Consider the following 68,414-nt stretch of genomic DNA (forward strand, 5'->3'; position numbering starts at 1 on the left):
GTGGCTCAGTCAGTTAAGCCGCCAACTCTTGGTTTCTGCTCAGGCTATGATGGTTCATGAGTTCGAGCCCCTCATTGGGCTCTGTGCTGGTGGCACAGAGCCTGCTTGGGATTTTTTTCTCCCTCCCTCTCTCTCTGCTCCTACCTCTCTGCTCCTTGCTCTCTACATCTCTCTCAAAATAAAGATATAAACATTAAAAAACAAACAGAGGGTAGATATTGGAGTGATGAGGCCACAGGACAAGGAAACCACAGTTCTAAGAAGCTGGAAGAGGTGAGGCACTCATTTTCCCTTAAAGCTTTCAGAGTGAGTGAGGCCCGCTGATGACTCAGTTTCAGACCAAGATCATCATTCAATACCCCATGGATTCCACCGTGGCCAACTGCATGTATGACATAATGGTGATAATGTGTAAAAAGTGGGAAGGAGAAGGTACATACACTGTGTGTCTCATTAAGACACACACATGCCAGAGCATGGGAGATAAACCCCATGAAAACTGGGCAGCCTGTCACCTCAAGGAAGTTGCTGAGAATCCGCTAGTCTGAGGACAGTGGGAATATCCCATTCAGATGAAGTCACTGCATCTAGAGAAAAATCCCCATTGGAGGAGGGCATTTGTGCTCACATAGGAGGCACTCACAAATCTTTGTTGATGAATGAGTTTCCAATGGACGTATAGAAATATCTGTGTGATCTTTGTTGTTAACAAAGCCCCTTAAAAATCTTTGTAATTCCTGAGTGGTAGGAGATGAGAGGAGGATCCTTTTTATTCAATATAAACCCCTTTCAACCACACCTGAGTTTATGCTAATGAGATGAGTCTTGGTGAGCCCCCAGGTGGGTGGCTCAGGATGGGGGCTGGATGCCTGAGAAACCAATCCTGGGACTGGACGGTTGGAATTTTCAGCGACCATCCTATATTATGGAACTTCCATAAAATTATTTTTTTTTTATTTTTTAATGTTTATTTTTTTTTTGAGACAGACAGAGTGTGAATGGGGGAGGGGCAGAGAGAGACGGAGACACAGAATCCAAAGCAGGCTCCAGGCTCTGAGTTGTCAGCACTTGGGGCTTGAACCCATGAACTGTGAGATCATGATGTGAGCTGATGTCAGATGCTTAACTAACTGAGACACCCAGGCACCCCTCCTTTTTTTGTTTTTTAAGAGATGGGATTTTAATTTTTATTTGTTATTTTTTAAGTTTATTTATTTATTTTGAAAGAGAGACAGAGAGTGAATGCGAGCAGGGGAGGGGCAGAGAGAGAGAGAGAGAGAGAGAGAGAATCCCAAGCAGGCTCCGTGCTGTCAGAGCAGAGCCCAATGTGGGGCTCTGACTGATGAATGGTGAGAGCATGACCTGAGCTGAAATCAAGAGTCAGACACTTAATTGACTAGGCCACCCAGGTGCACCCCCCCCATAAAATTCCTCAACAACCGGTTTCTTAGCTTCCTGGTTGGTAAACGCAGCAGAGTATGGGAAGTGGCATGCCCGCCATATTTTGCCCTATGTGTCTCTATTTGGCTGTCCTCGAGTTGTATCCTTTGTTTTTTGTTTTGTTTTGTTTTAAAGCTTATTTATTTATTTTAACAAATTAAATTTTTTTTAATGTTTATTTATTTTTGAGACAGAGAGAGACAGAGCATGAACAGGGGAGGGGCAGAGAGAGAGGGAGACACAGAATCGGAAGCAGGCTCCAGGCTCTGAGCCATCAGCCCAGAGCCCGACGCGGGGCTCGAACTCACGGACCGTGAGATCATGACCTGAGCCGAAGTCTGACACTTAACCGACCAAGCCACCCAGGTGCCCCTAAAGCTTATTTATTTATTTTGAGAGAGAGAGGGCCCGTGTGTGCACGCAAGAGCCCATGCACAAGTGGGGGAGGGCAGAGTGGGGGGTGGAGAGAGAATCCTAAGCAGGCTCCTTAATGTCAGCACAGAGCCCGATGCAGGGGCTCGATCCCACCCCAGGAACCTTGAGATTATGACCTGAGCCAAGATCAAGACCCAGACGCTTACCAACTGAGCCACCCAGGCTCCCCGAGATCCGTCCTTTGTAATAAATCAGTAATACTAAGTAAAGAGCTTTCTTGAGTTCTGTGAGCCATTGTAGCAAATTATGGGCCCCCAAAAAGGGGTCGTAGGAACCTTTGATTTATAGTCAGTCGGTCACAAGTATGGCATGCCTGGGACTTGGACTGGAATCGGAAGGGAGGCGGGTATGGGGGGGGGGTCTTGTGGGACTGAGCCAGTACCTGTGGGTTCTGTATTACTTCCAGGTCATGAGGTACCTGGAATCAAATGGAATTAATTCCTTGACCCCACAGGGGCACCTGGCTGGCTCAGTCGGTAAAGTGTACAACTCATGAGTTCGAGTCACGTGCTGGGTGTAGAGATTACTTAAAGATAAAATCTTTAGGGGTGCCTGAGTGGCTCAGTCAGTTAAGCGTCTGACTTTTGCTCAGGTCATGATCTCCTGGTTCGTAGGTTCCAGCCCTGCATGGGGATCTGTGCTGACAGCTCAGAGCCTAAAACTTGCTTTGCTTTGGACTCTGTGTCTCCCTCTCTCTGCAACGCCCCCCCCCCCCCTCCACTCGCATTCTGTCTCTCTCTCAAAAATAAATCAATATTTTTTTTTAAATTTTTTTTAACATTTATTTATTTTTGAGACAGAGAGAGACAGAGCATGAACAGGGGAGGGGCAGAGAGAGAGGGAGACACAGAATCCGAAACAGGCTCCAGGCTCTGAGCTGTCAGCACAGAGCCCGACGCGGGGCTCGAACTCACGGACCGTGAGATCATGACCTGAGCCGAAGTCGGACGCTTAACCGACCAAGCCACCCAGGCGCCCCTAAATCAATATTTTTTTATTTAAAAAAAAGATAAAATCTTTAAAACAAATCATTGGACACTTGGTTTCAGAAGGGTTAGAGATTGGTCATCGGTATGAAAAAAAAAACCCATATATTTGGTGTCAGATGCATCAGGAGTGAAAAGCAGCACATAATCCGTATCCAGGTGAACTCTTCCCAAAAAACCTCTATTGCAGAGAAGGCTATTAAGCCATCTGGCAGATCGGATGACCTCACAGAGCTCAGCATCAGCCTCCCTGGTCCTGGCACAATGGAGTCATGAACAAAGTGGCCATGGAGGGCTAGGCATGGATTTGCCCCAGCAAAGCTCAGTCAGCTGTGGCACTGGTAACCCTCCCCCACCAACGTTGCACGCTTCCTAGGAAGACCACCCAAATACCTGGTGGCCTGAGAATCACCTTGGACGCCTTCCATCATGAATGGAGCGATGACTTCTTCCTGCCTGGAATATTTAAATCCGGGTTGCTATTTGGTTGCCTTGCCTTATCCACTCCTGCCAACAGCCGCATCTATGTACCCGCTGAATGGCCCTATTCACCATCATGTTCACTGTCACACAATATTGCTTCTGATCAAGGAGCTCCGTCTATTAGGAAGTCGGTGGGTGGGTCCGAGCACCCCGTCACCCCTACCCAGCTAGCTTCACAGAACAGAGGTACGGCCTGTTTGGGGCTGGAATACAGCGCCAGGTTGGAGACAACATCCTCCAGGTGGAGGGGGGCTGTCCTACAGGATGGGTAAACACTCTGAACCAGGGGCGCCTCCATGATGCCAGATGACACACACCCAGGAGCCCTAAGGTATCACTTCTCAAGATCACACCCAGTGACTCATTCTTTAAACGTTGGCTTCCTCTTCCTGTCCGGCTGAACTCTGCTGTTTGGGGGAACTTTCTGTTTCCACCAGAGAGGACAACGTAGTGAATTGTGTGAGTGGAGGCCTCTCCTGAACTATTGGGAGGGGGGGGATCTCAGGAGCGCCACTGTGGGGTCAGGCAAAGATTGGGGCAGGGAGCAGGAAGAGCTGCCTCTGCACCGGGGGCCAAGGAGGTGTGCGAGTGGAGCCGGGGGACCACCCTGGAGGACCTCCAACTGGCACCGTGTCCTGACTCCTTAGGCAGGGCCTGATGCCAGGCTCACAGAGACCCCTTCCCCTACGCAGACCACAGAAGGACAGAGAGGGTCTGTGCCTACCCCCTCCGCAGGGGCACAAAGGCGGGCATGCAAGCTCCACATCCCTCCCCCACCATCCCGTGCGCCCCCCTCCCCCCCACTTCTGCCGCGCTCACGGCGTCCAGCGCACCCCCCCTCCCCAGTCCCTCCCACCTCCGTAGGGCACGCAGCCTGCTAGACAGGGCTCCCGGACCCCTCCCGACCACCCCACCCGGTCGCGATTCGCGCGGGCTGGGTCTCAAAGCCTCCTTGGTTGTCCGCCTGGAAGGCACCCAGCGGCAGCAGCGCCCGGTTAGCTCGGAGTCGCGCACCGACCGCAGCCGCCACCCAGGCCCCGCCCAGAGGCAGCCGCGAGCAAGGCCGCGCCAGGGACGACTGCGGAGCGCGGTGAGTGAGCCGGGCCAGTAGGGAGGGTCCCAGGCGTCCCGGGCCCCGCCCCGCCCCTACCCCGGGCGGGCACCCCGACCTTCAGCTCCTACTTGCTTCTGGACTCTGTGGCTCAGTTTCAGGGCCCCAGAGCCTCCCTGAGAAAGGACCCCGGGCCCCTTCCTTGCGCCGGGCCTCGGGCACACCAGCTCCTCGGACCCCTCCCTTCTTGCGGGAATCCTGAATCGGACGCCCCCAGCAGCATCCCTCTCCCTCCCCGCCCCCCCCAGCCCCCGGCCCGGTCCTCCTCGAGCTTCCCTGCCCCTCCCTCTCTCCGGGAGCCAGGAGTGCAGGCCAAAAATATCTCTCAGCTCCAGACCTGGGAGGCTCGGCTTGCGAGCACATCTGAGCGGATGAAAACCCAGGAGTGTGAGCTTTGATTGCTTTTTGCGTCAGGAATCTGGGCCTCCAGCCTAGGCGTCATTTGGAACCTGGGAGCCCCGTGCTCCGACTCCCACCGCCCGAGATCCATTTTGCTGTCAACATCCCTCCCCCCGCCCCCATCGACTGTGAGCTGGGACCCAGGAGTCCCGTCCACCAATGGGCGAGTCCCAGCGTAAATGAGGATTTGGGGACCCAGGAGTCGGGGACCTCAGCCCAGCTCTTAAAGCCTAGGGATCGGCTCTTTCAGGGACCCTGGCCCACAGACCCCATCAAACTGACAGGCCCGGTGCCCCCACCCACCGCGCGACCCAGATGTCCAAGATTGCATCCGGCCTGGAAGAGCCAGACTGCAGCAGGCGACGAGGGGAGGGGGCCGGAAGGGAGAGGGAGAATTGAGGGAGGTGATACCGGGGTGGGGACCTGGGCTGGGGGCTCCGTCCAAAACAGACGCCAAACAGACGGGTTGCCATGGCAACGGCCTTCCCGGGCCTCCCCTGGAGACTGCGCTAGGGCCGAGTCGGGGAGGGCAGCCCCCAGGAGCCCCCACACCGCCAGCTGTTGTATCTTCCTGTTTTGTCACCACGGCAACAGTGACCTCAGCCCTCCACCCCGCCCCCCCCCCCCCTCCGCACTGGCGGGGCCGGAGAGCCCAGGTCCATTTCTCCCGGGGAGGGGCGTGGTCTTTTCTCGGCTCCGCCTCAAGGGCGGGCCTGGGATACCCCTGGCGCAGGGAGTCCCTTTCTCAGCCCCGGCCCCGCGCTCGCGCCGGGTCCCCGGCCCCGCCCCCGCCCCGGCCCCGCCCCCGCCCACCAACCCCACCCAGTTAGCAAACGCTTCCAGTCTGCAGCTGTCGCCTCTGTCTCAGCAGCAGCCGCCACAGCCCGAGAGGTGAGGCTGCGGGGACCCCCCCCCGGCGCGGACGCTGCGGTCAGGATTCCTGGGTGCAGAGGGAGGGAAGGGCTGGGGTTCCGAGTGTCTGAGTGTCTAGAAAGACTGGGTCATGGATCAGGACTCGGATTCTGGAGGGGACAGGGCTTCAGACCTGCACTCACAGGTCATCTATCTGAGGGAGGAGGGGCTGGGGGCAGGACTCCTGGTCTGAGGGAGGAGGGGGCTGGGGGCCTGGACTCCCGGGTCTGAGGGATGAAGGGCTGGGGGCCTAGACTCCTGGGTCTGAGAGAGGAGGGGACTGGGGGTCTGGACTCCTGGGTCTGAGGGAGGAGGGGCTGGGGGTCTGGATTCCTGGGTCTGAGGGAGGAGTGGCTGGGGGTCTGGATTCCTGGGTCTGAGGGAGGAGGGGCTGGGGGTCAGGACTCCCTCATCTGAGGGAGGAGGGGCTGGGGGTCTGAAATCCTGGGTCTGAGGGAGGAGGGGCTGGGGGTCTGGACTCCCTCATCTGAGGGAGGAGGGGCTGGGGGTCTGAAATCCTGGGTCTGAGGGAGGAGGGGCTGGGGGTCTGGACTCCTGGGTCTGAGGGAAGAGGAGCTGGGTGGGTCTGAGGGAGGAGGGGGCTGGGGGCCTGGACTCCAGGGTCTGAGGGAGGAGGGGGCTGGGGGTCTGGACTCCAGGGTCTGAGGGAGGAGGGGGCTGGGGGCCTGGACTCCTGGGTCTGAGGGAGGAGGGGCTGGGGGCCTGGACTCCTGGGTCTGAGGGAGGAGGGGGCTGGGGGTCTGGACTCCAGGGTCTGAGGGAGGAGGGGGCTGGGGGTCTGGACTCCAGGGTCTGAGGGAGGAGGGGGCTGGGGGTCTGGACTCCAGGGTCTGAGGGAGGAGGGGGCTGGGGGTCTGGACTCCAGGGTCTGAGGGAGGAGGGGGCTGGGGGTCTGGACTCCTGGGTCTGAGGGAGGAGGGGATGGGGGCCTGGATTCCTGGGTCTGAGGGAGGAGGGGATGGGGGCCTGGATTCCTGGGTCTGAGGGAGGAGGGGCTGGGGGCCTGGACTCCTGGGTCTTAGGGAGGAAAGGCTGGGATCTGGACTCCTGGGTCTGAGGGAGGAGGGGTTTGGGGCCTGGGGCCTGGTCTGAGGGAAGAGGGACGGGGGTCTGGACTCCAGGGTCTGAGGGAGGAGGGGGCTGGGGTTCAGGACTTCTGGGTCTGAGAGAGGAGGGGGCTGGGGGTCTGGACTCCTGGGTCTGAGGGAGGAGGGGCTGGGGGTCAGGACTCCAGGGTCTGAGGGAGGAGGGGCTGGGAGTCTGGACTCCTGGGTCTGAGGGAGGAGGGGCTGAGGGTCTGAAATCCTGGGTCTGAGGAGGAGGGATGGGGACTCCTAAGTGCCCTGGTTGAAGGGGGCTAAAATCTAGCAAGAGGAGGTCCTCACGAGAGGAGGCGCTTGGAGCTGGGAGCTTGGGTTTGAGAAAGAGAGGGGTCTTCCCTGCTCCCCACCCCTCCATTCCGAAGACAGAATTCGAACTTCGGGCCAGACAGGCGGTGGGCTGAGGTCCAGCACCGTGCTCGCAAAGGCGAAGACGAAGCTGGGAAGCTGGTGTCCTAGGCTGGGAGAAGCCAAGGCTGAGGCCAGAGGCCTTGGGTTGCTGAGAGTGGAGGCTGGGGTTCAGGGACGCGATTCTGTGCGGGTGATGGGGTGTGGTGTTTGGCGTGGAGGTGGAGAAAGCGTGGGGCGTGGCCGGGGGAGTCCTAAACTGCGCCCAGAAGGCGAAGGGGTGTTTCCTCTCCCTCCGCCTGTCTTCGGAGATGCATTCCTGAGTTCTGACCTCAGGCGGCGGCTGGAGGCGCGGAGGCTGGAGAAGGACCCCCCCTCCCCTCCGGGTGGTCCCTGCACCACCCCCCTCCTTCCTTGGGGCACTTCTGGATTCGTGGCCCGCCCTGTTTCTCCTTCCCCGCTCGGGACCCGGTAGTACCCGCTTTCCAGGGCGCCCCAGCGCAGGCCAGCCCTGACTTCCTCCTAACGGGTTCTCGGAGGGCGTGGCGGGGAGCTGGAGGCGGCCGCCTCCCGCCTAGCACCTCCCAGGTGGCCCCGGAGGCCCAGCCCCCGCAGGGAGACCTGACTTCCGAGGGTCGGTGGGAGGTGTGGCTACTAATCTCTGGACTGGATTCCAACGGTGTGGTTTCCAGCTTCGAGGTTGGGGTGGGGTGGGGGGGTGGGGTTCCCCTGGGCAAACCCGGGGGTCTCTTCTTGGGGTCCAGGCTCCCAGTCCATGCTCTAGGGACCCAGGACTCACATTTTGGAGGCCCCAGAAATTCAGGCTTCGGGCCTCCCTTCCTGGGACCTGGAGTTTGGACTCGCGCCCCACCCCCCTCCCCGGAATCCACAAGTGGGGCGGCGATCCCGGAGGCCGGCGCGGGGCGGAGGTCCCAGCACCGCCCCCTGGTCCCCGGCACATTCCAGATGGCTGGGCTGACTTGAAGCCCTTATAAGGCACGGAGACGCTGCGCCTGGCCAGGCCGCCCGCCCCTGCAGCCACCGCCCAGGGCCCTCCCGCCGGCCGGGCCCGCGACTTTCTTGGGCTGGGGCGAGGTTAAGATCACTCACACCCACGCCGGCCCGCGCGCGGGGCGTGCACTTTCACCGGGTTCCCTCCACTTCGCTTCTGCAGTTTGGGGACTTGGGGACGAGGCAGGGGCGGGGCTTCCCTGGGGTCACCGCCGGGACCTCTCCCGGCCCGAGGCCAAATCCCCGCCCTGGCTGGGAGGGCGCCGGGGCTGCGGAGGCTGGCCGCGCGTTCTGGGCGAGCTGGTCGCCTGGGTCCCGGGAGGGGCGGAGCGGGGGCTGGGTTGGGCGCGGACTCTCCCTCCCTCCCTCCAGTGCTCTGACTGGCCTTTTCCAGGTGTCTGACCTAATCCACCTCCGGAGCCGGATCTTTCTGCGTCTGGGTCCTCGGCAAAGACTGCTGGTGAGTGGGAGCCGGGACGCCCCGTGTCTGAGGGAGGAGGGGCTGGGGGCCCGGCCTCCTTGGGTCTGAGGGCAGAGGGGGCTTCCCGCCCAGACTTTTGTGTCAGAGGGAGGAGCATCTGGGGGCCTGGACTCCTGGGTCCGAGAGAAGGACCTGGGAGCTTGGTTTCCAAGGAAGGAGACCCAGACACCTGTGTACCCGAGGGAGAAGTGTGCCCAGGAGCTGGGCTCCTGCGCCCTCGGGGCCTCTCCTAGGTTCAGTTAGGTAAGGTTAAAGCCTGTTCTACTGCCTGACCCTGGAAGGAGGAAGTTTTATTTCCCTGTGGCTGAGAGAGGCCTTCTGAAATTGTAGGGTGGAAGCTGAGAGATTAGAGGTTTTAGGACCTGGGGGAGGATTTGGACACCTGGTCCCCAGTAGGCTGGACCCTCTCTATTCCTGAGGGTCTGTAGGACAAGGAGACAGAAGGTTCTGGAGGGACAGAAGAAGGAAGTGGATTTCTCAAACCACAGGTGTCTGGTGTGCCCAAGGCTGAGGGCCCAGAGTCCTGGTGTCTGAAGCTGTGTGACAGGACGTGAGAGGCCTGGAGGTTTCCGTGGAAGGGGCTGGGTCTCGGAGAGCCAAGCTTCTTGGGCGCCCTGGGGAATTTGGAGGTTGGACTCCACGTGCGGGAGGGGCCGAGGCGGGCGGAAGCTCGGCGTCCCTGGGTGAAGTACTCCACACCCAAATCCCAGGTGGGATTCAGACTGAGGGCCCAGACTCTTGATCTCTGAGGTGAGAGGGCGTGCGTGCTGTGGAGCTCAGGTCCAGTTCCAGAGACAGGTCGGGGGGGGGGGGGGCAGAGACTGATCACCTGTGAGTCCCAGAGAACGTTCTCACCCGGGGAGGCTGGAAATGCCTGCAGGGTGATAGAAGGAAGGTGGGCAGTGGAGCCCTGGGTACCCAGAGGGAGGAGGTGAAGCCCAGTGAAGAGGTCAGAACCTCTTGTGCGGTCGGGGAGGTTTTTGAGTGGCTGGGAGGCTGAGTCCCTGGGGGAAGGAGGGCAGTTTTGAGAGTCTGGGGTGGTTTCACGGTAGCTGGGTTGCAGAGAGAGGGAAGCAGAGACAGCGGCCCAGACTCCTGGGTTCTGCCACAGGACGTGGGAAACCCCAGTCAGGACGGAGGAGGGGGCTGGCACTTGGGTGACCAACTCAGCCCCTTAGGCCTGCCGCGTCTCCCCCCTCCCCCAGCTTGAGTCCTTTGTCCCCAGGGGAGGAAGGGCTGAGGGCCTGGGTTCCCACATCTGGAACCTTCTTAGGACTCTTCCTTTGCCCTCTTCCCAGCCATGCCGGTGACCGTGACCCGCACGACCGTCACCACCACCATGTCGTCCTCCTCAGGCCTGGGCTCCCCAACCATCGTGGGGTCCCCTAGGGCGCTGACCCAGCCCCTGGGCCTCCTCCGCCTGCTGCAGCTGGTGTCCACCTGCGTGGCCTTCTCACTGGTGGCCAGTGTGGGTGCTTGGACGGGGTCCATGGGTAACTGGTCCATGTTCACGTGGTGCTTCTGCTTCTCCGTGACCCTCATCATCCTCATAGTCGAGTTGGGCGGGCTCCAGGCCCGCTTCCCCCTGTCCTGGCGAAACTTCCCCATCACCTACGCCTGCTACGCCGCCCTCTTCTGCCTGTCGGCCTCCATCATCTACCCCACCACCTACGTCCAGTTCTTGTCTCACGGCCGCTCCCGGGACCACGCCATCGCCGCCACCGCCTTCTCCTGCATCGCCTGCGTGGCTTATGCCACCGAAGTGGCCTGGACCCGGGCCCGGCCCGGGGAGATCACCGGATACATGGCCACCGTGCCAGGCCTGCTCAAGGTGCTGGAGACCTTCGTGGCCTGTGTCATCTTTGCCTTCATCAGCAGCCCGTACCTGTACCAGCACCAGCCGGCGCTGGAGTGGTGCGTGGCCGTGTACTCGATCTGCTTCATCCTGGCGGCCGTGGCCATCCTGCTGAACCTGGGTGACTGCACCAACGTGCTGCCCATCTCCTTCCCCAGCTTCCTGTCCGGGCTGGCCCTGCTGTCGGTCCTCCTGTATGCCACTGCCCTGGTTCTCTGGCCGCTCTACCAGTTCGACGAGAAGTACGGCGGCCAACCGCGGCGCTCAAGGGATGTGAACTGCAGCAACAGGCACACCTTCTACGTGTGCACCTGGGACCGCCGGCTGGCCGTGGCCATCCTGACGGCCATCAACCTGCTGGCTTACGTGGCTGACCTCGTGTACTCGGCCCGCCTGGTTTTTGTTCGGGTGTGAGGCTCCGGCCGGGGGCTCTTGACTCCCCCCTTGTGCCCAGGTTCTCATTTCCTCTTCCGGGCTCCCTCTCTTCCACCTTTCTCCTGTCCTTCCCAATTCCCCTTGCTCTTTTCCGTTTCTTTCGCTTCTGGGCTCCTCTCTCCTTCCCTTCCTGTTTTGTTTGGTTGCCCGTATCCTGTTTGGCCCATTTGCCCTTCTGTTTTCATGGTCTTCTTTTCTGACCTGTTCTGCCTCTCTCGGCTCTTTTCTGGTCCTGTCATTTTCTCATCTGCCTGTGTCTTAGCCGCCCCTTCCTGTTTTCTTTCTTCCAATTTCCTTGGGAGCTCCAAGACTTCTTTCTTCTCTACCCCCACCTCCAAAGGTGCTGAGCTCCACCTCTTCCCACACCTCTCTCTGCAGCTGTTAATACCCCTGGCCTCCCCGAGGGGCCTCATTGCCAAAGCATGCCTGCCCGCCCTGGCTGTGCCTTGTTGGTGTGTACGTGTGTGTTTGGGGGAGAGGGGGGGGAGGGTAGCTAGGGATTGGGCTCCCTTTCTCCCAAGGGAGGGGGGTGTACCATACAGGTCCCCTTTAAGTTAAAAAAAAAAAAATCTCTGGAGGCCAAAGATTTTCCAGTGGGTATGACGCTTAACCCACAGACAGACCCCGGGTCCCTGGGTCCTGCTCGGCACCCAGCCTCGCCTGAGACTGGCTCCAGAACTTGTGCCAGGCTTACTAAGAACCCACTGCCTAGAGGCCACCTTAAAGGAAGTCAAGGGTGAACGTTTTCCAGCCCGACTGCTCTCTGCGTTATCGAAAACCCGTCCGAAGTATTTGTGAGGGGCAGCGATGCGGCCCTCCAGCCTTAGTGTTAAAAATAGCCCGTCCTGCCTTTGCTGGGAGAAAAAAAATGGCCACTGCCTGCCTTAACGGCAATGCTAGCCTGGGTTTGTTTTTTTTCTTTTCCGCTTCCTGGTTATGGGGGCAAAACTTACATTGAGTGGCCCTATTCTAAAAGGGGAAGTTGCTTTTCAATTTCTTTTTCTTGGGGGGGGGACGGGGTTGCTGTTGCCTTAGAGGGATTGCGTTACTTGGAGTGTGGTGCACACACACATACACACACACACACACACACAGGTGTGTTTCTGTGTGTTAGTCGCTTCCTGTAGCTGCTTCCTTGCTTCTCTGGGACTCACATGCATAACGTCATATATATAAATGTATAAATATATATTTTATTTTTTTTTTAATTCCCTGGAGCTTCTGGTCCCCATGGGCCCCTTCTGTCAACCACAGAGGGAAGACTTGTCCGTTGCCCTATTCCCACATCCGTAATTTTTTTTTTTACATCAATATAAAGATAAAAGAAAAAAAATTGTGCTTGCTTTATTACTGGGGAGGGCTCCAGGAGAGAGGGCAAGGACTAGATTCTTAGGACTGGTGGGAAAAGGGGACAACTTTAATGTTTATTCTTTTTGTTTTGTTTTGAGAGAGAGTGGGGGGGGGCGGGGGAGCAGGAGAAAGGCAGAAAGAGAGGAAGGCACGGAGTCCAAAGTGGGCTCCAGGCTCCGAGCTGTCAGCACAGAGCCCGACACGGGCCTCAAACCCACAAACCGTGAGATCATGACCTGAGCTTAACCGACTGAGCCACCCAGGCACCCCAGAAGGGGACAACTTTATCCTTTGAATCTCCCAATTTACTCTCTCCAACCAGAACTAGTTAGGATCGAAACGGACAAGATTTATCCTTCCTCAGAGTCCAGGAGCACCTCAGAAATGGTGTCTCCATCTGAGTGCAATGTTTCTTCCAAAATCAACTCTTCAGGTTTCCAATCTCAGGAACAGGCTCTCACGGCTGAGAATCCAGGCACTGGCTCTTCCCCGACTTCTGTCAGTGGCTCACCAGACACTGTCTGTCCTTCCGTCAACTGTCCCCTTCTCCAGGCTCCTGACCTAGCTCAGGTATTTTGTTTCTCCTGAACTAGCATCTCAGTCTCCCCCTTGACTAGCCCACCCCTAGCCCACCTTGGCCCCAGAGGGATGCTTCTAGCATCCAGGTCTGATACTGCCCTCCCCTGCTCAAATCCTTCCACATCCTACTATCCACTGCCTACAGGTAATACCAAAGCTCCAGTCTGGGCCTTCAGGATCTGACCCTGCCTGCGTTCCCATCATCAGCTCCTTCTTTCCCTTAGTTCTAAGCTCCCTGACAACCCGTCCACAGAAGACCTCGATAAAGAGCAAACGAATTACTCCTACAATGATTCTGTCCCACAGAAATTCCTGTTGTCGGATTCTCCAGCCGGAGGAGAACCGCAAATATCTAAACAGAAGTCTGCAAAAATCCCAGGATCATGCAACCTATTTTATGCACTTGGACCCCAGCAAAAGCAACTGGGGAGAGCTATCTCAAAGGAGGGAGGGAGGGGTTCCCCCCCCCCCCCCGGAAGGGCGGGAAGGTCTAATTGGAACAGACGCACCAGATTTCCAGCGAGGAGAAGCCTCCTTTTGATCTGTGCAGTGTGCACCCCAGAATTCCGACCTACACCGATGCCTGCCTCCTGCAAGGGCGTCTCGCCCCCTCCCCACCCCATCCCATGCTTGAACCCACTCTGGAAGGCACCAGAGAGAGCAGCTCCAGACCCCGGGGGTGGTGTGCTGGTGATGGAGGAAAGCAGCCAAGCAGACCAAAGTGGGATTCTCAGGTCAGCTTCCAGGACCACTCCCACCCCTACACTTGCCCTTGGGCAGGGCGCACGCCTGGAGGTGGCTGGCAAGGCCAGAACGCCCCATATCTGGGGGAGGGGGGGTTAGGAGGAGAGTCGGATTCCCTCACCTCCTCTTCGGCTTCGGGAAGCCCGACCCGAACCCCCAAAATTCCCAGAGAAGGTGTGGTGGGCTCCCCGGGTCCCCGCCCGTGGCGCCCCGCCTCCTATTGCGGGGCACGCCGGGAAACGAAGTTCTCGGCCGCGTCGCCGCAACAGGCGGTCCGCAGGCTCCGACTACAGGTCCCAGGATGCATTGCACTCCGCAGCCCGAGGAGGGCCGTGGTTGCCCTTGGCAACAGAGCGGGTCTCCGAGAGCCGGGACCCGGACGCGCACGGGAGTTGGGGGTAGGGGTAGGGGTGGGGGTGGCGGGGCCGGAGCGCGACCTGAGCGAGGCAAAGACTCGGGCAGAGCGACGGACGGGAGACAGGAGGAGACCGACAGAGCGGCACAGGGTTTTCCAGAGCCAGAGAGGGGGAGAGACGTGGAGGGAGGGGGAGACCCCCAGAGACGAAGAGAGAGGTTCATAGCCAGAGAGGGTGAGAAAGGTGGGGGGCGCTTGGGGGGGGGGGAGAAGGAGAGAGACAAATGAACTCATTCAGAGAGAGAGACCCCCAGCGACAGAGGGTGGGACTGACAGCCCAAGAGTGGGTCAGAGAGGTTTTGCAGAGACAGAGACAAAAGTACTTACAGAGACAGGGACACAGTGGGAGAGCGGGAGAGACAGCAAGGACTGAAGAGGTGGGGGAGACAGAGACTGACTCTCAAAAGAGAAAGACGCAGAGGGAGGGAGACACAGAGGCCCACAGAATCACAGACTGAGTCCCCGATTGAGAGAGAGAGAGAGTCACAGGGCCAGAAAGACATACAGAGTCAGGAAGAGGGAGAGCTTCTGGGAGAGAGAGAAGCAGGAATTTAGGAGACCTGCAGGGAGAGGCCGAGGGACACTGATTCACAGTGAGACGGACACCTCTGAGAAAGAGAGAGACCCCGAGACCCAGCGAGGGTCACAGGATGAGCGACAGGCATAAAGGAGACGCGCAGCAGAGACAGAGAGACCAAGAACAAGAGATCGTTCCAGAGGGAGACGTAGACCCAGGCCGGGAGACAGAAATCAAGGCCTGAGCAGCAGACGAGAAAGTGAGACACCAGGCCTCCCCGTTCAGCACTGGGTCCCCAGCACTGACGGCAAAGTTCGTGTCATGAAGCCGAGTGACACAGTCAGAAACCCCGAGATCCGGGTGGCGTCTCATAGGGCTAACCGGGCCCACCGAGGCCCCCAGAGTGGGGAGGAGGACCCGGCCAGGCAACAGGAGGAGGGGGTGGGGGGCGGGGAGGGCGCCTCTCAGAGGATGCCCCCCTCCCTCCAGCCAGCCCCCGGAGCGGGTGTGCGCACGTGTGTTGGGAGCGGGGAGGGCATTTGTCCCGAGCCTCCGGGAGTGGGGGGGGGGGGGGGGGCGGAGGGACGCCTTTAAGCTGAAACCCCGCCCCTCGGTCGTCATGGCAACGCCTCCCCCCAGCCGGGGCTCCCACATTTCAGCAGGTGCTTGAGCTTGGAGCTCCCGCCGCCGCCGCCGCCCTTGCCTCGGGCTCCTCGGCGCCCCTGCCCTCGGCTCTCCGCCCTGCCCGCCCGCTCCCCCTGGCGGAGCGGGCGCGCCCCGGGGTGCCGCTCCCTGCCCTGCGCTCCGCGCCTGGAGGTGCCTCGCCCCTCTCCTTCCCTCCTCGCAGTCTCCCCGTGGCTCAGTGCTCTCCCGAGTCTCCGGCTCCTCGCCCTTCTACCTGTTTGCCCCTGCAAGGCGGGATCCTGGTCCCTGCTACGTTCCTGGGGCCATGGCAGGCCTGGGCCCCGGCGGAGGCGATTCAGAGGGGGGACCCCGGCCCCTGTTTTGCAGAAAGGGGGCTCTGAGGCAGAAGGTGGTCCACGAAGTCAAGAGCCACAAGTTCACCGCCCGCTTCTTCAAGCAGCCAACCTTCTGCAGCCACTGCACCGACTTCATCTGGTGAGGGAAGGGGCTGGGGGCCTGAGGGAGGAGGCAACGAGGGATAGAGACTCCTGTCACCCCAGACCCGGAGTGCTCGGGAAGGAGAGGGCTGCAACCCTGGCGCCTGGTCCTAGGGGAGGAGGGAGCTGGGGCCCCGGACCCCTGGGTCTGAGGGAGGAGGGTCTGGGGCCCCGGACCCCTGGGTCTGAGGGAGGAGGGGCTGGGGACCCCGACCCCTGGGTCTGAGGGAGGAGGGGCTGGGGACCCGGACCCCTGGGTCTGAGGGAGGAGGGGCTGGGTACTCGCACCCCAGGGTCTGACTGAGGAGGGGCTGGGGTCCCGGATTCCTGGTTCTGAGGGAGGAGGAGCTGGAGGCCTGGGCTCCTGGGTCTGAGAGAAGGACTGGGGGCCTGGGTTCCTGGGTCTGAGAGAAGAAAGGCTGGGGGTCAGAATTTCTGGGTTCTAGTAAACGAGGCAGCTGGGGCTCGACTCTGGGGTCTTGCTACAGGAGGGAGTCAGACGCAGTGTGGCCGGCAGAGGTGGGAGGCCCAGGTACCCTTATCTGCACTGACCTCTGATCCTTGATCTTGCAGGGGCATTGGGAAACAGGGCCTGCAATGTCAAGGTAAGAGCTGGGGATTCGGACTCCTGGGACCCTCAGGAGGGTGGAGGCTGGGGACCCACGGCCCAGGAGGCTTGACACACGTGTTCTTTGGTCCCCAGAGAGGCGCGGGGGAGCCCGGGGCGGGGGGTGTGGCAAAGACACAGCCTGCGGTGGGGAGGGAGCTCTGACGGCGGGGCCACCGCGGAGGTGGTGCCGGGGGCCCCTCCCTCGGCCGGCTCCAGGTGGGGACAGATATTTGGAGAATCTGTTGCCATGGGAACAGAGAGATTTGGAAAAGGGGAGCTGAAAGGGGGGGCTGGAGATGCGAAGTCAGAGCCCCCCCCCTTCAAGCTGCTGTCGCCATGACAACACCAACAGTCCTAGGCAGGGGCAGGCCCGGGCGGGGTCACCAATGGGCGGGTGGGGGCCGGGCGGGGCTGGCAGTTCTGGGGGGCGGGAGAGGGGGGCGAGTCCTAAAGCACCAGCTGCCACTGCTGAGAACAGAGTGAGTCAGGGAGGGGGAGGCCTGCAATGGCGCCCCCAGACTCACTTCTGCCCAAGTTGCTGCTCTCTCCGTTCTATCAGAGGACATCTCTCTGTTTCTCCCTCCTCCTTGGCCTGCCTCTTTTCTTGCTTTCTTGTCTCTGTCGACGGGATCCTATTTTCTCTGTGTCCCTGTCTCTCTGTCGTCCTCACTCCATCTCTGCGTCTCTGTGTCTCCCTTTGGCTGTGTGTAGGCACTGGGTTCTCTCTGCTCTGTGATTCTCTCTTGCCTGTTTTGGGGTCCATCTCTTGAATTTCTGTCTCCTGGTTTTTCTCCCCCATTCCATGCTGGGGTCTCTCCTTTGATTTGCTCTCTATTGAACTCTATTTTGGGCCCCCCCCTCTCTGGTTTTCTTTCTGTTGGAGTCTCCTTCTCTCTGATTTTCTGTCCATTAGGCTCACTCTCTGTCTCTGTGTCTCTATGATTCTCACCTTCAGTTTGCAGCTTTGTGGTTCATCGACGATGCCACGAATTTGTGACCTTCGAGTGTCCAGGCGCTGGGAAGGGCCCCCAGACGGATGTGAGTGCCCGGACACCTGATTCTTCCTCCTTGGGCCGCACCCCCGCCCTCACCCCCTCGGCGTCCGTCCCAATTTCTCCTGCTATTTTTAAGGCTGGGAGGGGAGGGGGGCTGGAGAGATAGGGGGAGCTAGTCTGGCCCAGATTCCCTGCCCTTGGCCTGGAAAGGGGAAATGAGAGGGGCTGAGACAAGCTGGGGACATAGGTGGGGGACAGAGAGAAGGCAGGTGTGAGGGGACCAAAGACCAACATTGGAGAGGGTGGGCTGTCATCCAGGGGTCAAGAGATTTAAAAAAACAGAGTTGAGGGACAGACAACTATTGATGCAGATACAGATAAGACAGAATCACAGAAATGCAGAAAAAGATAATGATAGAGACCCAGACAGAGAGACTGAGACAGACAGACAGGCAGAGGATTGGAACAGAGACAGCAACACAGGCAGAAGGAAAATGCGAGCCACAGGGACTGAGAGAGACAGACAGAGACAAGAAACTCAGAGAGACAGGGCTGCAGATACCCAGAGAGAGAAGCTAGAATAGAAAATGGTAGATATGGAGAATCGCTTAGAAGTTGCCAAGAGGGAGGCCCAGGGAGACCCTGCAATGCACATTCACACACATGTGCAAGTACAGATCCCTCATGCGCACACACGCACACATGTGCATATATATATATATATATATATATCCCCCATGAGCACACACATGTGCATTACAGGTCCCCCATGAACACACACAGATACACACACCTCTGTCTCCCTCCCTCCCCTTCACCCTTCACATCAGGGGGATGTTGGATCCACTTACAAGAACAGTGGATCCTTTGTGCCCCTTCACTTTCTGCCTGGCTTGGGGCTCTTCTCTTTGAGCCTCAATTTCCCCTCTATAAAATGGGACTGAAGGTCTAGTGTTGACCAATAGAGCTTTCTGCAATGATGGAAATGTTCTCTATCTATGCCGTCCAATATGGCAGCCACCAGCCCCGCATAGCTGGCTAGAGGAGCGCTTGAGAGGGGTCACTGTGACTGAGGAATGGAAATCTAAAATTCCATTTAATTTGAATTGATTTAAATTTATTTTTTAATTTTTTTTCATGTTTATTTATTTTGAAAGAGAGAACACATGCACATGTGAGGAAAGGAGGGGAAGAGAGAGAGGGGGAGAGAGAATCCCAAGCAGGCCTGCACTCTTAGTGCAGAGCCCGACATGAGGCCCTGAACCCATGAACTGAGACCATAACCTGAGCCGAAATCAAGAGTCAGACCTTAACCTAACCAACTGAGCCATCCTGGCGCCCCGGATTGATTTAAATTTAAATAGCCACTTGTGGTTAGTGGCTATTGGGTGGGACAGCATTAATCTAGACATACCCAAGCTTGTGTTTTTTGGAGTTTAGGTTTTTTTTGTTTTTAATGCTCATTTATTTTTGAGAGAGACAGAGAAAACGAGTGGGGGAGGGACAGAGAAAGGGAGAGAGAGAATCCAAAGCAGGCTCCAGATTGTGAGCTGTCAGCACAGAGCCCAACATGGGGCTCAAACCCACAAACCTGGAGATCATGACCAAGATCATGACCTGAACAGAAGTCAGGTACTCACCTGACTGAGCCACCCAGGCACCGTCCCCCACCTCCCCAGGCTTGTTTTGATAGTTCAACGAAGCCGAGTGACTTCAGAGTCTAGCCCAGCTTTTGACAGAGGGGTGGAGATAGTTTTATGATTAGCAGATGGAGAAAGAGACGGAATGAAAAATGGAGAGAGAGAAAGGGAGAGAGAGATCTACGGAAGTCCATGGGACATTTTGCCAGCTGGTTAGGCGAAGAAAATTGAAGTTTGCATAGAGAATGTGATTTCACAGAACATATATTGAGCACCCCTTCAGTTCCTCATCTATAGAAGGGGCTGATGATCGTGCCTGCCTTACAGGATTGCTTTGAGGACTAAATGAGTCGAGTATTTGGGACGGTACCTGATATATGACAAGAGACGATATATCCGTTATCATCCTTGTAGAATTACGACTATTTCCCATGAAGAAACAGAGGCAAAAACTGAGGAGGGGTCTTCCTCTATATCACTCCAGCTTTTTTTCCCTTCTTCTTCTTCTTAATGCTTTTGATCTTGTTGTAAGTAACGTGGATCAAGGGCTAAGGAAATGGTGAAGGCTTGGCAAGCATGATTTCCTTTAGACCCCTTTCAGGGAGGCCTCATGGACCCATCTTATAGGGAGGATGGCTGGGTCTCTGCAAAGCGGCGGGGGCGGGGGGGGGGAGCCACAGAGCTGGATGGTGGGCAGAGTCAAAATGTGGACGCTAATCTATCTAATTGGAGCTGTGGTCCTGTCTCCTTTTTAGTAGTGATTTCACCTTGAGAATAATAAGGGCTTCTCTCTGTGGAGTGGTGGAGCCTGTGTGTCCCTGTCCGGTGTCCTGCTGAGGGCTGTTATGTTGACCATCACTTAGTGCAGCTGAGGGTCAGCTGAAGATCTTTAGAGGCCGGGAGCATCGAAAGAGATCACCGCACCTGAGTGTCATTCAAATTAGAGTCCCCACTAAGCTGCAAAGTAGGGGACACCTGAGTGGCCCAGTCAGTTAAGCAACTGACTCCCGATCTCGGCTCAGGTCATGATCTCACAGTTTGCGAGTTTGAGCCCCACGTTAGCCTCTGTACTGACACTGTGGTGCCTGCTTGGGATTCTCTCTCCCCCCTCTCCTCTGCCCCTCCCCTGCTTGCACACTCTCTCTTAAATAAACTTAAAAAAAAAAACCTGTAAAATAAAAGCCCGAGAATATCCTGAATTTTCACCTCGGATAACTCTCCTTTTTTTATGTTTATTTATTTTTAAGAGAGAGAGAGGTGAGCAGGGGAGGGGCAGAGAGAGAGGGAGACACAGAATCTGAAGCAGGCTCCAGGCTCTGAGCTGTCAGCACAGAGCCCGACGCGGGGCTCAAACCCATGAGCCGAAATCAGATACTTAACTGACCTAGCCACCGAGGTGCCCCATCACCTATGATAACTTTTGCAATGCATTCCTAGAAAAAGACAAATACCAACTTATTTAACACTCAGACATGGCCAGGGGTGGGGAAGGAATGTCTTACTGGTGTCCTAAATTCATGCTTAATTGCACTCTGGACATTTAGCATTGCTCCAAGATTTAGATTATTTCCACTGGGTAGAGGAGGACACTGAGGCTCAAAATTGGGCACTAACTTGCCCCAAATCACACAGCTGGTAAATGGCCTCGCCCTTATTTAAACCCAGGGCTATGTGAGGACCGCAATAAAATCACTAATAGTAACCACAGCAGTAAGAATAACCGTACTTAGCACATTTAACATGCCAGGCCCTGCTATGCAGTTTACATTTAATCTTTCTTCTTTTTTAATCATTATTATTATTTTAATTTTTAAAGTTTTATTTATCAAAGAGGGAGGGAGAATGAGTGGGGGAGGAGCAGAGGAGAGAGGGAGACAGAGGATCCCAAAAGGGTCCCATGCTAACAGCAGAGAGCCTAACAAGGTGCTTGAACGCACGAACTGTGAGATCACAACCTGAGACAAGGTCAGATGCTTCACTGACTGAGCCACCCAGGAGCCCCCAAATTTATTATTTTTTAAAGTAATCTCTACACCCAGTGTGGGACCCAGACTCACAACCCCCGAGATCAAGAGTCACATGTCTACCGACCCAGCCAGGCAGGCTCCCCGACACTTGGTCTTTCATTAACTGAGGGGTCCTTTTAATGGAGAGGTTCTATTCCCCATTTCACAAGGGGCTCAGAGAAGGCAGATCAAGAGTGGGCAGACATTGACAGAGGCTGACAGTGAGGGATCTGGTTCATTGTGGCCCACAAGTGCTCGAAAATAGCTTTGGGGAGGGGGTGGAGCATAGGGACTATGGGACGATAGGAGCCGCCACCACCTTCAGGTTCTGTTCAAATCCCACCTGGTTAGCGAAGCCCACCCTGATCACTCTATGCAAATTTAAACGCCCCCACCCCTGGCTGACCCTTGCCTGCTTCGCTTTTCTCCAGAGCACCTGTTACCATGCATCATACTCTTTCATTTATTCACAGTGTTTATTTTCTGTCTCCCTTCCCTAGAAAGTAAACTCCATGTGGACAGCAGTTTTTTTTTTGTTTCTTTGTTCACGGCTGGTCCTGGCACCAAGAACAGTGCCTGGCACACAGCAGGCACTCAATAAATACTGTAGCGTGAATGAGTGAGGAGGAGCGGGACTGGGAGAGCAAGGCGGAAGGAGGAAGCGTTCAAAGGGCTTCTCTCTCTCTCTCTCTCTCTGTCCTTACCCCCTCTGATGTCTCCCCTCGGCCCCCAGGACCCCCGGAACAAGCACAAGTTCCGTCTGCACAGCTACAGCAGCCCCACCTTCTGCGACCACTGTGGCTCCCTTCTTTATGGGCTGGTGCACCAGGGCATGAAATGCTCCTGTGAGTAGTCCACGCTTGCTGCTCCTGGCCGAACCTAGCGCTCCGGTGGGGGGGCGGTCAAAGCACAGCGTCTGGGTTCCGGGTAGGGCCGGGGGACGGGGTCTGGAGTTGGGGGGCGGCCAGAAGTGCCACCTCCCGCTTTGTTCCCCCCTCCCCTCACCCAGGCTGCGAAATGAACGTGCACCGCCGCTGTGTGCGCAGCGTGCCCTCTCTGTGCGGGGTGGACCACACGGAGCGCCGAGGGCGCCTGCAGCTGGAGATCCGAGCACCCACGGCGGATGAGATCCACGTCACAGGTGAGGCCCCGCCCCTCTGTCCGGTCCCTCCCCTTCTCCCCCCGCCGGAAGGGCAGGGTGCACCTGAGCGGCCCACCCAGCCGAACCGGAAGGTCCCGCCCACAATCCTGACCCCCCGGGTCTGTAAAGGCTGAGCGCCACCCAGCCACGCCCCTTCCAACCTGTAGCCTAGACTCTAGCCTTGACTTGTGACTTTCAGGGCCATTTTTAAAAATTAATTAATTAATTTTATTTTATTTTTAAAATTTTTTAATGTTTATTTATTTTTGAGAGAGAGAGACAGAGCATGAGCGGAGGGGGAGGGGAAGAGAGAGAGGGAGACACAGAACCTGAAGCAGGCTCCAGGCTCTGAGCTGTCAGCACAGGGCCCTACACGGGGCTCAAATTCATCAACTGTGAGATCATGACCTGACCCAAAATCGGATGTCCAACGGACTGAGCCACCCAGGTGCCCCTTTTTAAAAAAATTTTAAATGTTTATTTTTGAGAGACAGAGAGAGAGAGAGAAAGGGCAAGCGGGGGAGAGACAGAGAGGGGGAGACACAGAATCCGAAGCAGGCTCCAGGCTCCGAGCTGTCAGCACAGAGCCTGATGTGAGGCTCGAACCCACAAACCCCATGATCATGACCTGAGCGGAAGTTGGATGCTTAACCAACTGAGCCACCCAGGTGCCCCTTTCAGGGCCTCTTAATGGCCATTTTAGATCAAGGTCCTTGGGAGTGGGGGATGAGAGAAAACCTGGTTCCGAGGGAGGCTTGGGATTACTATGGGTGATGTGGCCAGGGTCCTCACTCTGGGGTCCTAAGGGAGGAGGGGGCTTTGGGTCCGATTTCTGGGTCCCTGGCTGGGGAAAGGGCTTTATGCCTCATCTTCTGGATACCTGGGTCAGGAGAAAGGCTGGGCGCTTGGATTTGGGATTGCCGCTGGGGAAAACTCCGGGGCCTCTTCCTGGATCTCTAACCCAGCCTACACCCCTTCACTTCCTCTCTCAGTTGGCGAGGCCCGTAACCTTATCCCAATGGACCCCAATGGTCTGTCTGACCCCTACGTGAAGCTGAAGCTCATCCCAGACCCTCGGAACTTGACAAAGCAAAAGACCCGGACCGTGAAAGCCACGCTAAACCCTGTGTGGAACGAGACCTTTGTGTTGTGAGCTTCGGGTGCAGGGGATGCTGTGATGACTGACAGAGAATGATCGGAGGGTCCTGGTGGCCCACAAGACCCCAGAGAGCAAAGCGTGGGAGGTGTTAGGATAGGGGGATCCCAAAAAAAGGCGGTGGGAGAGGGAAGAGAGTGGCTGAGGGAGAGGGCCGGAGTTAGAGAAGCAGAGAGACAGATATCTGTGCATTTAATCTCCATCAAAGCCCACTACTTTAGAGTGAAACAGAGATCGGAGGGGCGGGGGGGATGCTCAGAAGAAGGCACAAACCCAAAGAGACAGAATGGGGAGTGGGTGTGAGCAGGGGAGGGTGGCAGGAATAGAAAGAGAAGCCAATCAACAGAAAGACAGAAGGACAGAGACCTAGAGGAAGGAGGGGGGCACAGAGACTCAGGAGAGAGATCTGGAGAGAAAAGACAGGACACAGGGATGGGAAGGAGCCAAGAATGTGGGAGGACCGGAGAGAGACTGAGAGCTGTCTACATGTACTCAAGGTCCTGATATTGGGGGAGACCCCCTTCGTGGAGGATCAGAGACGACAGGACACTTTAGAGAGCAGGAACAGACCCCAGCTCGCCCCAGAAGGGCTTGCCTGCTCCACCAGCACCAGGGATGGGGAGCAGAGACAGCGGGGAGCTGGACCCTCACTCCGCCGCCCCCTTCCCGCAGCAACCTGAAGCCAGGAGACGTGGAGCGCAGGCTTAGCGTGGAGGTGTGGGACTGGGACCGGACTTCCCGCAACGATTTCATGGGCGCCATGTCCTTCGGGGTCTCGGAGCTGCTCAAGGCGCCGGTGGATGGCTGGTGAGGGCAGGGCAGGGGCGGAGGCTGTGCCTTGGCCTGTCCATCTCTGTGTACAGTCTGTCTCCTTGGGCCACCCTCATTCTGCCTCCCTGCACTTCTCCCTCCCTTGCCCCCATCGCTCTCCCCCCTCCTCCCTTCCTGTGTCCCCCCACTCCGTGTCTCTCTCGCCTATCCCACTCTGTCCATCTCCGTGTCTTTCTCTCTGTGTCTCTTTCCCCCCTCTGATACCTCTGCCTCTCCCGTGGGTGCCCCCCTTCTGCCCCGACTCCTGCCCCACTCTGGTCTCCTTCTGTATGTCAGGTACAAGTTACTGAACCAGGAGGAGGGCGAATATTACAATGTGCCAGTGGCTGATGCTGACAACTGCAGCCTCCTCCAGAAGTTTGAGGTACTCAGGCCCCACTTCTCCCAGGGGGAGCCCAGCCCTGCGGCCCACAGTTCAGAGCTGCCCCCTCCCTGCACCCACTGGTTGCCCACTGGTCCTGGGACTACAATTCCCAGAAGACCCTGGCGCTCCCTTCCCCCTGCTTTTCTAGGGGACTCCTGCCCCAGGGTATGATGGGAATTAGAGTTCCTATCCATCCCCTTGGCTTGGGGGGTTGGAGTCCCCACCCCCTGCTCTAGGGCATCCTCCTACCTCTCTCGGGGCTCTGACTCTGGCTTTCTCCTCCACCCCCTCTCCCTGCAGGCCTGTAACTACCCCCTGGAACTGTACGAGGTGCGTGGAGCTCAGGCCTGGAATGGAGACATTTTCATCCCTTGTGGTCTACGTCTGTCTCCCCATGTCTTCTCCCTCCCCTGGTATCAGTTTTCACGCCCACACACGCGGGATGAGCACAGGTTTGGAGGTGGTCTTGTGCTTGTTGAGTAAACCTAGCATTCCAGAGGTGAATCTGACCCTTAACCAAGTCCCCAAGGTGGAGACACAGTCACAGATACTTAAATTCCAGGATGATGTAGTGCATTAGAGGTAGAGCACCCCCCCCTCCCCCAGGAGCCTAGAGGAGACACTCACCCAGCCTGGGGGGCAGGTGCTGGGGGAGGGTGAATCCCTGAGGAGGTGACTGCTGAACTGAACTTTGAGTTTTTCTATTTCTCACTGTGGCCTTTCTCTCCTCCATTTATTTTCTCACTCTCTCAACACCTATTCCCTGTTAGCCAAACCCTGTTCTGGGCATAGAATCAGTCCATTCCCTGGGGAGCTCCGATTTCAAAGTAGGAGAAAGTGACAGATGGAGACATTCTCCTGGAAGGAAGATGTTTGGTAATAGAGGTAGTAGCCTCAGGCACTAGGGAGAATTGGAAGCACCTGGCTCAGCCTGGGAGCGCCAGAGAAAGCTTCCTAGGGAGGGGAGCCCCAGAGGAAGTGCAAGGAGAGGGAGACCATATTTCCAGGCTGAAGGCTAGAAATCCTTCCAGGCAGCCGGAAGAGCAGGCCTGTGGTGGGAGCGGGTGAGGCGTGTCTGTAGCACCACGAGGACAGTGGGGCCGAAGGGGGGAGAGAGTGGGAAGAAGTAGGACATTAAGGCAGAGAGGGAAGGAGTGTGCCTTGTCCTTCACTGGAAGGATTTTATCTTAAACCGGTGGGCCGTGGGAGCATCGAAGGGTGGCCTAGGATGGTTTAGGTCGGAACAAGACAAAGGCTGTTTGTAGAGAATAGATGGTGGAGGCAAAGGGGGGAAGAGGGAGGAGGCTCTGTGGAGACTCAGGTGGGAGGAGCGGTAAAGGTGTTCAGGTGCTGGGTGATGCTGAAGATGCAAAAAGGGGGGAGACACAGTCTCTGGCTTTAATGGGTTTTGATTTCTGGCTCTGCTGCTTATTTGCTGTGTGACTTTGGGCAAGTTATTTAGTGTCTCTGTGCCAACTTTCTCTTCTCTAAAATGGCGCATGGTGGTGATAACAGGGTTATCTAACAGCATAGAGTGATCTGTCTGAGTGTTAGTTAAATGATAAACCCTCCAGGTTATGGAAAATCAGCACAAGTGCTAAAGCCAAGGAGGGGGGGCAGAGACAGTTTTCCCTTTTCTCTCCCTGTCTTCTCATCCCTTTCGTTCTTGGCTGCTGTCTCTCTTAGAGACATCTTCTTGTCCCCATCTGGGGTCTGACTACCTTCGGATCTCTCTCCTTTCTCACAGCGGGTGCGGATGGGTCCCTCTTCCTCTCCCATCCCCTCCCCATCCCCTAGTCCCACGGACTCCAAACGCTGTTTCTTTGGGACAAGCCCTGGACGTCTGCACATCTCCGACTTCAGCTTCCTCATGGTTCTAGGAAAAGGCAGCTTTGGGAAGGTTGGATTCCTGGGGCTCTGGGGGAAGGGGGAGATGTCTGGGGAAAGATCAGATTTCTGGTCCTTAGGAAGGAGGTACATGGGGAGGGACACTAGACTACTGAGCCCCCCAGAGGGGGGTCAGTGGGACACCTGAGTGCCTCTGAGAGGACAGGAATAAAGATTCTGATGCTTTCCCTGAGGGAGTGGTCAGCAAACCCAGGGTGCCCAGTCCCTGAGAGAGAGGGGGAGGACCTGGGATTTCATTTCTTTGTGTCTCTGAAGGGGGAGGGCAGCGACCCCATGATGGACTGGGCCTTTTGGGGCCTCTGTCGCTAGGTGATGCTGGCTGAGCGCAGGGGCTCTGATGAGCTCTACGCCATCAAGATCCTGAAGAAAGACGTGATTGTCCAGGATGATGATGTGGACTGCACCCTGGTGGAGAAGCGCGTGCTGGCCCTGGGGGGCCGAGGCCCGGGAGGCCGGCCCCACTTTCTCACCCAGCTGCACTCCACCTTCCAGACCCCGGTGAGGAAGGAGGGGGCAGAGTCCGGCTCAGGTCGAGCGTCTGCTCTGGGATTCTGAGTTTACAGGCAAAAAGAACCTTCCCCGCCCCGCCCACTCTGACTGGGCGTGGCCAGATGGGTGGGATCCTGACTAGGCGGGACCTGAGCCAGCTTGGTCTTGAGTGGGTGGGTTTTTTTTTCTTTTCTTTCTTTCTTTTTTTTTTTTTTTTGAGTGAAGGAGTTTTGAGTAAAGGAGTGCGTGAGTGGTGTGCCAATAGCTGCGCGCTAAGTAATGTGGTCGTCATTCTTGGATTCTGAGTAAATGTCTCATCAGAAATGGTGCGCGTCCCGAAGATTGAGGAATGGGACAAGTCAGAACCTTCAGAGGCTTTTATTTGTTTGTTTGTTTTTAATTTTTTATGCTTATTTATTTCTGAGACAGAGAGAGACAGAGCATGAGTGGGAGAGGGGCAGAGAGAGAGAGGGAGACACAGAATCCAAAGCAAGCTCCAGGCTCTGAGCTGTCAGCACAGAGCCGGATGCGGGGCTCGAACTCACAAACCGTGAAATCATGACCTGAGCCAAAGTCAGACACCCAACCGACTGAGTCACCCAGGCGTCCCAGAAACCTTCAGAGGTTTGAGAAGGCATGACTGCTTCAAAAAAGCTCTGGATGGGCACAGTTAGATTCCTGGATTTAAGGAAAGAAAGAAAGAAAGAAAGAAAGAAAGAAAGAAAGAAAGAAAGAAAGAAAGAAAGAAAGAAAGAAAGAAAGAAAGAAAGAAAGAGAGAAAGAGAGAAAGAGAGAGAGAAAGAAAGAGAGAGAGAGAGAGAGAGAGAAAGAAAGAAAGAAAGAAAGAAAGAAAGAAAGAAAGAAAGAAAGAAAGAAAGAAATTAGTATCCATTGCAAGTGAGGCCTGAAAAAAAAAATCTTTGGTTCCTAGCAGGTGGTCAGGATTGCTTTTGTGTGTGAGTAGCTATGGAAAGAGGTTTTGGTATCCTTAGGATTTCCAGGGAATGGTGGGCCTCAGCCTTCAATTCTAAGAGGGCGGGACCAGTTCGGAGTAATAGGGGATATGGCAGGTTGAGATTCTGAGCTGGCTGGGTTAGAATCAATGGGGCCTCCCAGTTCTGATTGGGTGGATCTGAAGCCTTCCAAGTTTGTCTCGAGTGGGCAGGAATGGACGTGTCCTACCCCCTCTAAGCACCAGTACCCCGCCTCTCCGGCAGGACCGTCTGTATTTTGTGATGGAGTATGTCACCGGGGGCGACCTGATGTACCACATCCAGCAATTGGGCAAGTTTAAGGAGCCCCATGCAGCGTGAGTCTCAGCTGAGAGAGGAGGGGTGGGGCGAGGGGGACCCCAGCCTTTGAGCTTCTAACTCCCACCTCCTTCTCTAGGTTCTACGCAGCAGAAATCGCCATCGGCCTCTTCTTCCTTCACAATCAGGGCATCATCTACCGGTGAGCAGTCTGGGCCTTTCAGTGGAGGCAGTCAGGCCCCTAGAGGGAAAGGGATCAAACTTACAGCTCTAGGGGCTCCTGGCTGGCTCAGTGCATAGAGCATGTGACTCTTGATCTCGGCATCCTGAGTTCAAGTCCCACGTTGGGCCTAGAGCTTACTTGAAAAACAAAACAAAGGGGTGCCTGGGTGGCTCACTCTGTTGAACATCTGACTCTTGATTTCGACTCAGGTCATGATCCCAGGGTTGTGGGATTGAGCCCTGAATTGGGCTCTGCGTTGATCGTGGAGCCTGCTTGGGATTCTTTCTTTCTCTCTGCCTCTCTTCTGTGCTCACGCATGTGCGTGCTCTCTCTCTAAAATAAACAAAAACAAAACAAAGATCAAAACCTTGTAACTCCAGCCCATTGAACTCTACCCTTCCTTCAATGCCTATCCATCCAACCCCCTACCCCCAGGGACCTGAAATTAGACAACGTGATGCTGGATGCTGAAGGACACATCAAAATCACTGACTTTGGCATGTGTAAGGAGAACGTCTTCCCTGGGACCACCACCCGCACCTTCTGTGGGACCCCAGACTACATAGCCCCTGAGGTAACCCTCCCTTGGCTGTCCTTGGTGCTGCACAAGTTCGCCGAGTGGGTATGGCCAGTTGTCTAACATTCAGAATGTCGGGGGGCTGACCCTGGGGTCTTTTTTTTTTAATGTTTATTTTTGAGAGACAGAGAGAGAGAGAAGAGAGAGAGGGCGAGTGGAGGAGGGGCAGAGAAAGAGGGAGACACAGAATCGGAAGTAGGCTCCAGGCTCTGAACTGTCAGCATAGAGCCTGACTCAGGGCTCTAACTTACAAACCATGAGATCACGACCTGAGCCGAAATCAGCTGCTTAACCAACTGAGCCACCCAGGTGCCCCCTGACCCTGGGGTCTTTGCATGAGTCATGGGTGATCTAACAGCAAACAGAGCAGAAAGGCCTGTGTGTCAGCATTCCAAGTGGGCAGAGCTGGGTGTCTAAACAGGCTAAGTGGGCAGAGAGTTGGGTGAGTGTTCTAAAAGAGTGGAACCCTCTCTACTGGTAACAATTCTCAGACAATAGCACCTGTTACAGGACTATTCTAAGAAGGTGTACCCTTGAGTGGGTGGGGCCTGTGTCTCTCCACCACCACCCCCCCCCAGCCCTAAGCATTTCCTGAATATTTCAGGTGTGTGGAATATACTCTAACTTTTTGTTAAAGGGGTGGAGCTAATGATCTGACTGTATGTAAGTAGATAGAGTGTCCTGAGTTTTCTCAGTGGAAGGAGGAAGTGTCATCCTTAATCTTTCTGGGTGATTCAATGCTAATGCCCAAATAATGTCAATGGTTTCAAAACATGGCTGGGAATCAGAATCACCCGTGGAGATTTTGAAATATACACACATATTACTGACTCTCACTCTGGTCTATTGAGGCTGGAATTCTTTAGGGCTAGGGAACAGCTCCCTAGGTGAATCTTAAACGCATCCAGATTTAAGAATCTCTGGTGTCTGAAAATTAGCCCTCATGCACCTGTTATTGTAAGGAGAGGGTCTAGTTACCAGAATATTTTGGCTGGGTGGAACTTTTGACTTGGTCCTTAGATAATCTTCATATTTGGAACCAAAGGAACATTCTAAGTAGGAAAATTTTGTTTCTGAATTTTCCAAAAAGATGGAACTGAAGTGTTCTGAGTGGGAAGAGTTTGTGTTGACAACACTTAGTGTGGGTAGGGTTCTCTGGGGGTGAGGCTAGAGGGGGTCTTAGGCTTCTTAAAGCACAAACCATGATACCTTGCCTTCCATCCTCTCTCACCAGATCATTGCCTACCAACCCTATGGAAAGTCTGTTGATTGGTGGTCCTTTGGGGTTCTGTTGTATGAGATGTTGGCAGGACAGGTAAGGGAAGCTGGGGACAGGCTGGCCTGCCTAAAGGCAACACGGCGGGGGATGCCACCTGTTACAAGGCCTTTATCTTAAAGGAGCAGGGTAGGAAGTGATGTCTGTCATCTAAGGAGGGGTGCTAAGCAGTTGGGAATATCACGCCTGGATAGCGCTGTCCTTGGTCCTGAAGCATTATTTTCCCATAGGCCTGGGGTTCTTTAAATTCGTTGTTGTTGTTTTTTTAAATCTTTATTTTTGAGGGAGAGAGAGACAGAGTGCAAGCATGGGAGGAACAGAGAGAAAGACACAGAATCCAAAGCAGGCTCCAGGCTCTGAGCTGTCAGCATAGAGCCCAACAGGGGACTCGAACCCACGAACTGTGAGATTATGACCTAAGCCAAAGTCTGATGCTTAACCGACTAAGCCACCCAGGCACCCCAGGCCTGGGGTTCTTTAAACGTTTTTTGTTTTTTGTGTTTTTTTTTGGTGACAAGGACCCCATCTCAGAACAACGTGTTTAATTTTTTTTTAATGTTTATTTATTTTTGAGAGAAACAGAGCACAAGTGGGGGAGGGGCAGAGAGCAAGGGAGACACAAAATCTGAAGCAGGGGCTTTGAACTCACGAACCGTGAGATTATGACCTGAGCCAAAGTTGGATGCTCAATTGACTGAGCCACCCAGGCACCCCAGAATAATGTGTTTAAATCTATGAAATAAAATAATAGGATTACAAAGGAAATCAATCATATTGAAATATGGTTATCAAAACTTTAAAATTTTGATTTAACTTAGTTCAGCCAATTAAATACATTTCATTTAAATGTATACAGTTGTCTAAATATTACACATAGGGATGTGGATGTATATGTGATTTCCTATTCATGAATTAAATAGTGATATCTCATGGTGATGGGAAGTAAATAGGCAAGTCTACCAGTAATCTTGAAGTTGAGATGACTAATATTTTGAGATAACTGCAACTCGAATGTGATAAGAAATTATCTATGATTCCTGTTGGTGATGAAGTCATAAGTACTTCATAACTGTTTGTGGTTTTTGCCCACCATTCATAACTGAAGGGAATGAGAAATTGCAGTTAGTGATTTTTAAAAATAAAGATAAGCTTTTTTTCCTATTCAAGCTCACGGGCCCCTTCAGTTGCACAAACAGACTTCCTAGACCCCACATTAAGAATCCTTGCCTTGCTTTTGTGTCTCCTAATTCCAGAAGACTGGAGGCCACTCATCCAACCAGGAGAATGTTTTTACAGTTTTCCTGCACTTTTTCCTCTCTTCTATTTATTTTTTTTTTAATTTTTTTTTCAACGTTTATTTATTTTTGGGACAGAGAGAGACAGAGCATGAACGGGGGAGGGGCAGAGAGAGAGGGAGACACAGAATCGGAAACAGGCTCCAGGCTCTGAGCCATCCGCCCAGAGCCTGACGCGGGGCTCGAACTCACGGACCGCGAGATCGTGACCTGAGCTGAAGTCGGACGCTTAACCGACTGCGCCACCCAGGCGCCCCTCCTCTCTTCTATTTAAATGACATATTGTCTAATTAACACCCTGCTGATTTTGCATAGCAGAGAAAGACAGAACAGCAAAGAGGTGCAGAGAGCTGAGATAGGAAACAAGGTCCATTTGAGATAGGAAACAAGAGTCGGAGAGGAAGGGAGAGAATGCTTTGGTGGTTTGGTCGAAATTTTCCCCAGGATGTTGGAGGGGGATGTTCATGTTCACGGTGGGTGCTGAGGGTTTGCAAGGTGGGGAAAGGCAGTCTGTCAAGTCCTGACACATTCTCCTCTCTCTTTCCTCAGCCCCCTTTCGATGGGGAGGATGAGGAAGAGCTGTTTCAGGCTATCATGGAACAAACCGTCACTTACCCCAAGTCGCTTTCCCGGGAAGCTGTGGCCATCTGCAAGGGGGTAAGAACTCCCTGACCCCCAGATTCTCCACACAACCCATTCGCCCCACCGCCACCATCCAGGGTTGCCCGGGCAGCGTCTCTGTGCGCATTAGAAAAGTATAATACAGAGATTTTGTTAGAACATTAATTACTGACTGCCGTGCTGTCACCTCCTGTCCCATGATGGCCTCTGTCTCCTTCTCTGCTGCACCCACCCCTCAGCTCACTGCAGGGAGTGCTGGAAGGCCAGGGCCTGCCTCTGCAAGGGGGTGGATCAGGTCAACCTAACTCCTGCCACTTTCCCTCCGGGGATCTTGGGCAAGCCACCGACACTCTGGGAGCCTGTCTCCTCTCTTGGGGTTATGGAGCTAATGCAGGATAAGGAGCCTAGCCTATGGCAGCTTTTCCAAGAACATTAGCACACTTGTGTTTCTGGCTCCTGTCTCCATTCTCTCTGACTCTCACTCTCTGGGTTCTGTCTCCTATGTCTGCCTCCATCTACATTTGATGGGGCCTCCTGTGTCACTACCATTTCTCTGTGTCCCTTGGGCTCTCTGTCAATCCCTTGCATCTGTGTCCCCCTCTCTCTGGGCATCTGTTACCCACTTACCCCCGAATGCCACACACACACACACACACACACACACACACACACACACACTGGGTCCTTCTCTCTCTGGAACTCTCCTCCTCTCTGAGTCTCTGCCTTCATATTGTGTCTTTATCCTCTCTGGGGTTTTGTCTCGTGGATCTCCACCCTTCTCTCTTTCCGCATATCTGCCCCCCCTCCCCCTCCCCATCTGCTTTATCTCCCACCTTCTCTGGGTCTCTGCACTCCCCCTGGGTCTCTATCTCTTCCCCCTCTCTCTATGCTGTGTCTCTGTTCTGCTGTTTTTGCTTTTCTGCCTTTCTCGTTCTCTGTGCCTCCCTGTCCGGGACCCTGTCTGTCTGTCTGTCTCTGTGTTTTCCACAGTTCCTAACTAAGCACCCAGCGAAACGCCTGGGCTCAGGGCCGGACGGGGAGCCCGCCATCCGTGCTCATGGCTTTTTCCGCTGGATGGACTGGGAGCGGCTGGAACGACTGGAGATCGCGCCTCCGTTCAGACCCCGTCCGGTTAGCCACCTTGCGGGAACCCTGGTCCCTGGGGATGGGGGACCCAGGAGCTCCCATTCCCATATGTAGAGGTGGGGTGGGGCTCCCTCTGCGGAGACGCCCCAACGGGAGATGCAGAGCCCACGGAGGATGCGCTGATTCCAGAGGAGACAGGACATGGTCACAGGGGACACAGAGGGACACCAAGGAGCAGACGGAATTTCATCTTTCCCTCCCCGTGCTCCCCACAGTGTGGACGCAGCGGCGAGAACTTCGACAAGTTCTTTACGCGGGCGGCGCCAGCGTTGACCCCCCCAGACCGCCTGGTTCTGGCCAGCATCGACCAGGCCGATTTCCAAGGCTTCACCTACGTGAACCCGGATTTCGTGCACCCCGACGCCCGCAGCCCCGTCAGCCCGCCGCCGGTGCCAGTCATGTAATCTCACCTGCCACCACTAGGTGTCCCCATTGCTCCCTCCCCGCACCAGTCTTACACCTCCCCCCCACCCCCCACCTCCACCCCCTTTCCGATTTAGATCTTGCTCCCCAGCATTCTGGCCTCTGCCCCGTGGGTGCTAGATGCCCCTCCCAAGCGTTCCTGGCATTCTAAGCTCCATACAGTCTCTGGAGCCTCACTGTGTTCTAGACTCTGCTGTGCTGAGCCCGGGATTCTCACCCACCTTGGTGTTCTGGACTCTGCGCTACCAGAACCTTCACCACGGTCCCAACTCCGTGGGGTTCTAGACTCCGTGTTGGTAGAATCTCTGTCTCTCCTTTTTTTTTTTTTTTCCTTCTCCTTTCTTTCTGGGAAATAGTCTTATGGGGTGGGCTGTTCTAGACTTGGATTCTAGAACAACCCTTCACCTCTGACCTGCCCCCCACTCCCCCCACCAACGACGTCCACCCCATTCTGGAGTGAGTGGGAGGCTGTGCCCCCACGCTCCCGTGCGCCTCGTCCACACTCTAGGGATTCCTGGGATGGATGAAGGATCCCTACCCCCAGCTGTTCTCAATCAGCTTTTGTTCTAGACGCCCCTACCCCGAACCCGTCACTGCTCGCCTGCCAGGTGCATGGCTCCAGTCCTGCTCGGAACCTCCTCCACCTCCCCTCCCTCTTCCCCTCCCCCCCCCCTTCCCGTGCCTGCCACTCTGGGGGGGGGGTCTGTCCTCCTCCCCCTGCCCACTGCCCTCTTCTTTGGCTCTCTCTCTCGCCCGGCCACAGCTGCTGGAGAATAAATTTGGGATGCTGATGCTGGGTGTTGGGATGTTTTCTTCTAAAGCTTGAAGAAGGAAGGGGGGCGGGGTGTGGAGGTGGGACAACGTACACGGAAACGCGCGCGCGCTCACACACATATACAGGCTGGGGGTGGGGCGGCAGAGAGAGGGAAAGCAGAGAGACCCATAAAGTGGGCAGAACAGACCCACAGCGGGAGAGGGAAAGAGCAGCGACCGGGGGTGGGGGTTGGGGGGCGCGAGGGCCCAAAGTGGGCACATGCACAAGGAGGTAGGAATGGACACGCAGACCACTGGGGATGCCGGGTGGAGCCCGCCCCCCGCCCCAGCACAGACACAAACATTCACATACTCACCCAGAGCAACACAGACGCTCACAGACACACTGAAACCCAGAGTCTGGCGCGGGGCGGGGGACGGGGGTGGGGGTGGGGGGAAGCAGTCCTGAGCGGGGAGATGACAGGCCAGCCTCCCGTTGAGGGGTCTGGAGACTTGATCACTGGGAGACCCCACGCCAGAGCAGGCAGACACCCAGAACCCGTGAGCTTAAGACTCAGCCACGGAGGCCGAAGACAGGCGGACGCGCCCTCCGGGCCTCTTTGCCTTGACCCACTTGCGGAGAAGGGGGGTGGGGGTGGGGGGCGGTGGAAAGAAGTCCCAGCGGACTACAGTTCCCAGCAGACACCGCGGCGGCCCCTTCCCCCAAGTGCGGCCCCTCTCCGCCGGGGCTGATGGAAAATGTAGTCCCAGACCCGGGGCAGGCCGGTTGAATGGTGTGCCTGTGTCTGTGTGTTTGGAGGGGACTGAGCCCCAGAGCTTCGCAGGCTCCCTCGGGGAGCCCCGGCGTCTCCTCGTCTCTGCAGGCTCTTGGGTTCCGGGGACTCGGTTCAGTTGGATGCTGGGGACCCCCTTGGCTCCCCCAGCACCGTGGGGGTGCCCCCATGCTCTGCCCGCGGCCCCCAGCCCCGCTCCGACCCTCGGCGGGCGGCCTGCCCCTTTAAGAGTGGCCCCGCTGACATCACGGCGGGGGGGGGGGGGGGCTGGCCCGGCTCCCGGCTCCGCGGCGGCTGCAGGACCCGGCTCCGCTCTGCGCCCGCCTGCTGCTCTGGGGACCCCGGCCCGGGACGCCCCCTCCCGCCTCCTGCAGCCGCCCAGACCCCAGGCTCCGCCCCAGGCCTGGCCAGAGCCCCAGTCCTCCTCAGGGGAGCCCCAGGATTGCCCCCGCGCTCTCTCCTTCTCAGGGTCTCTCTCTCTCTCCCCCCTGTCTCTCTCTCTCTCTCTCTCTCTCTCTCTCTCTCTCTCTCTGCCTCTCTCCCTAGCTCAAGGTCTCTGGGTCTCAGCATCTCTCAGCCCAGGGCCTCTGAGCGTCTTCCTGTCTCTTTCTGTCTCTGTGTCTCTGGCCTCTCCACTTCCAGAGCCCCGGAATCTCTGAGCCTGAGGGCAGAGGGGGTCTTAGAGCTTATCCCTGTCTCTCCTTTCCTCTCTCTCTCTCTCTCTGTCTCTTCTAGGCCGTCTCTGTGTCTCCCCTGGTCCCCAGACCTGCGAGTCTCAGCATCTCTCAGCCTCGAGGTCTCCGTGTGTCCCGGACCCTCGGCCCCGTCTCTCTGCCTCTCTGTGCGCCCCTGCCCCTCTCGGGCTCTCTGCCTCTGTTTCTATTCTCTCTCCCTCCCTGCCTCCCCCATTCTCAAGGCCCAGCTCCCTCCCTCCCTGCAGCCTCCCCCTCCCTTCCCGCCCCTCCCCTCCTCCGCAGTAGCCAATGAGCGGCCGCCGGTCCCAGCTCCCGGCGCCGTCCGCCGAGTGAGGCCGCGGGCGCGGGGGGTGGGGGGTGGGAGGCCGGGAGGGGGCCGGGACGCCGGGCTCCGGGGCGGGGGCGGGGGGCGCGGGCACCGGCGACCCCGGTGGCGGCGGCGGCGGCCGGGGGAAGCCGCGGGGCCGGTCATGCGGCTGCGGGGCCCGCGGCCCGGAGCGTCCGCCCAGCCCTGAGCGAGGTGAGCGCGAGGGGAGGGTCCTGGAAGGAGTGGGGGGTCCCCTTGAGGTGGCCGGAAGCTAGGGGTTGGGGCTAAAAGGGCCCTGAAGGGACCTGGGGTGTGGGATTCTGGCGGTCCGGACGCCCGAGTTCGGGAGGCAATGGGGGGTGGGGGGACATCGGGCCTAGGGAATCCGGGAGGACAGGGTCCGAGGGTCCTGGAGTGGGGCAACTGTACTCTTAATGTCCGAGTCTTAGAGACCGTGGGCCCTGAGGAGGGTGCAGGCCAGGTCCTTGAGGGAGGCCGTCCTGGATGAGCGGGGAGGGCCCGGGCCCGGTGAGAGCAGGATGTGAGTCTGAGAAGGGGTCCCCAGGAACGGAGAATACGTTCCTCAAGAGACTGGAGGGAGACGGAGTTTGGACTTGGGGCTTGGAGAATGGGACCCCTGGGATCCGAAGGATCCTGAATCCAGAAGAGACTGTGATACAGAAGGACAAGAAGGTGGCTCCAGGCCTGGGGGAGGGTCCCAAAGGAAAAAGGGCTAGAGGAGAATGAGATCTGGGCAGGCCACTTGGAGTCCAGAGGAATCAGAGCACAGCAGGAGGGGGTTTCTGAGGGGAAGTGAGAAGGGTGTCAGTGGGCAAGGTCCCAGCTGAGAGTCCAAGGAGTCATGGCGGGTGGGGGGAGCTGAGGTCAGCTACCTGGGACTCAGGCAGTCAGGGTGACTGGGGTTTTGATGCTTGTTTCTGAGCTGAGTGGACTGGAAGGGGAGCAAGTAGCTGGCGGTTAAGCCCCGGAGCGTTGGGGGGGGGGGGATGGGAGGGAAAGCTGGACAGAGCTCTACCAGACTTGCTTCCCTGACTCCTGCAGGAGGCTGGGGGTGGGGTCTGGTGGGGGGTGAGGGCTCTGGGTGCTGAGATGGGGGGTGGGCGGTGATGAAAGTTGTCTGACTCCAAGATCCTTATTGGCATGGGGCAGAGTTTCAAGGCTCCAAGAATTCTGATTAAAGAAAGCGGGGTCTCAAGTCTTGGCTGCATTGAATGGGGGTGGGGGGGGTGGGCAGAGAGAGAGGGAGACACAGAATCCGAAGCAGGCTCCAGGCTCTGAGCCATCAGCCCAGAGCCCGACGCGGGGCTCGAACTCCCGGACCGCGAGATCGTGACCTGGCTGAAGTCGGACGCTTAACTGACTGAGCCACCCAGGCGTCCCTTCACCTTCCTAGTTTAAAAAGATGGTGGGGATCCCGGGTATTCAGGGACGTAGAGATCCCTGGATGAAATAGGAAGGGAATCCCAAGTTGAGTCCCCCCAAATCATGGGATTGTGTGGTGCAGGGGAAAGTTCTTGGCTGGGGGATGGGGGACAAGAGTGGGAAGTATGGGATTATGAGCTCCCTAGCTCGAAACTCCAGCTCCCCGACTGGAATTTGGAAGGCCACGGCTATGAACTGGAGATCTCTCGTGTTTTGAGGCTCCAGCATTAGAGGGATCAGAATTTCAGGTTGGATGTGTAATTGGAAGTGCTAACATTGGAGGTTAGAATCTGGAATCTCTGGTAGGGAATTTGGGGACCTTGTGATGGCACATGAAGGGGGAATCATGGACTTCCTGATTTGGGGGTTTAGGGTTCAGAGCACTGATCCCTAGTTGAAAGATGGTCTAGGGTACTCTGGCTAGGGTGCTGAACTGAGGGAGTGGGCGGGTCCCAGCTCATGGTTTTGACATTCTGGAATCTCTAGCCAAAATCCAGGCTCCAGGTCTCTGAGTCCCAGTGTTCTGGGATCCAGCAGCTTGAGAAGGAGCCCCAGCATCCCAGGTGAACCTGCCTGGATCTGGGATGGGGGGGATTAGGGTTCTGGAATCTTACATCTGAGTCATGGGCCACGATCTCAGACTGAGGTATCAGACTGAGTTATCAAATTGAGGTCAAGGCACAGGAGCAGAGTCAGAAGGTCATGGGGTCAAGGTCCTGGTGTCAGAATTGGGTATTAAATGTCAAGAGAAGAGTCCAAGTGTTTTAACTTGGGCAGGAGCCTCTGCTCAAGGTCTTGGTTAGTGGGTCCTCGGTTAGTGGGACACTTACTTAGGGTTCTTCTTGTTAGTGACCCACTTGGGGGATTTCTGGTAACTATTTAGAAACAGACTCCAAGAGAAAAGGGTTAAGGTACCACGAGTCAGGATTGGGGAGATATGCCTGGTTCTTGTGTTGAAATGCCTGGTCAGTGTAAGTTTGAGTCATGGGACCAGGCTCAAGGTTAAGGATTCTGGTGGGGGGGCTTGGGAAAGGGCCTAAGTTTAGGGTTGGAGGGCCTGGTTCTGGCATTGAGAACATGGGACTTGAGTTTCTAGTCAGAGTCATGAGATTTGGGACCCAGGTCCAGACACATGGTTGGAGCTAAGGTCCAATCTCTGGATCTGGGCTGAAGGGTTACAGTTGAAAATCTTATTCTGGGGCTGGCGATCTGGTGTGGGGCCTCTCATCAGGATCCAGAACACAGGTGTCAGGTGTGGGAAGGCCAGGCCTGGGGTTGAAGGTCAACAGTTGATGTCACTGGTTCCCATCCAGAAATGGGGTCATGGGTTAGGGCACAGAGGTCAGAGCCTGGGTCCGGTGTCCAGGTGTTTGCGTGGGGTTGGGGAATCTAGTTAGCCCCACCAGGGCTCTCCAGGACAACAGCTTTCTGTCTCTCACTCAGGCCCCGCAGGGCGCCCCCCGCCGCTGACGATGAGTCATTGCAGCAGCCGCGCCCTGACCCTGCTGAGCAGCGTGTTCGGTGCGTGTGGCCTGCTGCTCGTGGGCATCGCGGTCAGCACTGATTACTGGCTGTACATGGAGGAGGGAACGGTGCTGCCACAGAACCAGACCACGGAGGTCAAGATGGCCCTGCACGCAGGCCTCTGGCGAGTCTGCTTCTTTGCAGGTACGGACCTCACCTGCCGTCCATTCAACTGCCCCTGCCTTGCCTGGGACCCAAGAGCCCTTACCTGTACTTCTATCCCTTGGGTTCCAGAAGTCCAGACTGGTCCTGTTTTTCTCCTGGAGACCCGACCTCTAGCCCTTGATGTCCTGGATCTGAGAGCCCCATGCTCACACAATTCCAGGGTCCCTAATCCCTGGAGAGTCCATCAGTCCTTGTCTCCTGGACAGTTCCAGTGTTGAATGGGCAGAATAAAAACCCTGTCTCTCCGGAACTCAGGAGCCTCTCGTCCAGCTTTACCTTCTTGTCTTCCCCCCCAGGCCGGGAGAAGGGTCGCTGTGTGGCCTCGGAGTATTTCCTTGAACCGGAGATCAACTTGGTGACGGAAAACACGGAGAATATTCTGAGTGAGGGGAAGCGGGGGCGGGGGGCAGGCAAAGGGGGGCAGGATCACAGGGAGAGTCCTGGGAGAAAGGGCAGCACCAGGGAAAGGGTGGGGTGGAAGGGAAGGAGTGGAAGCTTGAAAGAAGGCAGAGGCTGGATGAAGAGAACCGGCCAGGTTGATGGGGCGGGGCCTGAGCATTGGGTGGAGTCAACAGGAATGGGGTGGGGCCAAACCAAAAGGGGTGGGGCTTGGGCTAAGGAATGGGGCCAGCAGTGGAGGTATGGGAAAGGGGAGGAGCCACAAAGGGGGTGGGGATGGTGGGAGTGGAGAGTTAGGGGGAATGGGAAGGTGTCACCCCCCCCCCAGAGTCTCCCCTCACCCCCTGTCTCTCCCTTTACCCCTCTCTCAGAGACGGTGCGCACAGCCACCCCCTTCCCCATGGTCAGTCTCTTCCTAGTGTTCACGGCCTTCGTCATCAGTAACATCGGCCACATCCGCCCACAGAGGACCATTCTGGCCTTCGTTTCTGGTATCTTCTTCATCCTCTCGGGTGAGCCCAAGGAAAGGACTTAGGGGCTGGGGGACTGTTGCTGGTTCCAGGAACCTGTGGTCTCTCTTCCACTAAGAAAGGCGCTTCCTTGCTGTGTGATCTGGAGGGGTTGCAGAACCTCTCTGAGCCCCACTTTCCTTCTCTGTGAAATGGAAATCACAGCACCCATTTCACAGCTTGTTGGGAGGACCAAATCATAGCGAATGTTTATGGGGTGCTAATTAGGTATGGGGCTCTGTTCTGATGCTCTCCACAACCCTGCGAGGTAAATGCTATCAACAGCCCCATTTTACAGATGCAGAAACAAATGCTCAGAGAGATGAAGTCATTTGCTCGGGCCCATACAACCAGTGACACAGAGCTGGGACTCAGCCTCACACCCTTCGCCTCCAGAGGCTGTGTTTTTTAACCACTCCTGATATTTTAGCAGTTAACATATCATAAGGCTCTTTATTTTCTGTGCAACATCGTATTCGAAAATTTTTCATATAGAAAAGTGGAAAGGATTTTGGAATGAACACCCATGGGCGGACCCACCACTTAGAGTCAACTGTTACCCTATTACTAGACTTGCTTTGCCCCGTATCTGTCCATCTCTCTATATTTCTATCCATCCATCAATCCACCTTTATTTCTTTATGCAGTTCAAAGAAAAGTGTCCATAAATTTCACCCCAAAGTATTTCACCATGCACGTCATTAGCTACATTTCAATATTTGTTTGTTTCTTCTTTTGAGACCTGAGGATCTTTTGCACGAGTGATCTCACACCTTTTCCATAACATCTTTGCCAGGGAGTGTTATTATTAGCACTCACTTGATAAAATGGGGGCACTGAGGCCCACAGTTGTGCAGGGAGTTGCCCAAGACGCATAAACTGGTGCTGGGGGACCGAGTGTCCTGAGCTCCCCTGCAGAGTTCTGTCTTAGGTGTTACCCTCCTCCAATGTCAGCACTGCATGGTCCATTTCAGTCCATCTCAGCTCAGTTCAGCCCAGGTCAACTCAGCCCTAACACATTTAACTCATCAATCTGGTCCAACTAACCCCACTGCATTTTGACTCAGTTCTTCAACTTGGCTCAAATTCATTCAACATAATTTAGTGACGCTCCATTCGGGTCCTTCTAATTCAGTTGATATTTTATGAACAAAGCCTGCATACGTCTCATTTCCATTCTGTCCCCTGGGGCCTGCACTTGGATCCCTCTTTAGTGTTGGCTCCACAGACAGTGGAAGATGGATGTTTGGGTACCCCCAATCTCCTCTCTGCTCCTCAGCCAGCTTTCTCCAGGCCAAACCTCCCCCCTGCCTCCAACCTAACCTGAAGAGACGTTTTCCAGAGAAACCAGGGTGCAACCTGCCTGTAAACTTGAATCGCAGCATGTAGAGCCAGACACTGAGCTAAAATAAGGCACATAGAATATCACCATCCCAGAGCGTCAGAGTCGAAAGGGCTCATCGTTTTTCATACGGAAAAATAGTGTCCTAGAGAGAGAGAGGAAGTGGGGCGAGGGTAGTCGCTTTTACTCAATCTACCCAAAACACTAGAAGGAAAATCCCATTGTTTGCTGTTCACAGAAGGGGTAGCATAGCGCAGTGACAGAGTAGTCGGTTAGCATAGAGGGTGTTCTCCCAAAACCCAGGCTCGTGCTCCTGTGGTGCCCCAGGACCTGACTTCCCAAAATCAGGCTGAGGATCGATGGTGCTGTCATGGCTGGAGGTCAGGCCTCTGATGTAACAACAGAGCAATTTGGGGAGATTGAAGCCTGCTTTCTAAAGTCCTTCCTTGAGTTCATTTCACAAAATATGGCCTCTGGTCACGTGCTTTCAAGGTTTTGGGGTGTAGGGACTGACAGTTCATACTGCTGTGAACCTAGAAAACCCTGCATTCAAATTCTTCCCCTTAACCTCATGGGCTACAGTATGGAATTGCTGAGAGGAAATATCTTTTTTTTTTAATGTTTTTATTTTTATTTTTGAAGGAGAAGGAGACAGAGTGTGAGCAGGGGAGGGGCAGAGAGAGTGGGAGACACAGAATCCAAAGCAGGCTCCAGGTTCTGAGCTGTCAGCACAGAGCCCGACATGGGGGGCTCAAACTCACAAGCTGTGAGATCATGACCTGAGCTGAAGTCAGACATTTAACTGACTGAGCCACCCAGGCACCCCTTACAAAAATTTTTTAAGTTGATTTATTTTGAGAGAGACAGAGAGAGCGCACGCACGTGGGGGAAGGGCAGAGAGAAAGAATCCCAAGCAGGCTCCACACTGTCAGCCCATGGGGCTCGAACTCATGAAACCATGAGATCATGACCTGAGCTAAAACCAAGAGTCAGACGCTTAACCGACTGAGCCACCCAGGTGTCTGGAGAAGACAAATCTTAGGGGATAGCAAACCCATGTAGGGCCAAATGGTACCTATTTCAGGCTTTGTGAGCCATAGGGTTGTAGTGTCACAACAACCAGAGGTGCAGCGGTGGGCATGGCTGTGTCCCAGCGATACTATTTATAGATCTTGACATTTGAGTTCCATGTAATTTTCACGAGCCATGAAATATTCTTCTTGTTTTGTTTTGTTTTGTTTTTCTCACCATTTAACAATGGAGAAACCATGCTTAGCTCACAAACCATACAAAGACAAGTGCTGGAGCAAACGGTAGTTTGCTGAGCCCTGGTCCAGATCATAGATGTGAAGGGCAACCATACATATACATATACATGGTACTAATCACAGCAACAGCCAAAATTATAAGCACTTCATGGAGCGCCATGGTTTGGGGAAGTCTTAAGTGCTTTATGCAGGTTATTTCATTTTCTTTACCTTGTAAGGCAGATGCCACTGTGATTCTCATTCTCCAGGTGAGGAAACAGAAGCACTCACAAGTGACCTTGCTCCATAGTGGAAGCAGGATCCCCCACCCAAGCTTTCACTATGGCACTACATTGCCCCAACACAATGAAAAATCACACACAAAAAAATGGGGCACCTGGTTGGCTCAGTCAGTAGAGCATGGGACTCTTGATCTTGGGGTGAGTTTGAGCCCCATGTTGGATGTAGAGATTACTCAAAAAATAAGAAAATAAAAAATAAAAAGCTTTTTAAAAAATCATAAAAATTAAAGAGATTTAAAAGTAGAGGAAAGGATGGAAACAGTACCAGCGTCTTAGATCCTAGAACAGAATAATCTAGTCTATCTGCCTCATGTTCCCAGTGAGGAAACCAAGACTTGGAGAGAGAGACAGGAGTTAGTTGCCCAAGGGCTGGTAAATGGTGGTTTTGGCATTCAATTCTGGATAAAGTGGTGGGAGATTTGGGGCAGGGGAGGGATTGGGTCACACCTGGGTGTTAAGCATCTTTCAGGGAGCATGTTGGGGATGGAATAGTGGGGGGGGAAAGAAAAGAAATTGGCAAACCAGGGAGGAAGCTTATGCAGTGGTTTGGGCAAGAGCAGCTGGGGCCTGAGCTGGGCTAGGGATGGAAAGCTAAAGGCAACAGGATGACTTTGACAGAGAAGTAGATCGACAGAAAAATCAATGGAACCAGATGACTGACTCGATATGGTTGGCGAGAGAAGCAGGGAGGAGGATGGAATGTCATTGATTTTCTTTTTCCAGGTCATAAGAAGCATGCTTCCCATGCAAAGCCCATATTAACCCCTGACCCACAACATGCATCTACTCATTCATTTGCTCATCAAACATTTACCCAGACATCCTACATGCCAGGTCCTGAACAGAGCACTGAAGATGTGGCTGAATCCTAAGTGAGAGCTCACATGCAGTCAGTTACAAAACAGCCCCAATTACCCAGCAAATCAAAACTACACACTTGCTTAAATCCCTTCAATGCTCAGTGGATTCCCATTGCACTTAGAATACATCCAAACTCCCCATGCTAGCCTACAAGGTTTTCCATGATTTGGCTACTGCTCAGATCTCTGACCTCATTTCCTAACCCACTAACACTCTCTTCATTGCTTACAACCTCAGCCACACTGGCCTCCTTCTATTCCTTGAAAATGCTCATCTCAGTCCCATATGAGGACTTTGCACTCATTATCCCTTCATGCTTGGAAGTCTCTTCCTCCTGGTACTCAAAGGGCTTGAACTTTCTCCCTTCAGAGTTTGTCTCCCTGACAACAGTATGTAATATTGCCTCACCCCCACTATACTATGTACCACATTGCAAACTTTATATTTGTTTCATCACACTTATTGCTATTGTCATCTTATTTGCTTCCTGCCTCCTACCAGAATGTACCCTCCAAAATACATGGACACTTACAAACTTTCTCTCATTTGTGTCTGCAAAGCCTAGATGAGTTCCTGGTACAAACTACACATTGAAATATTTGTATGAAGGATGAATGATAAGGACAGCTTAAGGCATTCTGGGAAAGGGGAAGATGTATTAACTTGGTACTGTAGGGTGGTGGAGGGTGGTGGTGGAGTGACCTGGGAGGGCTTCCAAGAGGAGGTGACATCTGAGTAGATGAAGCTGAAAGGGCGAGGGGGAATTTTTCAAGTGAAGAAAGAATAGTGCCTTGTACGCTGGTGGAATTCACAGCAGGTGTTAATGCCCTAGAAAGCATCTAAGGCAGAGGTAGACTCATGTGCAGCTCTCCATGGTCCTGAAACCGTATTGTTCTAAGGCCGGGTTGTTTCTATTCAGCTTGGAATGTAGGTGATTCTTGCCTAGGGTGATATTCTGAAACAGATGTGGGGCGAGGTGGGGGGGGGGGATGTAATGGGAGTTGGATCACAGAGAAAGGAAGTGGGGAGGGAAGGAGGGAGAAAGAGAAGAAAGGAGAAAAAAGGGGGAAAGATTATTTTTGGAGAACTAGAGCCACTACAAAATATCCAGGAAGTAGAAAGAATGATGAGAATAACTTTTGCTATTGTTTTTACATGATTTTTAATTACTAAAAACAAAAAAAAGCAAAAAAAAGCCACAAAAATTCTCTCTCTTTGGAAATATTTGTTTATTTGTTTCCTTATCAACCTTTGCTCCTGACTTGCCTTATGCAGAATGTCTGTTGTTTAGAACTGTAATCTAAAACGGAATCAAGGTGGTTAGCAGGAGTCAGATCATAGAATCTGGGATGTCAGGCTGAGGAATGAAAAACTTCTGTGCACAACAGGGAGCAAAGGAAGAATTTTGACAAGAGAAGGCTAGAGTTTGTATGGGTTTTAGAAAGAACCAGTACCTAAAGCAGGGAGATAGGGATTTGAGGGCAATGGTAGAAGCATTGACAATAAACCTTAACTGGGCCAGAGGATTTGTGGTTACAAGAAGGTTTTTGTTTGTTTGTTTGTTGTTTTGAGAGAGAGAGAGAGAGAGAGAGAGAGAGCAGGGGAAAGGGGCAGAGGGAGAGAGAGAGAATCTCAAGCAGGTTCCACACTAAGCGCACAGCCAAACACAGGGCTCTATCCCATGACCCCGGGGCTATGACCTGAGCTGAAATCAAGAATACGGGGCACCTGGGTGGCTCAGTCGGTCAAGCATCCGACTTCAGCTCAGGCCATGATCTCACGTTTGTGAGTTCGGACCCCACATTGGGCTCTGTCCTGACAGCTCAGAGCCTGGAGCCAGCTTTGGATTCTGTGTCTCCCTCTCTCTCTGCCCCTCCACTGCTCTCTCTCTCTTTTAAAAATAAATAAATGTAAAAAAAAAAGAATTGGATGCTCAACCAACTGAGACACCCAGTTACCCCACAAGAAGGGGTTTTGATTTATGAGAGATTCAGGAAGTAAAATGGACATTACTTGATGACTGAGAATCTTTGGTGGATGAGAGAGAGAGAGACAGACAGACAGACAGACAGAGAAATCAGGATGACTCCCCTGGTACCTGACTAGGGTACTAGGGACATGGGTACTTGAGTGAGTGTGGATTGTAGGATTCCTTTGCTATTTCTTGTCTTTAAGCCTGGTCATCTTTCTGGATCTATCTCGGATGCTTTTCCACCACACTTTGTGGGCCCACTCTTCTTGAATACCAAAATTATGGAATTCTAGAAATTGAAAGTGCTATGGATGTTCAAAGCAAGGAAAAGTTAATTCCTAGAGGAAATGGAGAAATGGGGGGATTTAGCATGCATTCAAAAAAAGAAAGCAACTAATGAGCTTTGCTAGAAGCTCGAGTTGCTTGGCAAGTATACTCATCCATTCAACTGGTATTTATTATTGTGCTACATGATAGCGATGCAAACAGGAACAAGGTAGTCTAGTTCCAAGTATCCCAGTGGGGGAGATGTATGGTGGAAACAATTACAGATACAAATTACATGTTAGGTAGTAATCAGAATGACAAAAAAATAGGACAGGGGAAGGAGAGTAATGGGGGGCATTATCTCAATCACTCCGATCTTTTTTAGATGTTATTTTTTTTGAGAGAGAGAGAATGAGCGGGGGAGGTGCAGGCAGAGAGGGAGACATAGAATTGGAAGCAGGCTCCAGGCTCTGAGCTATCAGAATGGAGCCCAATGGGGGGCTTGAACCCACCAGCCATGAGATCATGACCTGAGCTGAAGTTGGACGCTTAACCAACTGAGCCACCTAGGCACCTCACTCCAATTTTTTTTAAGTTTATGCATTTATTTTGAGAGGGCAGGGGCAGAGAGAGAAGGAGAGGGAGAATCCCAAGCAGGCTCCCCACTGTCAGCCCAGAGCCTGATGTGGGGCTCAATCCCACAACCGTCAGATCATGACCTAAGCCAAAATTAAGAGTCCAATGCTTAACTTACTGAGCCACCCAGTTGCCCCAATCAGTCCAATTTTTTAATGAAAACTTTGAAATCAATAGAAGAGTGCAATGAGCGTTGTATACCTTCCTCCACCCGAATCCTGCACTTTTCTGATGTTTTGCCATATTCTTTCTCTTTTTTTCCACCCTCCTCTTTTTCTCCCCTCTCCCCTTGCTTTTCTGGGACGTTACCATTTAAAATTAAGTTATGGACATCACAATAGTTCATCTCTAAACACTGTAGGATGCATCTCTTAAGAGGAAGGGCATTCTACTACACCACCATTATCATACCAAGAAATCTTCCAGTAATGCCATAATATAATTTATTCCATTCGCAGACTGTCCCATTGTTTCAAGAATGCCTTTTATAGCTCCCCTCCCCAAACCAGGATTCAAGCTTGGTTCACACACAGCATTTAGTTCACGTCTCTTTTACTCTAGACTAGTTCCCCCACTATTTTTTTTTTTACAACACTGACTTCTAAAATGTACTTCATTATAAAAATACAGAAAGAATAGTATAAATAAGTGAAATCCCGTGTATCCTTCCCTCAGCTTCAAAAAGTTACCAACATATGGCGAATCTTTTTTTAGTCCCACGGCCGTATCTCCCTTCTGCACTTCGCTACGTTATTTTAAGGCCAGCCTCTGCCATTAAATCGTTTTTACCCACAAATATTTCAGTATATCTCTGAGAAATAAGTACTTTGTCATTTAACATAGCCATCATGCCCAAACAATTAAGAATAGCTGCTTAATATCATTTAATATCTAGTCAGGGTTCTCCTTCCCCACGTGTCTCACAAATAAGTGCCTTTTTACAGTTAGTTTGTCGCAAATCGGGATTCAAATTCCACCTGTGCATTTAGCTGATAGATCTCTGAAGCGTCTTTTAATCTATAATAGTCTCTCTCCTATTTTTCCTTGCCACTTATTTGTTGGTGAAATCTGGTCATTTGTCTTGTAGAATTCCCACCTCCAGGATTTTTCCCGTTGCTCTCTCATGTTGTGTAATATGCTCATTCATCCCTGTGTTTACCTATAAAACTGTTGATCCAATCCAGGTTTATGGGTTTCTGGTGTGTGTGTGTGTGTGTGTGTGTGTGTGTGTGTGTGTGTGTGTTTGGCAAAAAAAATACTTCAAAGATAGGTGGTGCTGTTTATATCCTACCGCATTGCATCCAGAGACACAATGCCTGGTTGTCTGTCTTTGGGGGGTGTTAAGAATGATCACTGGATGCAGTGTTACTGGCTTGACCCATATCACTGGCCTTTGGAAGACTGCTGACCAAGGTGTCAGTTAGTATAGAAGGTCCCCGTCTTAGATCTGTTTGATTGTTTTTCCATGGCGTCGTTTGATTTGTTCCTTGTTGCTTGCTTTCTCTGTAACCTGGGAGTCATGTCTACACTAGAGGCTTTATTAGATCCAGGTTAAAAATGTTTGGCGAGCAGATACAGAGGAGTGCTGCGTGCGTATATCCCATCACTTCGGGTGGTGAATAATGTCAGGTCGTTCCCTGTGAGGGGAACAAAGTTTGAAACTTTGGTAAAGATAATGGTCAATAGGGCTGTTCATTGAAAAGGGAGTTTCCTCTTTCTAATGAATAAGTGATTTCTAGGGTGATACTTTGGTACCTTGGGGAGGAAAAATCCTGTTTTGGAATACCTAGTTTGTTGAGTTTCTTTTTGTTGTTCTGGAAAAAAATTTCAGCCTATGGAAAAATTAGCCAAAAATAATGCAGTGAACTCACATATACCCTTCCAGTGGACCAAATTTTAATGTTTTGCCATGTTCTCTCTCTCTTTCTATCCATATTGTATCTGAGATATATATATATAAACCTAAATATATGTATACACTTGAACATAAGTAGCAAACACCTCACCCCTAAATACTTCAGCAAGTATCTCCTAAAAACAAGTGTATCCATTCCCTTTTCTTTCTTTTTTAATGTTTTTATTTATTTTTGAAAGAGAGAGAGAGAGAGAGACAGATCATGAGCAGGGGAGGGGCAGAGGGAGAGGGAGACACAGAATCCAAAGCAGGTTTTAGGCTCTGATCTGTCAGCTCAGACCCTGACGCGGGGCTCGAACCCACGAACTGTGAGATCATGACCTGAGCTGAATTGGACGCTTAACCGACTGAGCCACCCAGGCGCCCCTCCATTCCCTTTTCTAACCACAGTACAATAATCAAATTCAGGAAGTTTAACATTTATACAATATTATAGCTAAAACAATCCATATTCAAATTTCACCAGTGGTCCCAATGCTGTCTTTTGTAGTCATTTCTGCCCCCTCTCATCCCAATTCAGTTTGCAATCTAGGAGCATACGTTGTATATCCCCATCCTGTCTCTTTCGTTGCCTTTCATCTTTTATATAGTTCCTGTGCCTTTTTAAAGAAGAAATATCTTTCATGTTGACTTTTTTTGAAGAGCTCAGCCAGTTGTCTAGTGGAATGGCCACAGTTTCCTTAGGAGTGGATTCAGGTTACACATTTCCAGCGGGAAGGCCACATAAATGGAGTTGTGGCACGCTCACATCAGGAGGTAATGGTGTCAGTCGACTCCACTATTGGTGATGTTCGTTTTGGTCACTTGCTTGAGATGGTATGTTAAGTTCCTTTATGATAAAGGAAGCTTTTATTTTTATTTATTTATTTATTTATTTATTTATTTATTTATTTTTGAGAGAGAGAGAGAGAGAGAGAGAGAGAGAGAGAGAGAGAGAGAGAGAGATGAGTGAGTGGGAGAGGGGCAGAGAGAGAAGGAGACACAGAATCCAAAGCAGGCTCCAGGCTCTGAGCTGTCCGATGCGGGACACGAATCCACGAACCTCGAGATCATGACCTGAGCCAATCTCACAATCCCTCAGTCATGAGATCATGGTCCATGAGTTCAAGCCCTGCGTGGGGCTCCATGCTGACAGCTCAGAGCCTGGAGCTTGCTTTGGATTCTGTGTCTCCCTCTCTCTCTGACCCTCCCCCCCCAAAAAAAATAAATATTAATTTTTTTAATGTTAATTTATTTTTGAGAGAGAGACAGAGTGCTAGCAGGGGAGGGGCAGAGAGAGAGGGAGACACAGAATCCAAAGCAACTGTCAACACAGAGCCTGACACAGGGCTCAAACCCATAAACTGTGAGATCATGACCTGAGCTGAAGTCAAATGCTCAACTGACTGAGCCACCCAGATGCCCCAAGAACCCTCTTCATTTTTAAAAATATTTATTTATTCTAGAGAGAGAGAGAGAGCACTAATGGGAGAGAAGCAGAGAGAGGGGGGACAGAGGATCCAAAGTGAGCTTGGCACTGACAGCAAAGAGCCCAATGTGGGGCTCGAACTTACAAACCATGAGATCATGACCTGAGCCAAAGTCAGACATGTAACCACCCAGGTGCCCCAGGAACCCTCTTCAGACTAGTCCCTGCATTCTTTTCTGATATGTCCCCATCTTTTTTTTTTTTTTTTGCATATTTCCTTCCTTTATGGCACAATTACACTTTTATTGCCTCTCTCCCAGGCTTCAAATTAACTACTTCTTCTGGAAGCCCTAGCTTCTTATTTAGTGACGGATGATATTAGAGACCAAACTCTGGGTGCTTGCTGTGCTCATTGCTGCTGGGGTGTCACTGCTGCTAGGATGCTTCAGGGCACAAAGTGGGGAATCATGTGCTTGTAAAACAGGAGTTTTATACTGACGCCCCAGGGTTCTTCCTTACCTCACCCCATTCTAATCTGTGTCTTCCTTTTTTCCAAATGAAAAATTCCAACTCCCTAAATATCAGTATATTTGAACATTTGCTCAACCCTACCGTGCTTAAGAACTGCTACCTCTAGACCACTGCCCCCCAAATCCACTAAGGTTCAAGATTTCTCTGCAGATCTTTTGTCTTTAGAGTGAAATATATCATGAAAGTACCGTATTCAAAAGTCACTTGGAATAATACTTTTACTCCTTCCTGTGGTTGTGCTACTCGTTTGATATAAACTTAGCTTCATTTATTTTTGTTTGTATTCAATTTTAGGTTTTTCTCAATCCTTGTTGGTTTTATCTTTTGAACATATAAAACATTAGCATTGTTCCAAGGGTCCTGATCATGCAAAAATCAGCAACGCCACTTTTCTCTCATCCCTTCCTTCCTCTTCTCACTTACCTCCTGTAGGTGATCAGCCTCGTTTTTTGTTTTCCTTACCATGTCTCTTTTTGCAAAAATAAACAGATGCACATATGCATTTTATGTACTTTTTTTTTCCTTAGAAGCTAGCATTCTGTATACTCGTATATTCTTCTGTGCATTACTCTTTCTTGTTGTTGTTGTTGTTGTTAAGCTGAGTGACAGTGTCTGGAACTCTCACTGAATGGCACACCAGTTCATAGAGACCATACTCATTCTCATTTCACAGCGGCACAGTCGTCTGCTCTGGGATGTTTTACAATGTATCCCACTCATCCTCTCTGTAAGTTCATCTAGGTCATTTCCATTGTTTTGCAGTTATGAGTAACGTGGTGAATTAACATGTGCATATGTGCTTTCGTATGGTTGGACAGATAGCTTCAGGGTAAATTCTTATGCGTGAGATGGCTGAGTTAAAGGACAGATACATGTGTGGTTTTGTTAGATTTGGCCAGATTCCCCTCCACAGGGCCTGGGCCATTTTACACTCCCACTAGCAACACATAAGAGCTGCCGTTTCCCCAGCTTCACCAAAAGAACATGTTGTGAAGGTTATTAACTTTTGGTGACCTGATGGTTGAGAAACAGTATCTCTTCACAGTTCCCATTTCTTCTATTCTGAGTAAAGGAGCATTTTTTTTTTAATGTTTTTATTTATTTATTTTTTTTTTTAATTTTTTTTTCAACGTTTATTTATTTTTGGGATAGAGAGAGACAGAGCATGAACGGGGGAGGGGCAGAGAGAGAGGGAGACACAGAATCGGAAACAGGCTCCAGGCTCTGAGCCATCAGCCCAGAGCCCAACGCGGGGCTCGAACTCACGGACCGCGAGATCGTGACCTGGCTGAAGTCGGACGCTTAACCGACTGCGCCACCCAGGCGCCCCTGTTTTTATTTATTTTTGAAGGAGAGAGAGACCGAGAGTGAGCAGGGGAGGAGCAGAGAGAGAGGGAGACACAGAATTTGAAGCAGGCTCCAGGCTCTGAGCCATCGGCCCAGAGCCCGACGCGGGGCTCGAACTCCCAAACTGGGAGATCATGACCTGAGCCGAAGTCGGACGCTTAGCTGACTGAGCCACCCAGGCGCCCCTAAAGGAGCATTTTTAAAAATGTTTATTTATTTTGAGAGAGAGAGACAGAGAGAGAGAGCAGGGGAGGGGCAGAGAGAGAGGGAGAAAGAGAATCCCAAGTAGGCTCTGCACAGTCAGCACAGAGCCCGATGCGGGGGTCCATCTCATGAACCCATGAGGTCATGACCTGAGCCAAAACCAAGAGTTGGATGCTTAACCGAATGAGCCACCCAGGTACCCCAAGAGCATTTTTTTTTTTAAACAAGGAGCTCAAAGAAGGGACAAAGGAAGAGAGATGTAAATGAAGTGAAAGAGAGACTTGGAGAAGCCTGGAGGAAGAAAGGCCCTGAGACAGAAATAAGCTGGACAAGTTCAAGGCAGGGTGAGACAGTCACGCGATCTAAGTAGAGGGAGCTCAGAGAAACTGACCAGGGATGAGGCTGGTGACACTCAGATCGTGTACGTGTTGCAATTCAGGGGTCAGGAAAGTTTTCCTGCAAAAGGCCAGATATGAATATCCTCAGCGATACAGGCTGTATTTGCCACTGTGAGTGCGGGCCACACAGGAGCAAAGGGGTGTGGCTGTGCACCAATAAAATTTTATTTATAGTCCCTGACATTAGAAATTCATATACTTTTTTCTTAAGTTCACTTATTTATCTTGAGAGAGAGAGAGAGAGAGCACAAGCTGGGGAGGGGCAGAGAGAGAGAGAGAGAAAGAGAGAGAGAATCCCAAGTGGCCCCCACGCTGTCAGCACAGAGCCCAACTCGGGGCTTAAACTCAAGAACCGCGACATCATGACCTGAACTGACACCGAGAGTCAGAAGCTTAACCGGCTGAGCCCCCCAGGCCGTCCCTGAAATGCATATACTTTTTGAAATGAGGTATTCTAATTCACAAAACACAAAGTTGGTATGATTCAGTGGTTTTCGTATATTTGCAAGGTGGTATAACCATCCCTATCACCCGATCTCACAACATCTTCATTACTCCAGAAAGAAACCTCTTACCCTTTAACAACAGTCGGAATCTCCCCTCCACCCCATTCCTTGGCAGCCGCTAATCTACTCTCTGTGTCTACGGATTTGCCTATTTTCAACATCACATATAAATGGAACCCTACAGCACGCATCTGTCTTCCTTCCCTTGAGCTTATTTTCTAAGTTCATCCACGTGGCCGTATATATCAGTATGCCGGTCCTTTTTTTGGCTGAATAATATTCCTTTATACGGCTATACCACATTTTGTTTATCCACTTAGTTGATAGACATTTGGGTTGTTTCCGCTTTTCGGCTATTAAGAATGCTGCTACAAACATTCATGCAAAGTTTTTGTGTGAACATATGTTTCCTATTCTCTTGGGTGGAGATCCCTAGTGGAGGAATCGCTGGGTCATGTGGTAATTCTATCTTTAACACTTTTAGGAACTGCCAACTGAAATTCGCATACTTTTTACATGCCACAAAATATCATTCTTCTTTTGATTTTTTTCCCAACAATTTAATTCTATGAAAGCCATGCTTAGCTAGAAGGGCCATACAAAAACAGGATGTGGGTGGGGTTTAGCCCATGGCGCATAGTTGCTTGTTGTTGTTATTATTATTCATACAGTCTCAACCCAGGCCTCATCCTTTAGGACTCAGACAAAGACCATTCTTCCAGGAAGCGTTCCTTGGCTTCCCCTGCCCCTGCCTCTGTCCCTGCCCCTCACCTATGTGGGCTGGTGCCTCTTCTGGACCTAGAGAACTCTGTGTTACTACTTCCCTTACTGTGCATATCACCGCGTATGCCACGACTGACCAATGCCCACATCTGCCTTCCCCAATTGCTCTGTGAGCTCCTGGACGGCAGATTAGGGGAGGAGTGAGGAGAGGAAGTTCATTCATCTCTGCGATCCCTGCACCCAGCCAAGGCCCAGCACAAGGGGCTTCAGAACAAAAAAAAAAAAAGGAATTTAGTTCAGGACCCAGCAGGGAAGAGAGGGGAGGGGGCAGGAAGGGGCGGCAGTGATATGGGGGAGGGGCTGGGGCTGGAGCAAGGGATTCACTGCTAACGGCCCAAGGGCCCCCTCTGCTCCCCCCAGGCCTCTCCTTGGTGGTGGGCTTGGTTCTTTACATTTCCAGCATCAATGACGAGGTCATGAACCGGCCCAGCAGCTCTGAGCAGTATTTCCACTATCGCTACGGGTGGTCTTTTGCCTTCGCCGCTTCCTCCTTCCTACTGAAAGAGGTGATGTCTGCGGGCCCCAGACTTGAATGGAGAGGGCTCTGGGGGCCCTCATTCCTGCGTCCAGGAGGAAGAGGAAGCTGGGGGTGTAGACTTTGGATTTAAGAGGGAGGTGGCAGCTGAGGGCCCAACCTCTGGGTCCTGGAGGAGGGGTCTGGGAGCTCCCAATTTCTGGGGTCCTGGGGGAGGAGGGGCTGGGAGGCTGGACTCCTGGGTCTGAGCGAGATGGGGGTGGGGGGTCTGGAGTCTTGGGGTCATCGGGAGCTCGGGGTGGGGGGCCAGCCTCTGGGACTCTGATCATGCGTTGCCACAGGGGGCTGGCGTGATGTCCGTGTACTTGTTCACCAAGCGCTACGCGGAGGAGGAGATGTACCGTCCGCACCCGGCCTTCTACCGCCCGCGACTCAGCGACTGCTCGGACTACTCCGGCCAGTTTCTGCAGCCCGAGGCGTGGCGCCGCGGCCGCAGCCCCTCCGACATCTCCAGCGACGTCTCCATCCAGATGACTCAGAACTACCCTCCAGCCATCAAGTACCCGGACCACCTGCACATCTCCACCTCGCCGTGCTGAGGCCTGCCCCTCGGAGCCCCCCTCTCCTCCTCTCCCTCCTCCTCCTCTTCCTCCTCCTCCTTCTCAGGGGTCTCCAGCCCCACAGCTCCGCACCCTCCCTCCGGGCTTCGGGATGCGCCCCGGAGGACTGCGTGCACGCTACAGCCGCGTCCGCTTCCCGGTGGCCCCGCCCCGCCGCCCTAGCCCCTCCCACTTTCCAAGGGCTCCTCCCCCTATCGGTCCCGTCCACTGGCAGACGGCCCCGCCTCCTCCCCTGGGGCCCGCCCCTTTCCTCGGGCCCCGCCCCGCCCCTCCAGTCTCCTCCCCACCGGTTTCCCTCCTGTGCGCACCCAGCGCGCACCCAGCGCGCAGGGCCCGCGGTGCCCAGCGCCCACCCACCCTGAGCCCCGCAACCCGCCGCCGCCTCGCCGCAGGGGCGCTGGGCTGGAGAGTAGGTTCGGCAGCCGCCTGGAATGCCAACCATTCTCTTCTCCCCTGGGCCCCCGACTTCTCTCTTCGCCCGCCCACTCTCATCTCCCGACCTTCCCGGTCCTTGGGTGCGGTGGGCGGCCTTCCTGCTGTGCCCGCGGCTGCGGGGTGGAGCGGGGCGCTGGACGCCGGGGCGTGGTTAACCTGGCGTTCCCTCCCACCCCGCCCCCCCGCAGTTTTCCGCTCCCCTGGGAGGCCCCGTTCTTCCTCACCGGCTGGGCTCCTCTTGACCTCTTGAGGGTCGCCTGCCTTTTAGGGGGCGCCGTCTAACGGATCTCCTTGCTTTCTCAGCTGCCCTTGGCTTCTTTTTCTTCCTGCTCTTCTTCCTCTTCCTCCACTCTGTCTCCCTCCTTTCTGCCCGCGCATCCAAAGCCCCTAGGTGCATCTAGCCCCGCACACCACAGGACAGGGATGGAGACCCTAGGGTTCGAGGGAATTCCTTTGTGCCACTTCCACACCTGTGCCCGCCTCTTCCCCCTCGAGGACCCGTCGGGGGAGGGAGAGGCAGTAGCGGGGGTCGAAACCCCCCAAACCTCGAAGTCTTCCATTTTCTGGCACTCCCCCCTCATTGAAGTCCCCCTTCCCATCTCAGACCACCCCCCCCAACTCTGGCCTCTTTCAAGGGTCCGTCCGCCCCCTTGGACAGATTTGGGGGGAAGGTCACCAGAAACTCGTCCTCCACCCTTATTGGGGGAGAGAGGGCGAGGTAGCACAGTGTTGTACAACGAACCAGAAAGGCCCCCGGGGTGGGGGGAGGGGGGCAGGGGGAGGGACGGGGGCTTTTAGTTTGCATCTTAAGTGGGAGGGGGGAGGGGGGACTGCAGCAGTTAACCTGTCTTTACGCAGCGATTTTTAACGAGGCTGGGGGGAGGGGGGCTTTGGGGTGGGGGAAGGGGTGGGGTGGGGGGCCTGGCTCTGTTATTTGCCGTGTATCATATGTAAATACCAACAGAAACTTCAATAAACTTTATTTCAAACACGTCTCCGCCTGCCCAGGGGGAGGGCATTGGATACAGGGTCTGGGTCCAGGTCTCTATAACCCCCAGGGGTCGGGGCCTCGCGTCCTGCAGAATAAGGTTAGATTGGTTTCTGTTTAAGTTGCTTCATCATCATTATTAACAGCAACTCTTTATAATTCGGTGCGTGTAAAGCATGTAGGACAGCAAATGACACCCACCAGGACCAATAAAAATTAACTCTTGGTGTTAACCGTGACCACTTAGAGTACTGTTACTATTACTTGCCTTCCTTCTACGTTCATTGCTTCATTTAGTTTTCTCCCCAAGCCTTCACGTTGAGTTTGCTGAAGTCATTTTGCAGGTAGGGCCACGGAGGTGAAATGACTCACCCAGGGTCACAGGTGGAAACCCGGCAGAGGCAAAGCTGAAAGGAGATTCATCTGGTTCCAAAACTTGAGCTTCCTTCCCCCTGCACTGGGAAACAGTGGGTCTTCTTAAGGCTTGATTCTGTCACTGTGCTGAGAAATCAATGCCACCACCACGCAGGGCGCGTCTACTGTGAGCTGCACACTCCCCTCCTGTACTGGATCTCACGAGATGCTCCCAACAGCCCTGTATCAGAGGCTGCAAAGCAAGTCCTGAGATCTGTGATCTCGCCTGCTCCACTGAGGGACTGAAAACAGCCTGGATGCTTAACGAGCTGCTTCTTGAAGTGTCTTCCAGAGGAGACACAGTGCTAGCCCTTTGGCTCTTTTGCCTTGTCCAGGTTTAGCCTCTTGGGTACAAACAGGACAGCTCCGGCCGTCACCACCACACTTACCAAGCTACCATTAGGTGCCAGACTCTGCTGCACGCTTTCCATGGGTTCTCCCAAACCTCCTGGGAACGAGGCTTTGCATACGACCCCACTTTGCAGATGAACCAGCACTGGGCACTCCCCTCGGGGAACTGAGATCACCCAGCCGGTAAGGAGCAAAGACTTTCCACCCAGGCCTGTCCGATCCCAGAACCTACTCTCTCTCTCTCTCTCTCTCTCAGCCACTATGTTTCACTACCACGACTTTGATGCAAACTCATTCTGTGGCCTTGAGAAGTCTTTTAAACTCTGGGGCTTCAGTTACTTTTTTCTGTCAAAAGGAAGGGGGATGGGCTAGAAGGACTCCAAATCCCTCTGGAACAGGGAGAGTGGCAGGGGCAGGTTAGCAGGAAAGTAAGATTCAGCAGGATCAGACTCCCTGAGGGAAATACTCTGAGTCATTTCCAATGATTTCAGGAATTTCTGGAGGTCATGCTTGAGAGCTGGGGTGGAAAGATGTTTCAGCTTCTTTGTCAAGACGAATCGATTCCTAGTAGCAGGCTGGAGCTCCGTGTTGAGAAAGATTCTGCATATCTGCTCAGTGGGAAAGGATCTCCCATTGATTGGTGCTGTCTTGCCCACAGGAAGGGTAGTTTCAGCGCAAGTGCTGGGTATTTGCAAATTTTGTCCAGAATTTGACAACCTAGCTCCCTAAACGTATACCTTCCTTTTTAATTTTTTTTTTAAAGAACCAAGCTAGCTTTTCATTTTCTTTTGTTTTGTGTTTTTTACATTTTGAAAATGGAATGGGATCTTAAAGATTAAAGATTTGCTTATCTTAAAAAAAAAATGTTGTGAGAGGCGCTTGGGTGACTCAGTCAGCTGAGGGTCTGACTTGGATTCAGGTCGTGATCTCTCGGTTTGTGAGTTCAAGCCCCTTGTCAGGCTCTGTGCTGACAGCTCAGAGCCTGGAGCCTGCTTCAGAGTCTGTGTCTCCCTCTCTCTCTCTGCCCGCCCCCTGCTCACTCTCTCTCTCTTTCGAAAATAGCTAAACATTATAAATAAATAAATAAATAAATAAATACATGCTGTGAAAAGTCAGTCCTACTTCTGACTTCTTGAACTCCAGAAGTCCCCCTTGCCCTGAATTATCTTCTTACCATGTATAATTTCAACATTACTATATGCATATGGAGGTATTTACACATGTGTTTCAATCCGCCCAGGTATGGAGCCCATATATATTTATTTGACACAGCATTTATCATTTTATACACATAGTTCTGCACCTTCCAATTGCACATGGCAAAGTATTGTGGAGAATCAGTATCAGTTATGTAACTCTACCTTATTGTTTTTCAAGGATGCTTAATAAGGATAGTTTGCATAAATTAATTGCATAATTTATTGAGTGTTTTCTACATGCCAACCACTTTGCATTCAATAACCCAAGGAAGTTGCTGCCTTTTATTTTCATCCCCATTTTATAAATGAGACCCTGGAGGCACCGAGAGACAAATTAACCTTCTCCTGGTCACCCAGGTGCACCAGATTTTCAAAAATATAAGCCAGGTGCCCGGGTGGTTCAGTCAGCGAAGGCTCCAACTTTGGCTGAGCTCATGATCTCTCGGTCTGTGAGTTGGAGCCCCGCATCGCATCAGGCTCTCTGCTGTCAGCACAGATTCTGCTTCAGATCCTCTGTCCCCTTCTCTTCTGCCCCTCCCCCATTCTCTCACTGTCTCAAAAATAAATTAAAACATTTATATACATTTATAAATATGTATTTATAGAAGCCAACACCATTATATATTTTTTGCTTAGGAAAATACAGTTATTTTCACTAAAATAAGTTGTCTATGTAAGCATGCAATGAGTTTACTATTATTTTGCTGAAATCAATACAGATTTTTACATCTCCTCTGTTTGGATTTTGAATACGTAATGTATCGATAGACATAACACACATAACCAAACACTTCTGGGGTGCCTGCAATTTTTTAAAAAAGTATATGTATTTATTTTGAGAGAGAGAGACCAGGGGAGGGACAGAGAGAGAGAGAGGGAGACAGAGAGAATCCCAAGCAGGCTCTGTGCTGTGAAACTCACGAACCATGAGATCATGACTTGAGTCAAAAAGTCCAGAGTCAGATGTTTAACCGACTGAGCCACCCAGGTGCCCCAGGTCCCCTGCAATTAAAAAAAAAAAAAAAGTGGGGTGCCTGGGTGGCTCAGTCAGTTGAGCGTCCGACTTTAGCTCAGGTCATGATCTCGCGGTCTGTGAGTTCGAGCCCCGCGTCAGGCTCTGGGCTGACAGCTCAGAGCCTGGAGCCTGCTTCAGATTCTGTGTCTCCCTCTCTCTCTGACCCTCCCCCATTCATGCTCTGTCTCTCTCTGTCTCAAAAATAAATAAACGTTAAAAAAATTTTTAATAAAAAAAAAAAAAAAGTGTTTTTTAAAAATATGTATTTATTTTTGAGAGAGAGAGATTGAGAGTGGGAGAGGGGCAGACAGAGAGGAAGACATAGAATACGAAGCAGGCTCCAGGCTCTGAGCTGCAGCACGGAACCTGATGCTGGGTTCAAACTCACGAATCCTGAAATCATGAGTCAGAAATCCTGAATCCAGAAATCCAGAAATCCAAAGTCAGACGCTTAACTGACTGAGCCCCCCCCCCGCAATTTTTAAGCATATAGAGGGGTCCTGAGACCAAACACGTTAAGCATTGTCGCTGTATGTCATGGAGGGAAACAGCCTGTCAGATGTAGAGACTCACGTCATTTTTTTCAGTGGCTGTGTGTGTCCCTTGAATGGAGATAGCTCATTTTAGCAATAAACTCATTTTTATTATAAATGTAATACCTAGTCATGAATTTCAAATTTAAGCAGCAGAGAAGGATAGAAAGAAAAAAAGTACCTTTCATCTTTTTACTGATCTCAACCCCAGCTTCACTTCCCAGAGGGAGTGATTGTTATCAGTTTCCTTTTGTCCAGTAGGCAGCCCTCCACCTGGGTGATGATGCCCCCAGGGGGGTGGGGGGACATCAGGCAATGTCTGAGGGCATTTTTGGATGTCATCCTTGGGAGGGGGTGCTGTTGGCCTCCCATGGGGTGGGTGGAGGCCAGGGATGTTGCTGGACACCCTCTAGTGCACAGAATGACGGCCAGCACAAAGAATGACCTGGTCCAAGATGGGACTAGTGCTCAGGTCGAGGAAACCGGCTTTAGACAATATCCATGCATTCATATACTCTGCCTTGCTTTTTCACAATTTTTATTGACACAAGTGAGATTTTGCTAAATCTGTCAATAGGCAGTGACTCTTGTAGGGGACTCAAGGTCCCTTTGGGAACCGGAGAAAAGCTGTGGACCCCCAGAAAAGAGCACCCACATTCACACAATTTCATCAGCAATTTCCAGAGCTTCACAGACACCCTAAAAACCAGAATTCCCAGGATGTGTGATTTTGAATCATGGTCCCAGGACCTCCCATCTGCAGTGAGATCACTTCCCTCACCCCCTCCCCACCTTTACAGACAAGCAGATAAAGTGCCCAGAGCACAGTATTTGATTCGGGGTCCCTCAGGGAGGCAAGGAAAAGCAAGGATTGGAACTCAGGCCACCTGATTCCTCAGCACTGGAATATTTCCACTTCACCCTGAATGAGGACGTTTGAGAAACGCTGATCTTCTCTTCCTGGTACAGCGGGAAAACATGCCACCACCACTCTGTTCCTCTTGAGAAAACACAAAGGCCCCAGCTGTTGTTGACCAGATATGCTCAAGCACCTGGGAGAACGCTCACTCAGGATATGAGGCGGGGAGACGGGTCGGACAGGGATGGGAGGTTGTGATTGGCTGCCGGAGGACTCTAGAATATGTATCCACTTGTTCCCGGAGTCTTTTGCTCCTTCCTCCATCCATCTGTCTGTCCATCCATTCAGCACCTGCAGACTGAGACTTCCGGTCTACCAAAACCAAACTGGGCACTGGGGGATATGGAAGTGAACCAGCCCCGTGCCTGTCTTGAACAGTCCCTGGCTCTACTGGAGGGTGGGGGACAGACCGACAAGCCAATCACAATGCAGAGTGACTGTGCTTTAATGGGGGGCACTCCAGGGCGAGGTGCAGCTGTCTCCTCTGATGCAGCCTTGGGAAGTCAGGGAAGGCTTCCTGGAGGAAGAAGCATTTCAGTTGAACCTTCGTGTTGGAGGTGGAAGAAGATTCCAGTAGGTGGAAGGAGATGGAAGGAGATTCCAGGCCGGGGAGCCACGCTCAGGAACCTCAAAAGTGCTAAGGAGCTGGGCAGAGTAGGGGAATCCACTCTGTTTGTGGGAGGCAGTTGTCAGGATGGCATAAGACAAGGCTGGAATCCAGGGAGGAGAGGGCCCTGCACACGGGGACTGGCTGGTTGTTGGGAGTGATGGCCAGGGAGTTATGGAGAGGGGGCATTAACGCAACACTGGCTGAGCATCCATAGCGACCTTCACAGTGCAGCCTGCTTTACAGTCCTTCAGTTACCCATTGCCGTGTAACAAAAAACACAAATGCCGTGGCTTAAAGCAGCATCTATTTCTTATCTGACACTTTCCACGGCTCAGGAACCTGGCACAGTGCAGGGAGGTCTTCTGCTCAGGGTCTCCCAAGGCTGCAGTCAGGATGCCAACTGGCTGTGTCCTCATCTGGGAGTTCAGTTAGGGAGAGAGCCACTCCCAAGCTCCCTCGGGAGAGAGGAATCATTTCCTTGTGGTCATACGACTGACGTTTCTGTGCTCTTGGTAGCAGGATGGCCCTCTCTGGAGCAGGATGGTTTGGGTTTGCTCCTGCAGGACAGCAGGAGAAACCCTTGCTCTGAATCTCTCTGACTTCTCGACCATTTGAAAAGAGATCGCCTGATTAGGTTAGGCCCACCCAGGATAACCTCCCTTTTGATTAACTACAAGTCAGTTGATTTGCGGACCTTAATCACATGTGCAAAATCCCTTCACCTTGCCATATAATGTTACCCAACCACGGGAATGACACCCCACCTTACTCACAAGTCTTGCCCAGACTCAAAGGGAGGGGATCCTACAGGGTGTATACCGCGGGGGGCGGTGGGGTGGGCAGGAATCTTACGATCTTCTTAGGGGTCATTTTGGAGTTCTACCAACCACATGGGATCAAGGGAAGTAAGGGTGGAGGACCTTCTCAAGCTAGGGGCTTAGCAGACTTATCTCTGAGTCGACAGCTTACAGGTCTCTAGGTTAAACCTACGGGAAACCTTGGATAATGTGACACGACTTTATGAGCAAACTTAGGAATGAGATCTGAAAGAGGCCATAACCTGCACCTTCCGGGGGCGCCTGGGTGGCTCTGTCGGTTAAGCATCGGACTTCAGCTCAGGTCATGATCTCACAACTCGTGAGTTCGAGCCCCTTGTCAGGCTCTGTGCTGACAGCTCAGAGCCTGGAGCTTGCTTCTGATTGGATTCTATACCTTCCTTTCTCTCTGTTCCTCCCCAGCTCACACTCCCTCTCTCTTTCTCTCTTAAAAATAAATAAACATTAAAAAAATAAAGTAAGAAATTAAAAAACAAAAAAACCCTGCACTTTCTGTGACACTCCTTCTGAGGGGTCCTTCCATGAACAGAAGGGTTGGTCACTGGGTCTATCAAAATAAACAAACAAACTAACTAATTAATAGAAAATAAAGAGAAATTTAAAAACAAACAAAAAAAAAACCCCTGCACCTTCTGTGACACTCCTTCTGACGGGTCCTTCCATGAACAGAAAAGTTGGTCACTGGGTCTATCAAAATAAATAAATAAATAAACAAACTAATTAATTAATAGAAAATAAAAAGAAATTTAAAAACAAACAAATAAAAAAAAAAACCTGCACCTTCAGTGACACTCCTTCTGAGGGGTCCTTCCACGGACAGAAGGGTTGACCACTGGGTCTAACATTTGTATCTTACAACACAAAGTCCAGAGGTGATATCTCATTTCTCCAGAGGACAAGTAAACAGAGGAGGCAGAATTCCACCCCTAGGTACATGCCCAAGAGATGTGAACACATATGTCCATGGAAAAACTCACACACAAATGTTCACGGCAGTATGTGTACAACGGCCAAAATGACGACCCAAATACCCGATGGATAAGTAAAACATAATGTATCCTTACAATGGAATAATATTCATCAAGAAAAGGAAATGAAGTCCTGATATATGTTACAGCATGGGTGAACCTTGGAAACATTGTGCTAAGTAAAAAGTCAGACACAAATAAATAAATATTGTGTGATTCCATTGATATGAAATGTTCAGACCAGGCCAACCTATACAGCCAGAAAGTAGCTTAGTGATTGCCTAGGGCTAGGATAGGGTGTGGGGGGCTGGGCGATGGGGACGATGACTGAGTCAAGGTTACTCCTTGGGCTAAGAAGGATGCTCTGCAATGATCTAAACTTGATGGTTGCCCTATTCTATGATTACACGAAAAGCCATTGAGTTATATACACTATTCTTGGGTGAATTGTATGGTATGTAGATTCTATCTCAATAAAGCTGCTGACAAGAAACCAGATATATGGTCTCTGAGGCAAGAAATCATGATGTAAATAAAGTCTATCACTTACTGCCTCAAAATTAACCAGTAGAAGAACTAAAAATATTTATATGGGGAGGAAGGAAGGGAAAAGTGAGGTCTACATGAGTTAAATCCTTATCTATCAGAGAAAAGGAATCTAGAATGTATAATGCTGACACATTCAGAAGATAATTATTATTTACTTCCTTATTTAGGAAGTAAGAGAAGAAACAGCTAAAAACATGCAAAGGCTTTTCCAATAAGGAACAAGATTTGAGGTGGGACAGACTAAATTCTTTTTTTTTTTTAAGTTTATTTATTTATTTTGAGAGAGAGAGAGAGAGGGAGGGAGAAAGGGCGAGTAGGGGAGGGGCAGAGAAGGAGGGGTGAGTAGGGGAGGGGCAGAGAGGGAGGGAGAGAAGGAGAAACCCAGGCAGGGTCCTCACTGTCAGCACCTAGCCCCATGCAGGGCTCGAGCTCAGGAACTCTGAGTTCATGACCTGAGCTGAAATTAAGACCGACTGAGCCACCCTCCGGGCACCCCTGAGTTCTTTTTATTATACCCCTTGCTCCTGGCATCTGGTGGGTAGAGTCTGTGGATGGATGCTGGTGGACATTCTGAAGTGGCCTGGGATGATGGGATGCCACCCCCCCCCCAAGAGAAATACCCAGCTAGCATCACTGGTTCTAGGTTTAGAAACCCTGGCTTGTTTTATTACCCTCATCGTTGTGTTCACCCTTGGAAGGTTTCTGTTTTTTGTTGTTTATTTTTAGCAGAGAAAACAGCGCAGGCTCTGGGATCTGAAGCCCTGGCTCTCATTGCCACCGCACTTCCTACCTTCCTGATGTGCTGACCTCTCTGTCTCAGTTTACACATCTTGAAAATGGGGGCTAACCGCAGAAGCTGGAGGACCAAGTCGATGCCTGCAAATGACTTTGAGTCCGTAATATTTAGCGTTCAATTTATGTCGGTTACCGTTATTGTGCACAGCTGCGTCCCTCTCCCTGGCAAAAGAGCAGAAGAGGGACAAATAATTCTCGAATGAATGAATTCCAGGCCCCTTCCCTTGAGGCTGGTGCTTCCTTGCTTCTAAACCAGGGGTGTCAGAATGCCTCTCTAAACTCCCCCCCCTCCCCTGGGGGGGGCATGGTGAGAATTAAGTAATCTGACCTCTGGAAACTCCATTGGAAATGTGAGATGCTGTGTACAGAAGGCTCTGGCTCCTCTGGGGGAGCGGATTGGATGAGTGGGGAACACAGGTTTTCTCTGTCTCCACCAGTCCCCAAAAGGGAGGACCTGTTCCCCCAAAATGGCATGTTAAGTGGCTCTGAAGTTCACCCACTGCTGACCACCCCTGTCAACCCCCACAAAGAAACTGCTTCATCTCCAACTCTGCCTTTTATTCCCTGAGTGGTTTGGGCAAATCACGATACATCTCCGAGCCTCAGTTTGCTCATCTGTAATATGGGAATGTCAGCGTCCACATTGCAAGGATTCCGTAAGAATTCCGTGAGACAAGGAAGCTTGCAAACTGCCTAGCCCAAGTCTGTGGTCATGGCCAGCTTTTGGTTTTGGATACCATTTGCCTGAGGTCACAGCCCGGAAAAAACTGCTAGTGTAGAGCAGTGCGCAAGACCTTGTCTCACCGACGTTCTCGATTAATTGGAGGGGGGTTTTGTTCCCATAATCACCGAGTCTAGAAAGGAGGAAATGTTTTGCCCAAGGTCACAGGGTGGCCACGGCCATCTCTGAGATTTGAGTCCAAAACCAAACTTTCTGACTCTAATCTCAGATTTTCCTACCCCCTGGCTACTGGCTAGTTCTGTAACTCCAACCATCATTATTCTTAAAAGTTGCAAAGCTGTCCCACCCAACCCCAGGCAGATTTCTTTGAGGCATATTTCCACCCGAGCTTCTCATACTCTGTTTCCCCACTCATGCCAGTCCCCGTCTGGGGGGGGGGGGAGCGGGAATCTAACTCTTTGAGCTAGGGGCAGGTAGGGGGTGAAATGAAAATTAAATATATATATATATATATATATATATATATATATATATATATATATATATATATTGGTGAAACTCAAAGGGCTTGCTATCCTGGTAAATTGAATCGAATAGAATTTTATTTTCAGGGGCTCTTTGCCCTTGGCAGTTGTGGGGGGGGGAGGAGGCCCGGGAAGTTGAGCTTTCCCTTGGATTTGGGGAAAGGGGACAGCTCCTGGGGTCCTTTTGGAAAGGCCCTCCCCTCATTTCCGGCGCCGCTGCTAGCCTTGGCTGGGCGCCTGGATCACTGTTGCTATGGCGACAGGAAGAGGCGGTGGCGGCGAAAAGCGATGCTGTGGAGAGAAGGAGGCTAGTGGGGGTGGGGTGGTGGCTTTGGAATGGGGATGGGGGCAGGGATGGGGGCTGGGGATGTGCTGGGGGAGGGGGCGCGGGTGGCCTCGATCTCTGACCTCCTTCATCCATCGGAGCCTGGCCCCTCTCCTGTTTTCCTCCAGCTTCCTTCTGATGCCTCCTCAGTCTCTCTCTGTCTCTCGTTCCCGGGGTCTCTCCCAGGCAGGCTCTCTCCACCTATCTCTCTCTTTCCTTCTGCACCGGCTTTTCTGTGTCCAGGCATCTTCTGCCACTCAGAACCTTCTCCCCTAAATTTCTTTCATTATTCACTCTCTTGTCCGCTCTCTCTCTCCATTTTTCTCTCTCTAAATCATCCTTCTCTCTATTAAGACCTTGCCCCCACCCCCCAATTTCTCTCCCCCTTCCTCTGTTTCGTTCTCTCCCCCATCCTCAGTCTCTGTCTGTCTCTCCCCATCTGTCTCTCCTCCCCCTCTCTGGATGACTCTGTCCCTGTCTCTTCTTTCCTTCTGTTATCCCATCCTGACCCCCCCCCTCATCCTCTCCCTTACCCCATCCCCCATCTGTCCCCCAGTCTCTTGGTTTCTCTCTTTGTGTCTCTGTCTCTGTCCCCTTCTCTCTCCGGATATTTCTCTGTGTGTGTCTCTCTCTCCAACTTCCTTCTGCTACCAGCCGCTGCCTCCCCCAAATTTCTCCCTCCCCCATTTCTGTTTCACAGTCTCTGGGTTTCTCTCTTTCCGCTTCTCCTTGTCTCTCTGCGTCTCTCTCCCTCCCTCTCTGGGTCTCTCTCTCTCTCTTTTCCCTCAGCTTCCTTCTGCCACCCAGACCCTGCCCCCCAATCGTTTCCCTCCCCCCACCTCCTCTCTGTGGCTCCCCCATCCCCAGCGGCTCCCCTCCCCCTCCCTCCCTCCTCCCTCCCTCTCTCGTCCTCCAGCTCCGCACTTTACCCAGCGACACGGGAACCAAATTGTCTCCTCACCTTTTTTTTTTTTTTCATCCCGACCCCCACTCCCTTGGGGCCCGAGCTAAGAGCGGCCCCTCAGCCTCCCCTCCCACCTCAACACCCCCCAACCAGGTCGGACGCCTGGGTTCCTCGCTGCTGGGGGAGGGGGAGCAGTGAGAACTGGGAGCCACCAGGGTTTTTCTGGGGGGGGTGCAGGCAGGGGGGCTCATCGTCCCCCTCCCCAGTGCATCGGAGAGTTGACCTATCGTTAACAGAGGTGAGACAGATCTTTTTATTAATCGGAGGTGGGTGGATGTACAAGGAAGGTTCTGTGACCCCCCTAATTCTGGAGGAAGGAGCCAGCCCCTTCAGAGGGAGAAGGGCTGTTGACCCCTGTCATATCCGGAAGCTTTAGAATTGGGGGTCCCCTGCTCCCTCCTCCTTTGCTGCCGTTGACAGATGGACTAAAGGAAGAGTCCCTAAAACCAAACAGATTGCCCCTCAAATCGACAGAATGAAAAGATCTTCAAATCTTTTTTTGATGGGAGAATTTCCCTCACTTACCCCGTTTCCATCCCCTGCTGATCCTGGGTTGTGGGGGGCCCAGCTGGGGGAGGGGTACACTTCGGGGTCATGGGATCACTCCGGGGGGGAAGCAGAGATTTGCTAGGACAGTTGAGGTGGTGGTGCTGGTGGTGAGGGGCACAGATGGGGGAGAAGGAGCCAGTAGATAAGAGGAAACTCGGCATCCATCTGGAGAGGAAGGAGGGGGCCAGAACCAAGGACAGGGGCTGGGGGCCATGAGTGTCCAGTGGGCTGATGGAGGGGACGGTAGGGGCTTCGTGTGGGCAGCTGAGTGGAGGTGGGGGAGGGAACACTCGTGTGGGGCACTAGGCCCAGTTGCCATGGAGACACCCCCCATAGACAACCTTTTTCAGTAGCCCCTCCTAAGAGCAGACCCAGGCGGGGCCAGCTGATGGGGGTGGAAAAGGCCAAGGTCACCCTGATGCTAGGACCCAGGGTTTCTTCTGTTTTCTCCTGTTGGCTCCCAGGCTCTTAACTGTAACTGGGGGTTTGGGGAAGAAGTCTAGGAAACAGTGAGTGGTGGAAGGGGGTTAGGGTCGCTTGCCTGGAAGGGAGGGCTGGGGGTATGGTGGTGGGCATGCTGTGCCTGGGGGGGAATGAACAGACATGGGGGTTGCAGAGTGGACAGTTATGTGTAACTAAAAGAGAGTTGTAGCCTCGTGGA

General features: G+C 52.8%; 3 protein-coding genes across 8 annotated transcripts; all 3 read left to right on the forward strand.

Moving 5' to 3' along the window:
• Positions 1 to 3,813: 3,813 nt before the first annotated feature.
• MYADM (myeloid associated differentiation marker) lies at positions 3,814 to 12,234 on the forward strand. Of its 6 annotated transcripts, none has more exons than XR_006965959.1 (4): positions 3,814 to 4,434; positions 5,105 to 5,745; positions 8,641 to 8,706; positions 9,216 to 9,314. XR_006965959.1 is itself a non-coding variant. In XM_047100925.1 (4 exons), exon 4 carries the CDS (start codon positions 10,028 to 10,030, stop codon positions 10,994 to 10,996), a length of 969 nt encoding a protein of 322 aa, XP_046956881.1. In that variant the 5' UTR covers positions 4,316 to 4,434; positions 8,641 to 8,706; positions 9,216 to 9,477; positions 10,026 to 10,027; the 3' UTR covers positions 10,997 to 12,234. The 6 variants fall into 6 exon arrangements, 5 of the variants coding, with proteins under 5 accessions (XP_046956881.1, XP_046956879.1, XP_046956877.1 ...); XM_047100925.1 differs by lacking the exon at positions 5,105 to 5,745 and adding an exon at positions 10,026 to 12,234 and having other exon boundaries at positions 4,316 to 4,434; positions 9,216 to 9,477; XM_047100926.1 differs by lacking the exons at positions 3,814 to 4,434; positions 5,105 to 5,745 and adding exons at positions 7,084 to 7,706; positions 10,026 to 12,234 and having other exon boundaries at positions 9,216 to 9,477.
• Positions 12,235 to 15,250: 3,016 nt separating this feature from the next.
• On the forward strand, positions 15,251 to 34,472 carry PRKCG (protein kinase C gamma). The gene is made up of 18 exons (XM_047101004.1): positions 15,251 to 15,741; positions 16,317 to 16,348; positions 17,309 to 17,391; positions 21,728 to 21,839; positions 22,004 to 22,135; positions 23,128 to 23,284; positions 23,964 to 24,098; positions 24,399 to 24,486; positions 24,787 to 24,816; positions 26,234 to 26,386; positions 26,704 to 26,892; positions 28,101 to 28,192; positions 28,273 to 28,335; positions 28,792 to 28,930; positions 30,168 to 30,248; positions 32,054 to 32,161; positions 33,116 to 33,256; positions 33,487 to 34,472. The coding sequence occupies exons 1-18, from the start codon at positions 15,572 to 15,574 to the stop codon at positions 33,673 to 33,675; spliced, it is 2,094 nt and encodes a 697-aa protein (XP_046956960.1). The 5' UTR covers positions 15,251 to 15,571; the 3' UTR covers positions 33,676 to 34,472.
• Positions 34,473 to 39,158: 4,686 nt separating this feature from the next.
• Positions 39,159 to 55,076, forward strand: CACNG7 (calcium voltage-gated channel auxiliary subunit gamma 7). The gene is made up of 5 exons (XM_047100908.1): positions 39,159 to 39,354; positions 39,672 to 39,758; positions 40,146 to 40,286; positions 54,363 to 54,508; positions 54,819 to 55,076. The coding sequence occupies exons 1-5, from the start codon at positions 39,159 to 39,161 to the stop codon at positions 55,074 to 55,076; spliced, it is 828 nt and encodes a 275-aa protein (XP_046956864.1).
• Positions 55,077 to 68,414: the final 13,338 nt, after the last annotated feature.

The sequence above is a fragment of the Lynx rufus genome, unplaced genomic scaffold, assembly GCF_022079265.1.
Source record: "Lynx rufus isolate CCGP_SWC_20201006 ecotype Redwood Valley unplaced genomic scaffold, mLynRuf1.p SCAF_54, whole genome shotgun sequence".
In the NCBI taxonomy this organism is placed as follows: Eukaryota; Metazoa; Chordata; class Mammalia; order Carnivora; family Felidae; genus Lynx; species Lynx rufus.

Bases quoted from the DNA above. Each gene is read 5' to 3' on its own strand.
- MYADM (XM_047100925.1), top strand. From the start codon at position 10,028: ATGCCGGTGACCGTGACCCGCACGACCGTCACCACCACCATGTCGTCC.
- CACNG7 (XM_047100908.1), top strand. From the start codon at position 39,159: ATGAGTCATTGCAGCAGCCGCGCCCTGACCCTGCTGAGCAGCGTGTTC. The intron at 39,355-39,671 runs GTACGGACCTCA...CTTCCCCCCCAG, and splicing joins GCGAGTCTGCTTCTTTGCAG to GCCGGGAGAAGGGTCGCTGT. The intron at 39,759-40,145 runs GTGAGGGGAAGC...CCCCTCTCTCAG, and splicing joins AAACACGGAGAATATTCTGA to AGACGGTGCGCACAGCCACC.
- PRKCG (XM_047101004.1), top strand. From the start codon at position 15,572: ATGGCAGGCCTGGGCCCCGGCGGAGGCGATTCAGAGGGGGGACCCCGG. The intron at 30,249-32,053 runs GTAAGGGAAGCT...CTCTTTCCTCAG, and splicing joins ATGAGATGTTGGCAGGACAG to CCCCCTTTCGATGGGGAGGA. The intron at 33,257-33,486 runs GTTAGCCACCTT...TGCTCCCCACAG, and splicing joins CTCCGTTCAGACCCCGTCCG to TGTGGACGCAGCGGCGAGAA.